Consider the following 72089-nt stretch of genomic DNA (forward strand, 5'->3'; position numbering starts at 1 on the left):
CGTAGCGACGTTGTATTGAGCTTGACAAGATTTTGACGAGTGTCCTAAAATGCTATTGATCCTCTATTTATAATATCGCTAAAAGTAATGATTTGGCATTCCCACGGTGGCTAACGGCTGCTTCGAGTTTGTGGAGTTGAATGACTCAGCTATTTCTATGGTAACTGCTGTTGTAGGTATGATGCAATATAAATTGCTGGTTGTACGTCTGGTCTTCTTTTAAAAGTTAACCCTTTGAGTTTTTGTTTAATGGAATTTCGGCGCAGTAGTGCAGATGGAGGTGTGTTTTGTGGATGGTTGACTGCAATTCTCTGGAATATTTTGCATCGACATCTACAGCAAATGTAAATCAAAGCTAAAATGAAAGTTAGTAATAAAGACAATACGATGTACAAATTCAACTGTTTGTCAATCAATGGTTGGTTCATAATTTGGTCGAGTTCTTCTGAATATTGGCCCAGCTTGTGTTGTGCGATGTTTAAATCGTCTGCTGTGATTTTATTGAGTTTAATGGTTTTAGTTTTAGTATGCGGTTTTTTCCTTCGAAATTACACACATGGTCACAGCATTTGTATGGGACATTAACTGGATGACTTCTGTAGATGATGTTTGAGTATTTATCTGTTTGGTCTCTGGCATGGACTCTACTACTTCCAATAAATGCTGTACAATCGGGTAATATTCTTAAAATTGAGTTTAATTTAATGATCTGAGTATTGACGTCTTTTCTTCCACACTTAATAGTAATTGGTAATGGATTGGAAACTGTTATTAACCATAAATTTCGATTAATTTCTTGGACATTGTAACCTTGTCTAAGATTCCAATGTGTCTAAAAAGAAAAGTATTTAATCAGTGTATTTTGCCAGTGACGACCTACGGCGCAGAACCCTAACACTTACAAGAACAACAGTGAGTAAACTACAAGTTGCGGAAAGGGCAATGGAGAGAATAATGTTAGAGATTTCTCTACTTGATAGAATACCAACTTAGAAAGGATAACAACACTAAAGTGGAACTGGGCAGGTCATGTAGCAAGACCAGTTGATGACCGGTGGACAAAAGGAATTTTGGAATGGAGACCCCGAATACAAGCTAACAGAAATAGAGGTCGACCCCCAACGAGATGAACAGATGACATAGAAAGAGTGACTATAAATTGGATTCAGATGATGCAAAATCGAACTAAGTGGAAAAGCATGCGAGAGGCCTATGTTCAGCAGTGGACGTTAGAGGCTAGTAGTTAATAATGGATTTACTTACTAATAGTTCTATTTTATTTTTATTAATTTCCTCTTTTAATATGGGTAACCAGATCCAACTGCATTCTGCCGAGAAATTTTCGACGCGATTAATTTCATTTAATATAATTAAAACCGCTTCATTGATTTTTCGTTTTTTACCATCTGTTTCTCTTAAATCTATACTTGAATATTTCCATTGAATTCTAGGTTCATTTTCCCATGCATGTTTACAGATTTGAGATCTATCAAATTCTCTATTTTTAATATAAGATTGATGTTCACTTACTCTAATGGTTTGTTATTTTTTCTTGTTTATTGTTAGGTTTAGTTTTAGATAGAATAGATCTTAATGTGTTTGTTGTTTTAAATGTTGTTGAAACATTGTATTTATTTTCTACAGTTTTAAGTTTTTCCGATAATCCTCTTGTGTGGTATTGTTATTATTCTCATATTATTTGCTGTGAATATTAAAGGATTCCGTTCTAAGTCGTCTGTTCCATTTTTTCTATTCTTGAAAATTAGTTTTTTTTATATATATAACAAAGGTTACTTATTTTTTAATAAAATAGATGTTAACAAATGTTTTTCCTCAAATTTTTTGACTGATTCTTGACAGATATGTGAAAATTAAGTTATAGTCTAAAAGTAAATTATAAAAATAATCATTTATTTGGTGTATTTTTTTAGTATTTTCTTATATGGTGTAAGTGTTATAAAAATAATTTTTATTAAGTTGTTATATCCGGCAGATTTGTCTGCTTAAATGTCAAAAGTATAATCAAAAACAATATTTCGCTTAAACAACTCCAATGAATGTAAATATCTATGAATAGAAACCTTCTACGAAAAGTAGCTCTGAATTCTAAGAAATATTCTTAACAACTATTTCAAAACTGCTTAAAAGCTCACGGTAAATCCAGCATGTACGTTTAAGACAAACATTTTCCATTTGATAAAATTCCCATTTCCATCCAGCCCGAGGTACATACCAAGACGAGACAAGGAACGATAATAATGGAAAATAATAGTTCGCTCTAGTTTATCTTCATTTTAGAAAAGTAAAAAGCATTGCCAGTTATAACTTTACTTTGATGTAGAATGTCTCTTTTACTGATTATTAATGACTTCTGAAAATGAGGGTTGCCATATTCTGTACAAAACGGGACGAATCCGAGAAAGACATAAAGACGTCGGTTTTTAATCAGGATGCTTTTCTTGGAAAATTACACTTACTATAAGTTGACATGATTATTTATGACAATCTCTTAAACCTATCTTTAGAACATTAGTATCAGATTATTGTACAGTGGCGTATACATAGAGTAAAAATAACTATTTTTTAAATGCTGTTATACTTATTTTCAATTACTTTTATTCAAAACAGCTAACAATATTACAATAAGTGATGGATTCGACTTATAAATGATAAAAGTTCATTTTATTTAACAATACAACACTAAAAACTTTTGTTTTTACAAAAGCAACCGTATATCTAAAAAGCATTTTATGAAATGCATTAAATTTTTAAAATTTTAAATATTTTATTTTACTCGTATAATATAACGCAATATAATCAGTATGTAAGTATATAGGTTTATGTATGTATTCATATTAAAGCACCCAAGGCGAGCATCAATATATCTCCGATACGAAATATAGCAAATCCTCTAGACGCAAATCCTTTATTTCTCGTTTTACAGCTAGGATCAATAAGCAAACAAGCCAAATTGAATTTACATTACCTTACAAACCGATTTATAAAAGATATTCAATGCCATCTCGTTAAAATGGCAAATACTTTTTACGAGTCACATTCGGGTAACAAGATAGAGGTTGAGATGGTTGACTGTATCAAATATAGTTTTAAACATGCATAATGCATAATAATGCTTTATATTCATAAATAAGAAAATATAGATAATATTATTTATTATCTTATTATTATTATTATGTAGGAACAGAAAAGTAAAAGTAGAAGAAGAACTAACCGACCCTATTAAAGCTGGCAATGGTATAAGACAGGGAGATTCCCTGAGTTCTCTACTGTTCAACCTGATTATGGATGAAATAATAAAAAAAGCAAGAACTCAAAAAGGATACCAAATGGGAGAAAAACAACTTAAAATAATCTGCTATGCAGACGACGCAATACTACTCTCTCAAAGTGAAGATGATTTACAACGTATGCTGCACCAATTTAATATAACCGCCAGAAAATTTAACATGTTAATTTCCCCAACAAAGACAAAATCCATGGTTATAACAGCAAATTTACTAAGATGTAAATTGGAGCTGGAAGGTCAGATCTTAGAACAAGTGATGGAGTTTAAATATCTAGGCATCACATTATCTAGCTACGGAAAGCTCGAAACCGAAGTGGAAGATCAAGTGAATAGAGCAAACAGAGCCACAGACTGCCTAAACGAAACAATATGGAGAAATAAAAATATCGGGAAAGAAACGAAAGGCAGAATTTACAAAACAGTCATCAGACCAATAATGACATACGCGGCAGAAACAAGACCTGACACAGAGAGAACAAAAAGGATGTTAGAAACAGCAAAGATGAAAACACTTGGAAAAATTGATGGTAAGACACTATGAGACAGAGCTAGAAGTACAGATATACGACATAGATGCAAGGTGGAGAACATCAAAAACTGGGTAAGAAATAGAATAGTAGAATGGAACGATCATATAAGCCGAATGACAACAAATAGAGTAGTAAAGACGGCAAGAGACGGTTCCCCAATAGGAAGACGATCAGTAGGAAGACCACGCAAACGATGGAATGACAACTTACTGGAGGCACATTGAAAAACAGACAGAGTCATATCTATATAAAAAAAAGAAGAAGATGTAGGAACAGAACAAAATACCAATTTTCTTCTCAAGCTCCTATGTTATTTCAATTTTCTTCTTTAGTCCAGGATATGAGAGTAAAAATAAAAGAAAACCTTTAAATTTTTTTATATGCATCGATTTCCTTGCAATTTTGACAGTTGAAAAAAAAAATAACTCAAAAATCAAAATGTATTCTATGGCAATATGTGCTTCTCCTCTGTGGGTGGTTACCATCCCAATTCTGGGGTAAAAACTGTTTATCAAAAAAAAAACTATAACGGTTTATAGTTTACAGTTAAAAACTATAGAAGGTAGTCGCTAGAATAGTAAATTCTGAGACATGAATGTTATTTAGAGTTTTTTCGAAAAGTCAATGTTTTTGGAGATATTCGTGACTAAAATTTCACAAATTACACGTCAAAAAAGCACGTTTTTAACCCTAACCGGTCAGGTGCAATTTGATTTACATTGAGCGTGATGTGGAGTCTCACGGACTTCTTTTTAAAAAATAAAAAAAAGGTTTAGGTATTTGAAAAATTTCACTGAAATAAGTTACAAGCTTTTTTTTTCATCTTTATAGAGGGGAGTCTGGAATCTTCACAAGACATATCAGTCCAGGATGCCGCCTGACTAACTTTAGTGCAGAATTCATTCTTCGTACTCCCGGCGATAGTTCCCGAGGTACTTTAAAATGCCCTCTCGTCACCGAGTCTACGCCGAACACCTACCTGCTAAACCAGACCCTTTTCTGTCATCCAGCGATACGGAAGCGGAATGGCCACTGTAAGACCGGCATCACTGCCGAAGTACTATCTTTATTCATTCATTCTTCATTTATACACATCCATACTCTATTCATCAGCAAGGAGGCTCCCTGTCTCGTTCCAGGTAGCGCGTAGAAGACACTCATCGTTCCTAGTTCGGCATCATTTCCAGATGGACATTTCCTTCTTCCCCACAGTCTGACTCACGCATTCTAACTAATACAGTGTGACCCACTTTTCTAGCTTCACCTTTCAGCATCATTCACTCTTACCTTTAGCGTTGGTCTAGCTGTCTTTCTTCCTCTTCCTTTTTCTTGATCACTGCACGGATATAGCTGTGTATGATAGTCCCACCTAATTTATTATCAATCGTTCTCTCAATCATTTCTCTCACTGTAACAAAATTCACACCTGTCTCTCTTTCCATTCTGTTCCTTTCCACTATCCATCTGCTGCAATCTAACATCGTATGTGTCGCAGTGTCCGAGTATCCACAGTATAGGCATTCATCTGTATCAGCCTTTCTGATCCTATAGAGGTAGGCCCTAAAACACCCGTGTCCTGTGAGCACCTGCGTCAGGCAATAATCCAGTCACCTGTGGCCACAGTCCACCCAATCTCTTATGTTCGGGATCAGCATTTTCGTCCACTGTGCCACATCTTCCGTGTTGTTCCATTCTTCTTGCCATCTTTGTACTGACCTTTCCCTTTCCTGTCTTCTCTCGGCCACAGTAAGATTTGGGCCTCTTCTCTCATAAAGCTCTTTTCTTTCCACCGCCAAAACATGCAACGGAACACATCCAGTGATGGTTCATAAGGCTGCCGCAGACAGCTCACTCGTGTCGTAAGACTCCTATAGGCCGTTATCGCTACCGCCTCGCTCTAGACTGATGCCGCGTAGAAGACGATCGACTGTACAACACTGTGTAAGACCCTCCTCCTTTCGGATTTGAGTCCTCCAATGTTCGGCATCAACCTCCCCAACGCAGCCGCACTATTAGCAGCCTTCCGGACCACCTCCCGCACGTGTTCCCTTCATTTTCCTTTCTGGTGCAATGTCACTCCTAGATACTTTGCTTGTTTCTTATGTGTTAGACATGCTCCTGCACATTTTAATTCAATATTTTGCCTGTTCCTTGTCCCCTTTAGAATAATGGCTTCGGTTTTCTCTGTCGTAAGTTTTAGTCCGTGCTGCGTCATCCATTTCTTTACGACGTCGCCTGCGTTTCGAACCCGGTATTTGAGATCTGGCTCATCCCGGGCCACTACCAGTACAGCGAGGTCATCCGCGAATGCGAAGGGGGTTGTACCCTCTCCGTATTCACAGTGCATAACCCCGTCATATGCCAGATTCCAGAGCGTCGGGCCCAAGACAGATCCCTGGGGTACGTCGGCCGTCACGTCCACGATCGTGCCCTTTTCCACCATAATCCTTCTCTCGGACAGGTACTCCACCACCACATGTATCAGGTAACCAGGACATTCTCTCTCCTCCATTGCCTTCATTACCTCGTTCCACTGCAACGTATTGAATGCATTCTTAACATACAACAACAGCAGGGCCGACCAGCGATGTTCATCCCCTCTGTTGCTCAATGCTTCGGGTACACTCATGATTACATCAATCGTGCTTTTTCCTTTGCAAAAACCAAATTGCAAAAATAAGTTACAGCTAGATGAAACTTATTTGATCATAGGTATATTAATTATTATATAAAAAAAATTCTTAAAATACCTTTATTTTACAATAGTACTGAAATTTATCCTTATTATAACAAGTACGTTTATTGACTTTTAATTTCCACTTCGAAAATCGTTCTCTAAATACAAACATTAGCAAATTAAACAAATTTTGTTTTTTTGTTACTTGGTAAAAAATTCTTCTAATAATTTAATTTTATCCTACTCATTTTTATTGACAATTCAGACATATATTATACATTTTAAAGTAGATGACTTGAAAATGATATTGCCAATATTTTTGAGTTGCGTTCCTAGGACGACTTTACTTGTAAGATAGTTCATTCGATTACATGAAATCAACTTTAACTTGAGAATATCCGACAGAAAAAATCATAGCCTGTAATTCGTCTTTAAAAAGACAAACACATGCCATGATGACAGTAAAAACCTCCTGTTAGTGATTCCATAGTAAATTATGAGGGAAAGACCAGGAAAAAAACCTCATAATACTATCCCGACATGGTAAGTATTTGGTCGTGCATTTAGTTTACTTTCAATAAACACCAAATTATGATTTTATATGTTTGTTATTTAAAAAACATACATAATGTTACTCTACATGTTACCGACTTACTAATACTGATATTTTCCTTTTAATAACTTCCTCTTTTAATGTGGATAACCGGATCCTAATACATGAGAGGAGAAATTATCCACTGATAACACTACCAATGCTAACACTAACAAATTAAATTAATGTAGGATTATAATTTGAAACTAAAATTGAAATGAAAACTAAAATTAAAATTAAAATTAGTGAATAAAGTGTGTTGGTCACTGTCTCTTCAATCTTCGTCTGACTTCTGGTTGGAGATGTAGTTGTCTTGGTTCTGTCAGCGAAATGAGTTTCCGATATGAGTAAAACATCAATTTTGTTAGGTTCAAGAAAGTTAGAAACTTCTGTGTTATGGTTGTTTAGGCCATTGGCATTCCATTCTGCAATTCGTAGTGACTCAAGTTCCATTACTGGTTTTATTTATTACTGTGGAAAGCATGTTTAAGATCACGCTATTTTGATTTATTAGTTGTGAAAACATAGCTTTGAATTCATTAAGGAAACTCTTCATCATCTCTCCAATGTCACTGTTTGTATTACTTACAGGTATTCCACTTGTTATTTGATTATTTGAGCGTAAGTTGCACGATTTTGGTTGTATAAATTTGTATTATTATGTTCCTAATAATATTTACATTTGTTCCTCATGTCGCTTGTGTGTAAGTCGCGTAATTTTGATTGCTTAAGTTTGGATTATTCTGTACTGTATTTCAACGGTTGAGCGAGGGAGGGCAGTGAATAATGTAGAATCCCTATATATATATATATATATATATATATATATATATATATATATATATATATATATATATATATATATATATATATATATATATATGTATATATAGGGATTCTACATTATTATACATATACATTACTATACATATATATATATATATATATATATATATATATATATATATATATATATATATATATATATATATATATATATATGTACTATGCATCCTTTGTAATTCTCGGTGTGTGTTCCATTACAGAGAGCGCATATGGCAGGTGTATCCCTAGGTTTTTTACAATCGGCTGACACATTCTTGCCTCCACATTTGACACAGTGATAAGGTCTATTACAGTATGTCTTAGAGTATCCATACAATTAGCATCTGGTACACTGGACAATATTATTCTTGTTACAAGGTGACACAATAACTATTTTCGCGTTGTTTATAAATTGAATTTCATATATTTACTCTGTGTTTTATATTTACAATATTGCGCACTAAAGGCCCATGTTTTTCTATTTCACTTTTTATTATTAATAAGTACTGTATGATGTAGATTACGAATTATAACTCTGTATGCTCTATCCTCTTTCATTTGGTACGTATGATGCACAATTTTTTTGCTGTTTGAATGTCTTACCAGTATTCGGTATGTTTCAGAGTTACGGGAATTTATTTTTATTGTGTTGTTTTGTAATTCTGTACAATAGTATGTCTCTGTTTTTGTTACTTCCGATAGGTTATTAACCATTTTATTGTATTCAGTATCACCATATATAAAAATTGGTGGGGGTTTAGAGGTTGCTGGAGTTTCTTTGATATTTTCTGTACTGTTATTATTGTCATTTTCGTTTTCATTTTGTAGAATCTGAAATTTTTTGCTGATTACTACCGTGTCTTCGTTTTCTGTCGGTGTCGAAGAATTAATTTTACGTTTTTTGTTACTATGTTATATAGTTTGCCATACGTGGATATCCGATGACTCAATGTTGCTGATTTTTCCTGAAGATACTTCACTTTGTAATGTTTGTGTCATCTCAATAGTATCAGAAGCTTCATTTTTAGGTGTAGATAATGTGGGATGTATTTTAGGATTGTATTGACAGTTTGAGGAAGATTGTGATAGTACTTGGTTAGGAACATAATATATTGTTGTTGGTGTGTTGTTTAAAATTTGTGCTGAATTTGGTTGTAAATTTTGTGGAAAAAGGACATTTGGGCATTCTGGTTAAATTTGTTTTTGCTGATATTGAGTATTTATAGGTTGACCATTAACAGTAGCAGTATAAAAAGGAACGCTCACCGATAAATCTGGTGGAGCACTCATTTTAATTGTTAAAACTATAGTAACTTTTAGACAAAAAGGTGTTAATTAAGATTTTCAAATTCTAAAGATTTTGAAAATCAAAAGAAGGGTCAGATTCAGTGTTAATTTACCTTAAAATCACCAATTGTGATTAGTTTTTAACTAGTAAATAATAATGTAGTTAGTGCTAGTCCCAAGTTCGAGGTCTTCAGTAATTTATTCGGTACATTTTGAGCCATATGTTTTTTTTTATTTTTTAATTTTTTGGTTTTATTATTTATCTGTTCTTCTTTAATTTTTACTTTGCTTGGTGTCTTGTAACTTATTTGCTCTCTATGTCGTCAGTATTATGCCGATATTTGTTATCTCCATTTCATATTTTATTATTCCCAAAATGATTTATAATTAAGAAAAAATAAATTTAAATCAAGAATTAGCAACTAAAGAAATTTACAGTCTAACCTGAACATAAATTTTTGCATCATTAGACAATAACGACCCGAGAATGCCATTAGTTAAAAATTGCAATAACTTTTTTTATCAACTTTTTTTATAAAAATCCAAGCACACAAGTCTCCAAATATCGATGAAAACAAGCCGACTAATAATTTATATCCGTTTCAAGACCTTCGACAAGATTAATTCTTCTCTGATTACAATTTTCTAGAAACAAATATCACTGTAAGCGCGACAAATATTTTGGTATAAATCACTTTCATTTCCACCGAGTCGTTGAACTTTTTTATATAAAATTACTAAATTACTTGACCGAGACCGAGAACAGTGACAGTAAAAATTTAAATAAGAAAGATATTTTAGTTGACCAATTAAAATGAGTTTTAGACAAGAAAGTTTAGTCTTTAATATTTATTTATTTTTATTTATGTATGAAACTATTTTTTGGTTAATTAGAACATATTTTGAACCACATCTGAGTAATGATTTGAATTAAACTTTAGAAAAGTTTTCTATTCTTATTTAACTTTTTCTGCTGTCGATTAAACTTTCTAACGCCTATTTTTTAATTAATCAGTTAATTTGTCTTATTTTAACTAAATTGCACTTAGTACTATGAGAATAAGTGACACATATTCATGTAAATTTATTTTTTTATTATCGATTAACTATTTTTATTGTAGTATTTAAATGGCTAGTTTGTCTGATACTAAATATTGTTTAACCTTAGAGACAGAGTTTCAAATCAAATATTTAGAAAAAAAAACTGGTATTACGGACATAATTACAAGAATTACAACGCTGAAATGGAACTGAGCAGGACATATTGCCAGAGTCAGAGATAAAATATGGATCAAGAAAATTTCAGAATGAAGATCTAGACACGATGCTTATCGTTATCTTAAGATCGAATGGAATGGAATTATTTACAAGAGGTCTATATTCAATGTTTCCCAATTCAATATATAGTTCAGCTCAATAGGCCTCAAAGGCCTAAGGCTTCAACGGTTTTCTTCCATTTCTTTCTATCTTGTGCTAAGTTTTTCCAATCTTGTACCCGCAGCGACTTCAGATCTTCTTTTGCCGACTCCAGCCATTTTCTTCGGGGGCGGCCTCTTTTTCTTTTTGTACAAGCCTCCGTGTTTATTAATTCATTGGGAACTCTTCCTTCGTTCATTCTTGCCATATGTCCGAGCCATCTTAATCTTTGAATTTTAGCGAGTCTTGTTATTTTTGGTTGCTCATATATTTGCTTTCATGAACTTGTAACTCAAGAAGTTTTACATTTACCAGGTACCAAATGTTGTTTTTTGACATACAGGGCCTAATATAATTGAGTTATAAGTCAATTTTTACATGAACTTTATATTACAATAGTTTTATTTCATTCATTGAATAACATTCTCACATAATAAATATATTAATTCCTATACTTTTCAAGAACCAAACTTTCCACCTGTGTCTAGTTTCCATTTTCCAGGTTCCAAATGTTATTGAAACATAAAGGGCCTTATATTAGAGCCCCATATTAGAATCTTTTTCATCACACCACTTGACACTGTATAGTTGGTTGCCTAACTATAATCACATAATTTTCTCATCACAATTTCATCTCACATACATAATTTAAAACAACAACATTGATGGTTGATACTGTTATAATTTTTTAATTTTATTTCAACTTTCACAATTTTAAATATATTACTTCATATATTAACGGTGGCTTCTGTCTTAAATAGACACATACAGTTACACTGACTGCTCTGTCACGACTTCCGTCATAACCTGTTAAGATTGTCATTTCAATCAGTTGCTTTAATAAAGTCCTCGTAGACATACCGTCTCAGGACTTGCAACTTAATGTAGAGTCATATGTCGCCATGTTACCAATCCAACGGTAACTTTACCATCCTATTTGTAAACATGACATAATGTAAACTAAACTTCATATATTAATTTTTAAAGGGTTTTTACCCTCATATTTAGTGGCTACATTCATGTAATATATTGTAAGTATTAACCACATTTCACATTAACCTTAGTCAAAATTTAAATCATTTCATGTTCTTTTTAATTAAGTGGTTAAATATTTTAGGACACTGATGATGGAATACTTATTCCGAAATTGTTTTGTCTTTTTAACATAGCCCGACTGGGTTTTTTATATACCTTTTTATAAAGGATTTTATTGGAAATTTTTTAATTATATGGTATACAGCCAACTACAGGAACTTAGTTTCCTTGTGGATATATTTGCATTATTTCTTCATTCATTCTTCTTCGCCAGATGTTCCCATCTTTTACACCTCCGTATATCCTTCTAAGAATTTTTCGTTCCCATCTATCTAATTTTACTTCCATATCTTTATTTAGTGTCCAAGTCTCGCTAGCATAGAGTACTGTAGGTCGGATAACTGTTGTATATATTCGTTTTTTTGCTGTTCTAGATATTATCTTCGACCTCAGTATCTTAGTCAGGCTCCCAGAACTCTTACTACCTCTGGCCATTCTTTTTATGATTTCTTGGTTCTCTTCGTTCCTATTTGTTAGTGTCACTCCCAAGTAATCGAATTGGCTAACAACTTCAAAGTTATATTCTTTACTTAGGCTTTGTATCTTAAAGGACTGTTCTAGATGATTTTCGTTTCCCCTCATCACCATATATTTTGTTTTTTCTTCGTTTATTTCTAAACCATATTCCCTGGCTATTCTCTCTATTCTGGTAAAGATTTCTCTTAATTCTGTAGGTCTCCTTGTTATTAAGGTAACATCATCTGCATATGCTACGCATTGATGCCTGTGATGATATATTGTGCCTCTAGTGGAGATGTTACATTCTCGTAAAATCTTCTCTAAGATCAAATTGAAAAAATCTGTTGATAACGGGTCACCTTGTCGCAGACCTCTATTGGTGATAAAGCTATCCGAAACCCGTCCTTCTAACATGACTTTACTTTTAGTATCATTGAGTATGCATTTAGTCAGTCTTACTATTTTTGGTGGAAATTTAAAATATTCTAGTGCTTCATATACTTTATTTCTTTTTATAGTATCATATGCCTGTCGAAAATCAATAAACAGCATGTGTAATGTTAGGTTGAAGTCGTATGAGCTAGCTAAAATTTGTTTCATTGTAAAAATTTGGTCTCTTACCGATCTGTTTGCTCTGAAACCTCCTTGATATTTACCTAGACAATTTTCAACTTTTGTTTTAATTTTATTTCTAATTGATATGGCCAGAATCTTATACACTGTATCTTGTAGAGCTATTCCCCTGTAATTTTTACATTCTGTAACGTCTCCTTTTTTATGCACTGGACATAAGATTGCTTCTTTCCACTGATTGGGTATTTTTTCTTTGATCCACACTTCGCGTATTAACTCAGCGATTTCTTCTTGCACCATTTCGCCACCTTCTTTTAGAAACTCAGCAATGATACCATTTTCACCAGGTGCTTTGTTGTTTTTTAAGTTTTTTATGATCTCTAGAATTTCTTCCTTGGTAGGTACTTCTTCATTTACATCTGGGTCCCTTACTTCTTCATGTTGTAGTTGCGTTTGTTCTCTTTCATCTTGGTCGTCCGTACATAATATGTTCTCGAAATAATTGGCCCACCTTCTTAATTTTTCATATTTTCCACCTAACAGATTACCCTCTTCATCTTTATAATATCTTGATATGGTTTTGTACTGGGTTCGGTCTCGTTTTATTTTTTGGTAGAAATTCCAGACTTGTTTATGTAAAAAATCTTCTTCAATACGAACTAGTTTCTGCTCTAAACTTGACCGCTTCTTTCTTCTACAGATCTTCTTTGCTTCCAGTCTTTTTGCGGCATAAGCTTTTTTACTCTCTTCATTATTTCTTATTATGCTATTTATTCTAGCTTTATTTCGGTCACTAATGGCTTTCTTACAATCCTCATCATACCAATCCGTTTGTTTACATTTTCTGTTTCCTGATAATACTGAGTCGGCTGCTTCTTGAATTGTTTCTTAACTTCTCCCTCCTGAAGTAGTGCACCGTTATATCTTTTTATTTTTTTACAACTAGTGTTATTAATTGTGGGTATTATTTGCTCCATTTTAACTTTGACCAAAAAGTGGTCCGAATTGGCATCAGCACCTCTGTAACTTCGGCTATCTTTTATGGCTCTCATATGTTTGGCTTCTATTAGTAAATGATCTATTTGGTTTACTGTTTGTCCATCTGGTGATACCCAGGTACCTTTATGAATTTCTTTGTGATCAAAATAAGTGCTCATAATTCGCATATTATGTTCGAAAGCAAATTCAATTACTCTTTTTTCATTCAGATTACTGTCTCTATGATTACTTTTCCCCCCTGTTATTTGTTTGTATACATCCTCCCTGTCAATCTTGGCATTCAAATCTCCTACAATTATTTTTATGTCATATGATGGTATTTTGTAAAACATATGTTCTAATTGTTTCTAATCCTTAAACAATTAATTAGCAAGGCCTAATTGTTAAAAATGGCGTTAAGTACAGAGGAAAAAGTGTTTCTGGTAGAGCATTATTTTCGCTCACACCGAATCGACTACCGTAGGGGTGCAAGTCTGAGATACGTGTGTCAATTCACACAACGATTTAATAAACGTCCTCCAAGTAATGTTGTATTTTAGAAGGTTATTGAAAAGTTCAAAAATATGGGTAATGGGGTAATGTATTGTGCCAATGAAAAGGAAACTCGGGGTGTCCAGGACAGTTAACAAAAACAATAACTATGAATGTGTTTTTGAGCGTATCTTGGAAAATTCAAAAGCCAGCCAGACAAGGACAGTGTTGCATCTGGGCTTACAAAAAAACTTCCCTGCAAAGAATCCCAAAGGAGCTGGGAGCTTTCGTTTGTAATTTAGGTACATCATCAATTACATTTTCGTGATTATCGTAGTAGAGTGGAATATTGCGCCAGAATTCTTGCGTTACATACAGTATGAAAATCGTGAATTTTTAAAAATTGTATAGTTTTCAGACGAAGCACATTTTTATTTGTAGGTCCATGTAAATCGTAGCACAAATCGATTTCTGGGCTTTGTCAGACCAGATGAAGTTCAAGAAGTTCTTTTACATAGGCAAAAATGAGTATCTGGTGTGCAGTTTCAGGGCACGGAATTATTGGTCCGTACTTTATCGAAGAAAATGGTAGGCAAATTACACTTAATTAACAGATGTACATAAAAATTTTATCACCCTTATCCCTGACATACGTCATTTCTCTCGGGCACGGCATTTCGAGATTCGTCAATTTCTTCAGGGGTTTTTCCAAGCAAATTCATTTCACGATTCACTGACTTCCCTGACCTGAGACAACCCCTACTCCATAACATGGCGATGAGGAGCACATTTATAGAACATGAATTGACTGTGTTTCCCTAATATTTTACTTCAGACATTCTGTACTGTATCTTATTAGGAATAAATTTTACTTCAATATTTCTAGCACATTCTAATACTTTATTAAGGATTCTGTCATATTGTTAAAACTATCTGCAAAATATTAAAAGATCATATAAATAGATGAGACATCCACTAATATCACTAAAGGTAATTCTTTGAAAAAATTCAGGAGCAATATTTAGTCCGAATGGAATTCTATCAAATTTCCAAATTCCAAAAGGACTTCCAAATTCACAAACTCTACTGGACCTCTCATTAAGCTCAACTTAATAGAATTCCTCTTTAAAGTCTAAAACAAAAAAATAACATTTGTTTTTTAACTTACTGCATATCTCTTCAATAGTAGGTATTAAACAATATTCCTTTTTTTAGTGCTTGGTTTAAATCTCTAGAATCCAAACAAATTCCTAATGTTTTATCAGGTTTTTTAACTATAACCAAATTGCTCAACCACTCTGTAAGACCCTTACATTTAGATATAATACCACGTTTTTCTAAATCTAACAGTTGAGTTTTTAATCTCTCTTCATAATGGTTAAAGGGACCCTTCGTGGGGGCTAAACCACAGGAGCAACATTGTCTTTGAGTTTAAGTTTACATTTTTAAGGACATTTACCTGATCCAGTGAATACATATATATATATATATATATATATATATATATATATATATATATATATATATATATATATATATATATATATATATATATATATATATATATATATTTAAAAATTACTGAGTTCTCGGAAAGAACCGCGTTAAGAATTTAAAACTCGACGTTTCGGCACCCATTTTGGAGCCATTATCAAGAGTGATACGGTTCGGTTCGAGTTCGGGGTCTCAATCTGCCTACTCCCCTCACTCGAGACGTACCAGTATCGTGTTCTATATTGCAAGAACTGTCTCTCGGCACTGAGGTCTCAATCTGCCTACTCCTCAGTGTCGAGTGGTCTTACCCTGTGTATCTGCTTTTATACTCGCTGTATGCGCAGGAACGGTATGCGCTGACGTGGTCTGAACTGACGGGGAGCGGTGTGGGCGGGAGGTCGCTGAAGCAGGGGTCGCCATGTTGCCGGCAATCGTTTCGCGTCATCGCGCGTGTTCAAGCTGTTAGGCCGTTTTTCGATTTCGATAGCTTCACGAATGATTCTCGCTTTTAATGAGCGGATGAGAGCGATGGTTTTTGCTTTTTCGAAATCTATTTTGTGGCCTGTCTGAATATGATGTTGGGCTAGGGCTGAAGTGGTATCGGAATGTTTGACTGATAGAGAATGTTCGTAAATACGGTTATGGATTCGTCGGTTTGTCTGTCCTACGTATGTACGTGGGCAACTGGAACAAGGTATCTCGTAGACACCATGGTCTTTATTGGGGATTTGGTCTTTTACGGATCTGACGAGATTGGACAATTTGGAGTGAGTGGTGAAGATGGTTTTGATATTAAGAGGGATAAGAGTTCTACTGATCTTGTCAGTGACACCTTTAATGAAAGGTAGAAAGATTTTGGGTTGATCCGGCGGCAAGGTTTCTTTTTTGGATAGAATGGGGTTTAGAAGTTTTTGAATGCTTCTATTGATTTGGGTTTTGTGGTAGCCATTTTGTAGGAGTGTTTGTCTTATTGAATTGATTTCATATGACCTGTGATTGTTGTCGCTAAGTCTTATGGAACGGGAAATAAGAGTGTTGATGACTGAATTAAGTTGGGCGGGGTGATGATGTGACTGGGCATTGAGATAGCGGTTTGTATGAGTGGGTTTCCGGTACACGGAATAGGAAAAACTGTGAGGTGGATTTTTCTGAATAAGAACATCAAGGAATGGCAAAGACGCTTCAGACTCAACTTCCATCGTGAATTGAATGCTGGGATATATTCCATTCAGGTGGGAGAGGAAGAGATCTAATGTGTCTTTACCATGGGGCCAAATGACAAAGGTGTCATCAACGTACCATAACCAGCAATTGGGTTTGAGATTTGACGAGGACAAGGCTACTGTTTCGAAATGTACCATGTAGGTATCTGCTATTACGGGAGAGAGGGGCGATCCCATTAAGGCACCTTTGATTTGACGATAGAAATGATTTTGGAACGTGAAATATGTATTAGACATGCAGTGTTTTATAAGAGATAATGTGTCTTGGGGAATTTGATGTTTAGAGTCCAAGATGGAAATGGTTTCATCGATGGGAATGTTGGTGAATAAAGAAACAATGTCAAAACTGACTAGTATATCTGAAGGTGAAATAGAAAAGTTTTTCAGAAGATCAATGAAATGAAAAGAGTTTTTGACAAAGGACGAGGCGTTTTCGGCTAATGGTTGTAAGGATGAAGCGAGATGTTTTGCCAATTTCTGAGTGGGATAGTTGTATGCACTGACGATGGGTCTTAGGGGGACATTGGGCTTATGGATTTTTGGAAGGCCGTATATCTTTGGAATTCGGGATAATTTTTCTCTGGGTATAAGAGATTTTTTTTTTCTCTGCCGAGAGACAGTTCTTGCAATATAGAACACGATACTGGTACGTCTCGAGTGAGGGGAGTAGGCAGATTGAGACCCCGAACTCGAACCAAACCGTATCACTCTTGATAATGGCTCCAAAATGGGTGCCGAAACGTCGAGTTTTAAATTCTCAAGGCGGTTCTTTCCGAGAACTCAGTAATTTTCATTTATCTGACTGCGGAAACTTATCCGAACATATATATATATATATATATATATATATATATATATATATTGTTTATTAAAGTCATCTTTTGTTATATTCAAATCTATGTTATATACTCTTTGTATCAAATCTAAATCTAAACATGATTTTAAACCTAAAATTGTAAAATTGGCATGAGATTATCTTTAACTATAACAAATTCTAGTTGAAATATTTTCCCTTTAAATAAATATTTTAGTGTAATAATAACAACATTTTTTATTTTAATACCCTCATAAGCTTCTAACTGCTTCTAACATTTTGCACTGATTTACCTCATGATTTTTATTGATTTTATTAAAAAAATAAATAGATATACCTAATGTTTACCTGTGAACCTGTATCTATTTTAAAATCTTTTCCAAATTACTAACCTTTCAGACCATTCCTTATTTCCTTTTATTTCATTTACCTCAATTGATGTTACCATAAATTATTCCTGTTTACTGTCCATATCTACTTCTTGAATCTCCTGAGCTTCTTTTACGATCCTGTTTTTACAGATTTTCTCAAAATGGTTGTAATACAAACAGTTATTGCACATTTTACCAAATGTTGGACAACTTCGGAACTCATGAGCAGGACCACATTTTCTGCAGGACCACTTTTACTTTAGTTTTCCTCCTGTTCCCATTTTTTGCTTCTTCCAGTATTAAAGTTGTTATGTAAAGCTTTTCCCCTTGCTGTTTAATTACCAACCCCCTATTATAGAATGAATATTAAGTGTTTGACCTGACTAAACTTCTTTAAACTGTATTTTTAAAATTTCTTATGGTTTACACATGTCTATTGTCTTTTGTAAGGTTAACTAATGATTCTGCAACATTTTTTCTTGTAGATCTTTATTGATTGTTCATAAAACTAGTATATATCTGATCATTGAGTCTACAACATCTCCAAATTCACAACTTTTTATCAATTTACGCAAGTCAGTTAGTTAAGTATCAAATAGCTCTTCTTCCTCTTGTTTTTTATTGTAGAAGAAAAGTCTCATACGATTTTCTCTGTTCATTCCTTAACTTTAAGGTCTAAATTTCGCCTGATACTTCGTTTTGTATAAAGACTTTTAAAAAATGTACATTTTTACATTTTAAATGAGCTAATAGATAAGTAATAGAAAATATTTTTTGTACAAAGTAAACAACAAATGCGAAAACCAAACTTAAATATATAAGCTTAATAGAGATTTTAGTTTATAAAAATTTTAAATGATATTTAAAACAAATAATAAATTATTTTTGTTATTTAAAATTCCCCATATTATATAATGACTTAAATGCATTTTAATCATCATAAAATTATTTTCCAGCCACTGGTAGCATACCGGACCTAGATTTACATAAATTGCAAATATATATAAATTTCAATATTTATATTAGATTAGTAGAATATATATTTTCTACAAATATGTCGAATGACATAACTTAATATTATTGTGTAGAATCGTATTATGTCTAAAAACTAGTTTATTTTTAATATGTATTACGATCGAAACAGGTGGACGATTCTAGAAGTGATCAGATCCTATATCTTCGAGACCCGACATTGACCCTGGTGTCATCCAACGACATTTACGTTTAGACATTAATTCAAATAGCTTGGTTAAACGAAATAAAATACCAAATAGGATGACCAATTCAACATTAGTACGTTAATTTATTTGACATTTTGCAAAATTTTATTTTTATCTAAAAATATAAATGTATTAATTTATTAAGAGTTGTATCGTAAGACTATGATCTTTTTAAATACCGTAAATATGTTTTCTTTAAAGAGTTTCATTTCCGCTATAATTATATGGGCCGTAAGCCATGGATATCTGATAATACGTGGACTGTGATTCAACGCACAAAACAACATAAAACTAGATAGGGAACAAACAATAAATACAGAGCGTTATCGAAAGAAATCAGAAAACAGTGCCGCAAAGACAAAGCTGATTACATCCCTCAAATATGCAGCGTGATAGAGGAACATGGCTGTCGAAATGAACCGAGGGATTTATTTCAGAAAATCAAACTCCTTACCAGAGAATCTAATTGTCTCTAATATGTAAGGAAGGTAATCTAAAGACCGATACTAACAAAATATTGGAAACATGGCGAAAATACTGTGGCGAGCTGTATAAACATAACAAGGTACCAGCAAAAAATCAATGGCCCTCTGTCTACTCTAGAGAACCGACTGGCTGAAGTCAAAGATGCAATTAAATCGCTAAAGAGAAATAAATCCCCAGACATTGATTTAATACCAGGTGAAATACTACAGTTACTAGGTAACAAAGAATTACATATCATCCATTTTATCTGTGTCGATGTTTGAAATTCAGTAACACATGCTAGTAAAATCTTAATTAGTTTGATAAGCCATGTACTTAAAGTACTCCTTATTATCATTCACTCGCGCATATACACCAAATTAGAAGAACACCTGAGTGAAGTTCAATTTGGATTCAAAGCAGGACTCGGAACGAGGGAAGCACTTTTTAGTTTGCAGGTTCTAATACAGAAAGCCACGGATGTCAACTGCAATGTGTATGCATGTTTCATTGATTTCGAGAAGGCTTTTGATAAAGTCCCACATGGGAAACTAATCGATATCCTAAAAACATCAGGACTCGATAGTTAAAAGGGAAATCCAGCGAGAAGATCAAAGAGCTATATTTGATATTTATAGTTCTTGATAAGGCGTACAATACAGTTACTAAACAAGAGCTATTGATATGTATGAGAGAGAAATGGGTTTCTGAGAAGTATGTAACGCTCGTGAAGAATATGAATGGGGAAGCATACACCAAAGCAAGGACTGCTGTCGGATTAACCGAAAGTTTGCAATGACGGTTGGTTTTCATTAAGGCTCTTCACTGAGTCCTTCATCATCATAAGTGGCTCGACTATCCGTTGTGGATCTTGGCCTGCTCACAAAAAAGTCGCCACTACTGTTGATTCCTGGCAACTTCCCTCCATCTTCTAACCCCTAGAATCTGTAGGTCTTCTTCCACATCATCAATCCATCTCATTCGTGGTCGTCCTCTGCTTCTTGTGCCCTCTGGTTTTGAAAATGTTAATCTCTTCGTGTATTCGTGATCTGACATCCTAGCAATGTGTCCAGCCCATCTAAGTCTCTGCACTTTAACGAATTTCACAATATCTGGATCGGTGTATAACTGATAAAGTTCAAAGTTGTATCTTCGACGCCATAGCCCATTTTCATTTACGGCCCCAAAAATCTTTCTAAGAATTTTTCTCTCAAAAATACCAAGAAGTCTTTTATCATTTTGAGATAAGATCCACGTTTCAGCCCCTCACTGAGTCCTTACGTGTTTAATTTTGTTATGGATGTACTGACAAAGAATGTAAGGGAGGGGACTTCTTGATTAATGCTCTTTTCTGATTATATCGTGATAATAGAGGAGAAAAAAGAAATGTGGGAGGAGAAGTTGGAGTGTTAAAGAAGGGCTATTGAAGAGGGGAGACTTAAATTCTCCGACGAGACGGAGAATTTAAATACGTTGGCTCTTATGTAACGGAAAATAGGACACTAGACCTAGAAAAATTTCCCGCAGGATACAGGCTGGTTGGTTTAACTGGAAGCGATTAAGCGAGTAACTTTGTAATAGAAAAATCGCGAAAGGGCTAACAGGAAAGATATACAAGAGTGTGGTGAGACCTGCATTGTAAGACTAGAAGGGACCTGTCTAGAAAAACAAGCACAAGAGAACACACAGGAACAAGAATCCATAATACAGCAATTAGACTTATAATGACATACAAGGCCGAGACAATATCCAACACATGCAAAACGAATAGACTTCTATAATACTCTCCTAGTAGCAACGAAAGAACAAGATATGCTTTAACACTAGAAAGTCGGGCTTAGCATACCTACCTAGAAAGCCCGAAGGGATCATTTTGGCCCCAAGTTCCTAAATCAATAAAAACCAAGTTTAGAATTAACTATTTATTTGGGAATAAACAAAAAATAAAAATAAACAGTTTTAAGAAATTATATAAACTCTTGACGATAGAATTTGATTTAATTTTTTAGTTTCATTTTAAACATTGGAACACCATACAGTTTGCAGTTTTTGGCATTTGCCACACATTGCCTTGTTACAGCCGTGGCACTCATTGGAAGTATGATTTCCTTTACAAAACATTTTTAACTGACATTATTTTCTTTTTTGGCGAGTAAAAGTGCTGGTGGTTGGTAAATCCGGTGGTGCTGGGTATAGTACCAGATTCCGGGAAGCAAGGTATGGAGCCCGTAATTCTTCACACAGCTGAAGAATAAACATACGACGACTGATTTTACTTCCAGTAACTTCTTTATAAATAATCCATGCATTTATTGCTCCTAAGTCAAGAATGTTATAAAACACGTGCATTGGCCATCGTCTTGAAGCAACTTTTGTAGTATAAAGACGCGCCATTTGGTCCACTACATCAACCCCGTATTTTGTTTTATTATAAAAACTTACTGTTTGAGGAAGTTTTTTTTCATTGACAGCAACATCCACTGATTGATGTAATGAGCTCAACAAAAGCACATTTTTGTGACTCTTTCCTTGGTATGCAGTAAGTGTTATCTTTTCGTCGCTCTGGAATATATGAGTAACATATAATTCTCCATTTTTACTCTTTACGCTTAGAGAAACTTCCTTTCTGTTGCGATTCAAAGTTTCCACAAGACTTGTTGATTTTTTTTGCAATGCCTTGGCCAATCCTAACGATGTAAAGTAGTTATCTGTCGTAACATTTTGGCCTTTTCCCAGTTGATTTTCCATTAACCGCAAAACAACATGTTCACCAACACTTGTATCTTTCTTGCGTAGATGATCAGTGCCAGTATAAGGGTAACCATTTACAATATATTTTGATTCCACGCATGTCAAAAGCCAAAATTTTATGCTAAACTTATCCGGCTTATTTGATGTGTACTGTGTGAACGGGCACCTGGCTTTAGAAGGCAGTAGTTGTTCGTCCACAGTAAGGTTTATTCTCGGATTGTAACATGCACCACTATTTTCTATAAATCGTTCAGATCTCATTTGCTTTATGTCAAATCTGAGATATTTTATAATATCCTTGAATCTGTGTCGTGGCATAGTTTGCCTAAAAAACTGAGGACCCCATACTGTTGACCACAAGCTGTTGGTTGGGAAATTTTTGGCGCCGTAGACTCCTCTTGCGTACATAATAGCAAGGGCAGCCTCCAGTTCTTCCAAAGGTATAGTCCATGTGTCATTTTTCAAACATCGATGTGCTTCTGCAATAGTGCATTTTTTTATATGACGTAACATGCTGTCGTTGATTATTAGATGCCAAGCACTTACCACACAATTGTTCCTCACGTTCATTTTTGCATACGACGTAGGACCTGATTCCTCTCGATAAATGTTGTGCTGAGCGCGGCGTCCTGTAATGAGCAAACATTCAATGAATATGAAGATACTAAAAATCATAATCTTACCAGGTACTGATCCAGAATCAATAACTTTCCACGTTGTTCCGTCTTTCGATTGTTCGGTGTCTCCAATTGAAATAGTTTTTCCTTGTTGACTTCTTTTTCTCTTGTGACTTGGCTTAGATGCACTTGGATTCACGATAAAATTAGCTGACTCGTGCTGTTGAGTTGTAGAAGCAGTGTTTACATAAATTGGTGAGTCTTGTACAATAAAACTTTCTAACTGCTCTGAAGCATCAGAGTCACTTGAATCATTATTTTGTGGTGGTACGTATTGTTCATCGTCTGACTCATTATTTTCTGCAAATTCAGATTCACCTCCCGAAACATCTTCTTGTATTTTTCGTATTTCTTCAAGAAGTTTAAGCTCTGACAGTCCACGACAAGACATCTTTACAGTCGTCTTGAATTTTCACAATTAAACGAATGTTTCAATATTCTAGAAACGAGAGTCTGCAGAACCTAATAAACCGCTCAATAAACAAAATACTTTCAAGGAACAAACAATATGTAACAAAATACCTTCTAGGAATAAACGTACATAAACATAATTTTATCTATCCGACAGAAAGTTAAAAGAAATCGTCAAATTTCCGAGAAAACGATAATAATTAATACAGGGCCAGTTTGGCCCCTTCAGACTTCTATGGTAGGTTTTTTAGAAAATCCATTTAATAAATTTAGGAAACAATATTTTTTTGCGTTAAATAAGACTTTGTATCAAAATATTATAAGTCATAAAATATGAAATTATTATTGTGTCAAATAAAACAACTACAATAACTTCAAATCGCAACAGGGGCCAAATTGGCCCCTCCGACTTTCTAGTGTTAAAGAATATAGGAGAAAAGCCTACTGGATAGAGAGAAAAGCGAGAATATAAGAAAGGTATGTAATGAAAAAAAAATATATATGCGTAACAAACAGGAATGAAATAACCACATTAGCAGAATGGCAGAAGATAAGATGACATAGTAAGAGGCAAATTAACAGATAGTTGAAGAAGTATAAGAAACGCATGAAAGAGATAATGTGATAATTGTAACAATTCAGGCTGCTACTATCTAAGAAGAAACAAGTCTTAGGAGCCTATTGGGTCCTGCAATAAACTGGATATAAACTGTACAAGGAAGAGAAAAAACAAGGAGGGAGAAAGAGGAGAGACAGAGAATAGAGAGAGAGAGAGAGAATAGTTAAAGAGATATTTAAGTATGTAAGAGATTCTTGGGTCAGCATTGAACAAGTTTAAAAGCTAAATAATTAAAATATAATGATGATGATGATGTATATGAATAGTACTTTTCAGTATATTTTAAAGAACTGTTATATGAAATGTACAAACACAGATGATTCTTAACAGGGCTTTCTTTTGTTTTCTTTTCGTTTCAAATTTTAAGACAGAGTTTTATGTCACCATATTCAACGTTTACTAAATCCTTTATCAGTATTCTTTGAGAACTAAAAGGCCAAAATTTTAATTTTTAACAACAAAATGATCTCCCACATATAAATTTAAATGTCCCAAAATTATACAATTTATTTTTAAATATAATGGGATTTACTGGTATATAATGCATTTTATTACCATTAATAATAATCCCACTGAGTTGCAGACAACAAAAAAATATTTTAGGTATGCAAATTTGCATAAATTAGTGAATTAAAATTATTTTTATGGATACAATATCATCGTTAACAAATTTTTTGTCGCCAAAGAACTCATTTCCTGATTATTTCATTCAAAATTTAAAATATATTAGTAATATTTTTGAAACCAGTGTATATATTTACCATATATATGATTAAATTTTAGTAAAATAGTTAAAGCAAATAATTCTAAAAAGTATGGAATTAAATATCAGGCCTAGAATTAATAAACTTAAGAACAAACAATTAAGGTATATTATTTTTTATATATAAAGTGTAAATATTTTCTTATATTCGTATAAATCGTTGCGTTGCCAAAATGAACATATGCATTAAATATGACAAGTATCCTGGAAGAAAAACTGCAAAATAACGAATTACCAATTACCAATAACGAAAAAAAAATAGTATTAAAATAGCTATGAATAGCAATATTACAAAGAGTAAAAGGAAAAAGAAGAAAGAATGGTTGGACACAGAATGTGAAAAACAAATTAAGTTAAAGCATATAGCCAAATGCATATAGACAAAAGATGTTGCAAACAAAAAATAATAATGATGAAGAAAGATATAATGAGCAAAGTAAAGAAAATTTGCCGAAGGAAGAAAAGAGAGCTTTTAGAGAGTCAACTTTAAAATATAAAAGAAAAATACCAAAGGAAGGACATAAATTATGCTTAAAAGATGTTAAAAAAATAAGCAGAGGTTACAATTCACAAACGACATCCAATAAAGACAAAGAAGGTAATCTGATAGGAAATGAACAACAACAATTGGAGAGATGGAAAGAATATTTCGAAGAACACCTGAACAGTGAAATAGAGGAGAAAAACGACAATGAACTAGAATCAATACCAATGGATGAAATAGATATTGCACGACCAACTAAGGATGAGGTTGAGGAAGTTTTAACCGCGATGTAAAACAATAAAAGCGCTGGAGAAAACGGGATAACAGCAGAAAAATTAAAATATACAGGAGACTACCCCAGAGAAAAAATCTACAAACTAATATGTCATATCTGGGAAGAGGAAATAATACCTAAAGAGTGGTGTAAGTCTATAATATACCCAATACATAATAAGCAAGACCTGTCAACTTGTGATAAATATAGAGGAATAGCACTGCTTGACGTCACATACAAAGTACAGGCAACCATACTAAAAAGAAAAATATAAATGTACACAGAAAATATATTGCGCGACTATCAAGCTGGTTTTAGAAAAAATCTATCAACTAGTGGCCACGTATTTATGCTGAAACAAGTTCTCTCTCGTGCATATGAATACGACATACCGACCCACGTTCTCTTTGTGGATTTTAAGGGTGCTTATGACAATGTAGGAAGATCAAAACTGATGAAGGCACTACAGGAGTTCAAAATCCTATCTAAGATAATCAGACTAGTACATATGACGCTTCAGAACACACAAGCGCAGTTAATATTAATGAAAAGAAGAGACAATAATATGAATACAGCGGAAACAATATTTAATAAGAGTCACCAGTGTCTAGCATATGCTGATAATGTTGTACTTTTGGCTATGAGTAGAACAGAATTAGAAAAAATAGCTAAGAATTTTCTAGAGGTCGCAGGAAATGAGGGATTACAGATAAATTTAAATAAAACAAAATACATGGAGCTAAAAAATAGGCAAAAGAAAAGCAGAAAACTAAATGTGGAAATTCTATTAGGGAGAGAAATTCTGTAAATTGAAGGGGTGAAGGAATTCATGTATCTGGTTCTGGTTACAAATAAATGTGAAAAAGAAAAGGAAAATGATCTACGAATAGCAAAAGGAAACATGCATGCAGGCAGTGCAAAGAATAATAAAATCGAAAGAGGTATCGAGAAATACAAAAATACAGCTGTATAAAACTATTCTGCGACCTACTCTAACGTATGGGTGCGAGATATTGGTGTTAACAAAGAAACTACCAGAAAAAATTAAAATATGGAAAAAAATATTTTTAGAATATAGAGGAAAGTTGAGAGAAATAGGATGGGAGCGAAGAACAAATGCTGAGATTTATAAAATGTTCGGCGAAGGGAGAATAAGTGATTTTGTCAAGGCTAGAAGATTGCAGTGTGGAGAGAAATGGAGGATAGTTAAGAGATAAAGAAGATAGCATGGAGAATACCAGAAGATAAGAGAAAAAGAGGCAGACCGAGGAGAAGATGGAAAACATTTGCGTAAGAAACTACAAGAAAATAAGATAGAAAATTTAAGAAAAGAAGCTAGAAACAGAAGGAGATGAAAGAGAATTACTAAACTATGGGCCTGAAATGGCCTGCTACAAGCTTTTATACCACTGCTACCAGCTTTTATGCTACTACTCATAATAGGCAAAAGCAAAAATCCTCGATGTTTTAAGGGGGAATACATCGATAACTTGCCTCTTAAATGGGTGTCCAACAAAAAGGCGTGGATTACAGCCGACATTATGACAAGATGACTTCATAAATTTGACACGAAGATAAAAAATCAGAAACTTCTTCTTCAGCATTCATTCATCCATTGTTGGACATAGGCCTCCTCCAATTGTTTCCACGCTTCCCTATCTTTTGCAATTCTCATCCATTGCTTTCCAGCTACAGCTATTATATCGTCTATCCATATCTTTTTGGGTCTTCCCACGCTTCTTTTTGTTTCTTGAGGTCTCCAAAATGTCACTTTATGAGACTATCTGTTGGTGTCTTGTCTTGCTACATGTGCTACCCATTGCCATCTCAATGTCGCTATTTTTTCCATGATGTCGGTTACTTTAGTTCTTCGACGTATTTCGGTGTTAGGAATTTTGTCTCTGAGGCTTATATTTAACATGGCCCTCTCCATGGCCCGTTGAGTTACTCTTAATTGTTCTGCCATTTTTCTTGTTATTGCCATAGTTTCCAATCCATAAGTTGCAACTGGTAGTATACAAGTGTCATAGGTTTTTCGTTTTAAGTGTATTGGGATTTTTCTGTCTTTTAAAATGAAGCTCAACTTCCCAAAAGCAGCCCATGATAATTGTGTCCTTCTTTTAATTTCTAGGGTTTGATTTTCCTTTTCGTTTTTAATTGCATGTCCTAGATATATATATTGTTCTACCTTTTCTACATTGATGTTATCTATCGTGATGTTTTCTAGGCTGTTGCTTAATATCTTTGTTTTGTCGAGATTCATTTTTAATCCTATTTGATTCGATTTGTGATTTAAGTCTTGTAGCATTGATTTTAGTTCATGGATATCTGTGCTGATTAGTACTATGTCGTCTGCGAAACGCAAATGGTTAAGATATACTCCATCTATTTTTAATCCCTTTTCGACCCAATTTAGTTTTTTGAAGACATTTTCTAATGCCAAAGTAAATAACTTGGGTGAGATGGTGTCACCCTGTCTCACGCCTTTGCCAAGGTCTATTTTCATAGTTTTCAGATCATCATCTATTTTTACGTGAAAAGTAGCATCATCGTATATATTCTTAAGGAGGGCAGCATATCTTGAATCTACTCTGGCGTCGTCCAATGCTGTTAAGAAAGCCCATTTCTCGATACTGTCGAATGCTTTGTGATAATCGACAAATGCCAGATGTAGTGGTATGTTGTACTCTATTGTTTTTTCAATAACTGTCCGGATTGTTTGCAAGTGATCGATAGTGCTAAAACCCTTACGAAAGCCTGCTTGCTCCACCGGTTGGTATGCATCTAGCTTAGCTGTCAATCTATTTGTTATTATTCGGGTTAGTAGTTTGTAAAGGTGTGACAACAAGCTTATTGGTCGGTAGTTTTCTATATTTGCGGCGTCTCCTTTTTTATGGAGTAGAATGACTTTCGCATTTTTCCATGCTTTTGGTATTTGTCCTTCCAATAGGCATTTATTCAGTAATGCTCTCATTGCCTCTTCTTATGCAGTGCCTCCCATTTTTAGCATCTCTGAAGTAATTTTATCTTCTCCTGGTGTTTTCCCATTTTTCATTTGTTTTAGGGCGGCTCTAATTTCTGATGTTATTATTTCAGGGAGATCCTCTGAGCCCACATTTAAGATATGTTTTGTTGGTATACCGGGGTTCGGAATAGTAGAAGTATACAGCTTCTCGTAAAATTTTTGGATTTCTCTAACGATCTCTTCCTTATGCGAGCACAATGTTCCACGGTCGTCTTTTATCTTTATGATTTTATTCTTGCCAGCGGATTTACATGTTTTTAGTACTTTCATGTTCTTATTGTTCTCTATGGTTTCAAGAATCTGGTTTGTTCTATAAGCTCTGAGGTCTTTTCAAATATTTTTCTTAACGCTTCTGTTGAGCGCTTTATAGTCCGGGATATCTCTGTTCGTTCTTCTTCTTTTCTCTATCTGTTCTAGAGTCTCGGGTTTTAGTTTAGCTTCTTTTTGTTTTCTTATTCTGCAACAAAGTTTCTTAGTGACTGTTTGTATGTGTTTAGTTATTTTCTCAGCTAGTTCATCTATATTCTTGTGCTCCAAGGTATTTGCTACTAGTTTCCGTGCTAATTCCTCTTGATATTTCTCTTTATTACTGGCTAGGATGTCTGCCGTCGGTAAAGGGTTTGTTGTTAATAGTTTTCGTCTTTCTCTCTTTACGTTAATATGTATATCGGCACGAACTAGTCTATGGTCACTGCCAGTATTAAATTTGTTCAGCACCTCGATGTTTTTACATATTGATCTATCACTGGAAAGGATAAAATCTATTTCATTCTTAACCTGGCCGTTCGGGCTACGCCATGTCCACTTTCTTTGTATTTGTTTTTTATAGAACGTGTTCAGGCAAAACATTTTTCGGTTCTTATGAAATTTGCTAATGTCTCTCCTCTGGTGTTTCTGTTGCCTAGACCGAAGTTTCCTATGTAGTCTGAGTCGCTTGGTATTCGCCGCCCTATTTTTGCATTAAAATCTCCGGTGATGATAACATAATGTGTTTTTTCTAGGTCTTTAGCTCGCGTTATATCTTCGTAGAGTTGTTCTATTGACTCGTCATCCGCAGCGGAAGTGGGAGCATAGCAGTGTATTATTTGTAAGCTATATCGTTTATTCAGTTCTAATACAAGATATATCACTCTTTCCTACACTGCTGAGTATTTTACAATCTGGTGTTCTATTCTTCGGTTAACCATGAAAGCCACTCCTCCTTGACCGTTGTTCTATTCTGAATTATATTGGTATAAAGTGTGCCCAGATTTTAGGGTGGTCTTTTTCTCTCCTTGAAGTCTCGTTTCACATAAGCTTACAATATCCCATTTAATAGCCCCTAGTTCCTGCTCTAATTCCTCTAGATGGTCGTTCGTTCTTATGGTTCTAATGTTGTATGTAGCAAATTTAAATTTTTGAGAATTAGTTTGTTTATTATTGTCATGTATTTTCGATCTTCTGCCTCCCCCAGAATCCGTGAGGCAGTCCATATTGGAGTGGGATTCTGAGTTATAAACTCTACCCACCTGGGGTACTTTATTTTTGAATCTCGATGTATACATGGATATATTGAAGGGAAAATGGCAATTAAAACACCACGCTTGCCGAGCGGGTTGGCGAGTTGACAAGGATGTAGGTGAGGATGAATTGGGAAAGATAGGAAAGGGTATAAGGACTCGACTCCCTCGAATGAGATGGAGGGATGTCAGGGGCTAGCATGGGGCAGGGTCACCAAGCCCTGTAGTAGCCTATCCTCTACCGGGATCGTAAAGGAGTGCCACCCGCTACCCTCAGAATAGAAAAGTAATATTGTTTCTGATTAACGCTATATCTCACTCCAATATTATCCTGGTAATGTTAAACTTATTTTTCTTTCATCCAATACTACCTCACATTGCCAACCCTTGGACCAAGGCATTATTCAGAATTTCAAAATGATTTATAGAAGCTTAATTTATTTTATTTAGAGTTCTAACTTGTGGAAGACAACCACTAACCACTAACATGGTCAGTGGTTGTCCTCTTTAAGAAATAAAGAAAAACATTACCATAACCAATGTCTTAATATGGTTTACAGTGGCTTGGTGTACGTTGTCGCCGATAAAAATAAAAAAAGGCTTTTCTAAAGCCGGATTTACGTGTAATATAGATGTGAATTATTTTTAAGCAAACGATATAGGCGAGCGGTTTACCCCTCAAAAGACGCTTAGAAACAGAATATACCGACTAAAATTCTTTTTGCATTTCTAATGCACCAAACCTTTTTTTATTCGATTCTATATATTTTTCCAAGATGAAATGTATTTTTTTTAATTTTTACATGTGGGCCGGCAATTGTTATTAACAAATAACTTATACAAAAAAGCAATTTCACCGAACTGCTTCGGAGTCAATTTTTTTAGGTGTATCTCATCTAAATAAACACTTTTTTTCTCTTGATAAGTTTTTCTAAAAATGCTTCCTTTTCGAGTTATTTGCATTTTTTTGTTGAAAAAATGCCTTAATGCTTAAAGCTTTATAATCTTTAAACCGTCTAGTACAAGTTAGAATATTTTGACAAGGATAATTTTTTTTTATCTTGCTAAAAACGTGGACCCAAATATTTCGAATATGCCTTTCGAGCAGTCTACCGCTAAGTGTGTACAGCGGTTGCGGCGATACAGGCGTGCGGCGCGTAGAAATATTTGTTTAAATTTAAAAAATTAATTCAATACAAATATTACGTACAATTTATTAAAAAAAACAATATTTCTAATTATTTTTATATAGACATACATATTATAATTAAAACAATTAAAATTAATTTTTTACAATGCTATAATAATGTAATTTTTCTTTTAATATACGTGGTGACTATATTATTGAATGTTTTATTACAGTAAAATACATTAAGCAATATATAATTAATTTTCATTGAAAAATATAATAAAATTAAAATATAATATTAATTATACATCGTTTTCATTGTCAATAATTTGAAAATTTTCGTCAACAGTAACAGGATTTCCATCTAATAAGCTGATTTCATTGTCTTCAATAGAGTCGTCTTTAACATTTTTACAATTCTCTGGTGTACATTTTCCGGTACATGAGCAGAAATACTTTTGTAACATATCTAAACTAGTTTCGCCTTCAAAATAATTAAAATCGAAACAATTATTTTCCATTGTCCAACGATGGGTTAATGGATCAAGAGATGAAATAATATTGTTTTTTGCTTGAATCCATTCATTTATTTGCCACTTTGCTCTTAAGTAATGTTATAATAATGGTGGTTTCGAAGGTGGTAATTTTTCGTTAGATGCATTTTTTTTAATGCAATATTATATCTTAATTCATTTATGGATTCATGATATCTTTTTTTGAGGGTCATACAGTTTAGATAAAGATTCGAACGCCTACAGCACCTCAACCGCTGTACACGCTTAGCGGGATACTCTCGAAAGGCATAAAGAAATATTTGGGTCCACGTTTTTAGCAAAATAGAAACCATTTATCCTTGTCAAAATATTGTAACTTGTACTCGACGGTTTAAAGATTATAAAGCTATTTGTAAAATTACAATTCATTTAGTAGTTTTTTAGAAAAAAAATCCCAAAAATCACTAATTAAGGCATTTTTTCAACAAAAAAATGCAAATAACTCGAAAAGGAAGCATTTTTCGAAAAATTATCAAGAGAGAAAAAGTGTTTATTTTGATGAGATACATCTAAAAAAATTGATTCCAAAACAATTCGGTAAAATTGCTTTTTTGTATAAGTTATTTGTTAATAAAAATTGTCGGACCACTTGTAACAATTAAAAAAAAAATACATTTCATTTTGGAAAAATATATAGAATCGAATAAAAAAGGTTTGGTGCATTAGAAATGCAAAAAGAATTTGAGTCGGTTGATGCTCTGCTTATAGGGGTAAACCGCTCGCCTAATAATATTCCACTTGCACAACTATTTCCCACCATCAAAGACACATTAGTGGATTTAGAACAATTGGCCTTGATTGATAGTGATGTGCCAACAGAGAGTGGAGAATTGACCAGCAACAACTGTATTGAAGAATTAGCAGAAATAAATGAAACTAGTCGTAACTCTGAACATGAGGAGGAAGAACCTGAAGTTTTTCCAGTGTCAAATATATTTAGTCTATCTAAAGCCTGTGAAACTCTCAGAAATTAAGAAAACTTTTGTATTCATGAGAACAATTATGACACGTACACAAATATTTCTAAACTTTTAATAAAATGTTCGGAACAACTGTTCCATCATCAGGTTAAAATACAGGTTACCATGCCTGAGCCACCAAAATATTTGGGTAAAAACCCTTTAAAATGTAATGTGTTACCAAAGATTGTACATGATGTTGATAATATTATATGATATTTAATATTTTAATTAAATTTTACTTCAGGTAACATACACCCATGCTTAAGTGAGTTCCAGTGTCCGGAGAGTAAACCTCTTCAAACGGACTTTAGCTGGTAACTGTTATTTTTTTTTTTTTAATAAAAGTTTAACCATACAGTGGGTGAAAAAAATATGCAATCTATTCTTAAATCGATGCCATTATGTTCATTTACGTTTCTGATCAATTTAAATTACTAAATTGAAATTGAAATTGTAAAATAAAAATCAGTTGCTTTAATTTTCCTGTGTTCTCTATTAAACGACCACTCCTCTTTACTGACCAGCTTTTGATTCCTCAAGGGTGGTCCCTATTGGAAGTTTTTACTGTATTACTACCCTGTATTTTTTCTTTTTTTTTTCGTTCTGTCGTAAATATTTTAAAAACTCTAGTTTTTGCGCTTGTTTGAATTTTTTTGGCTCGATAAAACAAATTTAAATTTAACAGAAAAAAAATGAAAAAATCTAGGGACGAAAAATGTTTTTGTACTTTCACAGACTTAACAAAATATCGACACACTTCAGATGGTACCACACCTTCGGCAAATCATACAATGTTAGTAGAATACGAACTCTTCCATCTAATCTGCTGTTTTGCTTACAAATATACATAATCGATATAATCTTTTCTTGATCCGGTATCGTACTAGAAATAAATTAAATCAAGCCAATTAATTACGCATGCTGGAATACTAATCTAATAGCAGGTCCATATTAATTTTGGAACAGGTTCAAATATTTTTTATACAATAATATTTTTCTATAACTAAAAATGATATAAAAAGCATGATTTTGAAGATTTTAGTATCATTCAGATCAGATTCTCTTCAACTAGATCAACATGAAGACCTTCTTGGTAAGTGTAAAATTAACAACTATATTACCAATTTATTTCAAAAATTAATACTTTATTATTTTTGCGAAGTTTTTAATTTTATCCAACTAGCATTTTATTTGAAACGCAGAAAGTATTATTCGATATTGCTTTTATTTGTCCTAATATACAGTGCTTTTCAGATATAACTATCTACCTTAAGTAACTTTTGATCTTCCAATTTTTAGGAAAAGCGCAACAGCCTTCAATTGATATTTAAAGGGGGAGACACTATTTCGTTTTTAAACTTGCTGGATAATTCACCCTCTAAGCCCACTTATCGTCCCTTTTTTTTTTAATTCCTTCCATATTTTTTTATTTGATATTTTGATTCTCCTCTTTGTATTGACAAAAATTTAGAATGAATATTTCACTACCAAAAATTTCTAAAATAATTGTTCAAAATTACTGCCATTCACTTCCATACTATAGCACAATCTATTTTAAATTTTTTCTCTGACATTGCTTAGCACATCTGCATTTAATTTTTACATTCATCCTCTATTTCTTGTCGTAATTTATCCAGAGATTCTGGTTGAGTAACATACATTTCTGTCTTCAAATATCTTAATAAGAAAGGAGTCTATTAGTATTTAATTCGGTGACCTAGGTGGCCAATTCATCATCTGTCCTCTTTAACCTATAAAAGGAGTTGGAAAAGTTTCGTTTACAAATTGTTACACAGGTAGAGCAAAGTCTGGAAGACCTCCATCATGTTGAAATACAACCAAATCTTCGAAAAGGTTACCATAATTTTCTACTATTGTTCTAATACTAATTGTACTAATAACCACTTGCGTAAATAATTCAAAATGCGATACACCATTTATAAGGAAGGGTCCGATAATTTTATCACCTAGCATACCACACCATAGGTTTAACCTTTGAGGATGCTGTGTGTGAAGATTGTTTGAGATACATTGTGTCATTAATTCGCCAAATTCGAGATGACGATCAATATTTGGTTTATTTAACTCTTGTACCAATTTAATTTTGTATGGATGAAACTTAAATTTATGGACGATTCGGAAGACCGTAGAAGGTAAAACACGGATTGCCCTACTTATTGTTGACAGTGACTGATTGCTCAGTCTGTAAGTTAACTTGTCCTAAAACGACTACTTGGCTAGCTTCGTTATTTACGAGTCCCTGTCGGATATGTTTTTTATTGCAAACTGACCCTGTTGCTCTAAATTTCTGCATCAGTTTAATCACATACTTGTCTTTTGCATCTCTTTTTTGAGAGTTGCATGTCTTTTATGGTGTGTTTCATTAAAAATTCTAGGAGCAGCTCTTGAACGATTATTATTTTTCTAGTATAAACCTAATCCGGTTCTTTCTTGCAACGTGTAAACCATTTCAGAGATCAAGTTGCACACGTATCAACATACTCTGTTACAAGTTATGACAAATAATCATTTTCTATTAACCGATTAAAATGAATGTCCAAATATTGAAAACCTTTGATAAAACTTTAATAAAAAATGAAGTTTTTTGTTTCTTGGTTTTTGAAGGTACTACAAACAGTCCGGTTAATTATTTAAAAGTTTTAATTCGGTATGCTACAACCTATTTTGTTACAGTCAATTAAGGTGAGGAAGATACTATATTGTTAAAAGAAAAGTTGTCTATCTCATAAACCAATTACTTCAAGCCAACACATTTTTGAAATTACCACAAAAAGAAGAATCCAAATACAAAATAAAAATGGGAAGTTATTAAAAAAAAAATAAAGAGATAATACGAGGTGTGAGAGGATGCCTGGACCAGCAAGCTTTAATATGATATACTGTCTCCCCTTTTAAATATTAATCTTTAAATCTTATTTTTTTTAAATAGCAACATTCTTGGATAATATTTTGGTTATTTACAAAATAATATAATCTGTTATTTTTCGCGTTTTTTGATGGTGGGTTCAGAGAAATCAAACTTTCTGTTCTACTAAAATATTTCAAAATACAATATGTTTGTAAATCTTTACTTTCTTGCTACACTGGATCTTAGAGTCTAGCATATAATAAAAGTACTTTGATCAGATAAAAGGCATATATCGAGCACAGTTTAATTAAATCTTGCCCAAGTACTTTCGATCCCTAGATCATCTTCAGGGGCATTTCGTCAATTGTGGCCTATCCGGCAAGAACAAGATGTCATAAACATATAATTGTACATTACACTACACTACAAATAGACAAACAAACACTTTAAAATAATCTAAGGAAGGCTACATTGCTTGAAGAAGTCGGAGACAGAATGGCCATTCTGTCTCCGACTTCTTCAAGCAATGTAGCCTTCCTTAGATTATTTTAAAGTGTTTGTTTGTCTATTTGTAGTGTAGTGTAATGTACAATTATATGTTTATGACATCTTGTTCTTGCCGGATAGGCCACAATTGACGAAATGCCCCTGAAGATGATCTAGGGATCGAAAGTACTTGGGCAAGATTTAATTAAACTGTGCTCGATATATGCCTTTTATCTGATCAAAGTTCATTTATTCGAGCATTCAACCTTATATTTATATAATAAAAGTGTCATATCAAATAGTTAACTTTCGAAGTACAATTTTCCAAATAATCATCGATTTTTTTAAGATTAATCTTTTTTTTCCAATATCCTCTTAGTAATGTTTTTAATCTGTTTTATTTAACTATATAATGGTGGTGCTCTACCGAAGGTGGGCGATCCTCATATAGTATGTTTCTCTGTTTTGTGCTATATGTATTCTGTTTGCAGCTTCTGGTATGTAGAAGCATTCTATTTTTCTCAGCCAGAGTTATTCTTTATGCTCAACCCTTTTCTACTTTCAACCATGCCTTCTACTATAAGCTGTAGCAGACAGCACTTATTATTACAAAACCCATGACCCAGATATGACGTTTTCCTCCTTTTAACAGGATTTTTTTTTATTATAAATAATAAATTAACAATCAGAATGAAACAATGTATTCTATAAGTTAATGTTATGAGTTTAGGTCCTGTCCCTTGGTTCTGGCGTGATGTAGTCAACTCCAGTGAGAGAATCACGGGTCCATGTTACTGATCTGTTGGCCAACGTCGCTTTAGTCTTCTGATAACTCGATGTTGAGGTATTGCAAAAATTAATGGATTGGGGTGTGTGTTCACTTTTCGAATGTATTGTAATTTCTTTTGCTGGTATACTTTTTTCACTGTTGAGATATTGAGATCTTCATAGATTCTTTGGTTGGTTACTTTTAACAGGATGAAAGCGAGGAAAGCTCTAATTTTGTTTGTATTTTGTAATGGATAATACGCAAAAATAGTTAAATGGTGTGACTCACTAAACTCATAAATCGATATTTACTACACGTTTTAGAATTTTTACAGATTCATCTCAGAGATTTCTTGGGAAATGTCACAAACGTAGACTTTAGCAGTGTAATGAAATCTGACCGGTGTCGCATATGTTACAACATTGCGTTCAGGTTGTTTTGGTTGAAAGTTGTCAAAAATTTAACCGGCATTTCATCGCATTCCATTACTTTTCCATATTTCGTTTGATCTATAGCTCTTACCGCCTCAGTTTTAAATATGATTGGTCTATTCCATGTCTGTAAGTGTTAGTTGGTTTCTTTTTGCTGACAGTTTTAGTTAATTATTTATATTATTCGGGTTTATTCTCATTCTGATCGAAATATGTGTAATTTAGTCTATGTTTCACTGCATATAGAGTCCCTTAAGTCAATCCAGTCTCGTTCAATATTATTGTTAGTAGCTGTTATGGTAATTTTATTTTTAATGATATTTGTAAGCTCGACTTTTATCTCGGGATTTCTGAGTTGATCCAAAATTATTCAGTTCCCACAAATCGTTTCATATTTTATTTTTGTTAACTCTAATTTAATTTGATTTCCAGAATTAGTAGGTAAGTTATCCTTAATAGTTAAGAGACAATTCTTCCTCTTTGACTTTTTTCCATTATAAGTTCGCCGTGTTCGTCCTCCATAGCACTCTATTTGCCCAGTCACATTCCTGAGGTCTCTATCATACCATCATGTATCTTTTCCATCTCCAGCAGATCTTCATTTCCGTCTTCTTCCCAGCGGGTCTCAGTCCAATTTTCTTTTTGTCCACCTGTGCTCTACATTCTTTGTACATGCCTGTACCACTGCAAGGCTATGTTTTTTACCTTTTTTGTAATCAAGATATGAAAATGTTATTTTAACTATACGCCTAATGGAAATTCTATTTCCATTTTGTTCCATATTTACTTTGGTCTTATTCTATCTGCTCTGGTAATTTGTAGACCTCTTTCCAAGTAAAGTTCAACTGTCCTTATTTTATTTCGTATTAATGTCATTGGCCATACTTCTGCTCCCTATTGGGTAATATTCATCACTATGCTCTGAAAGACCTTTTTTTTTGTTTACTTTGGTTAGCATAATATTCATAATTTTTTTAAGGTTATTCGTTTTTTTAAATTAAATTTCGACTCCATAAAGTAAAACAGGGCAAATGTAACATTTTACAAGTTTTAATCTGTGCATTTATGTCAATAGCATCTTGTAAAACGGTTCTAGATGGATTTGTTAATAAATAATTTCAAATAATAAATATAATCATCATAAAATTTGAAATAAATATATTCCTATTGGTCCTCAGGTAGCTATTATTTATCTCTAATGATAAATCAATACTTTATTAGGCTTTGAGACTATTACATTTGCATAATGGATACTAGCATGTTTAACTTTTTTAAAGGAAGTATTTTATGCTTATTTTTAAATGTTTTAAAACACCTACATATATGTTAAAATGGCGAATTTGTGTAAAACTATGAATTTATTTTTAAGTTTGTATCTGAATATCAGATTAACCTTACTTTCACTTTTAGAATATTATTCCAAAAATTTATAATAATAAATTATATATATATATATATATATATATATATATATATATATATATATATATATATATATATACATCAAAAAGGATCACTACAGGAGCAATGCGACCAATTTGTGGCATCAGAGTTAGAAGACCCTAATGGTTTTCAGGGCAACAAAAAACAAAAACTACAGAGGAAGCTACAGCTACCTGCATATATATATATACATCAAAAAGGATCACTACAGGAGCAATGCGACCAATTTGTGGCATCAGAGTTAGAAGACCCTAATGGTTTTCAGGGCAACAAAAAACAAAAACTACAGAGGAAGCTACAGCTACCTGCATATATATATATATACATCAAAAAGGATCACTACAGGAGCAATGCGACCAATTTGTGGCATCAGAGTTAGAAGACCCTAATGGTTTTCAGGGCAACAAAAAACAAAAACTACAGAGGAAGCTACAGCTACCTGGCGAAAGGAATGCCAAAGGTTGAAACGTTTAAAATAAATGGAAAATGACTTCTAACTCTGATGCCACAAATTGGACGCATTGCTCCTGTAGTGATCCTTTCCCAAGTTAATATGCTCCTTTTCTAACTTGGCTGCACCGTACTGAAGACGACCAATAGTCAGAAATACGTATATACTGTTGCCTTCCATCGATATATCTTTTTTGGTTTTTTGTTTTGAGAGACATGCCATTACATTTTACTTTTATTATTCACTCGCATTATCCTTTTCCATATATATATATATATATATATATATATATATATATATATATATATATATATATATATATATATATATATATATATTATATATATATATTATATATATACAAGTTTTAAATCTTATCCTACGATTAGGTAATAAAAAGCAAGTAATTCAGAAGAGTTTAAAAATAACTTCATAATTTATTATTTGTTTTACTAGTTATTTCGTTATTATAAGCAAATCAAATTGATACACTAAATATTGCTATGTTTTAATTTCAGATTTTATCTTGCGTTGCATTGGCTGTTATTGCCGCACCCGGAGCTAAGGATGCCAAACCCTCCGAAAAGACTAAACGTCATCTAGGAGAGAACTTGTACTACTTTGATTCCTTGCCACAAACATACAGTGCCCCACTTGTAGACAACTCCGTTCTTTTGTCCAACTCAGCTCAATTCTACAGTGCTCCTGTTGTGAGACAAGAAGTTGCTCATCACACTGTCCACAACGTAATCAATAAAGTACCAGTTGCCATCGAACAACCCATTGCTGTACCTATCACCAAAACTGTTAAAGTAGTCCAACCCTACCCAGTTGCCGTTGAGAAACCTCTTCCAGTACAAGTTAGAGTAAACGTACCATACGCAGTTGAAAAACCTTACGCCGTCCAAGTGCCATACCAAGTTCCATACCAAGTTAGAGTAAAGGTACCATACACAGTAGAAAAACCTTATCCAGTTACAATCACCAAAACTGTACCTGTAGCTGTTGAGAAACCCGTATACGTCAAAGTACCAGAGGTAGTCAAAGTACCAGTTGCTCAACCCTACCCAGTTGCTGTCCAACGTAAAGTAGCTGTAACTGTACCTGAACCACTTGTTGTTAAAGTACCTGAACTCATCAACGTACACCACAACATCTACAAACAGCCCGTTGTCCGCCAGCAAGTAGTTGAACAAGTCAGCTTGCCAGTATACAGCCAACAAGTGTACGGACAAGAATACGGTCTTTCATCTGGTCTCCAATCCTCTCAAATCATCTCAGGTGAATTTCTAACAAGTGAACAAGCTCCCCCATGCCCCTTGAGCCACGGTCACAACAAGGACAGCTTCGGATCATACGGTAAACACATCATCTTTGCCCGTAACGCAGACAAAGATGCCCAGAAACACTAAGATTGCTGACGTTGATGACATATGTATATACTGTTGATATTCGACAAAATTTGTACGTAAACATTTAGTATTTTTAAATAAATTCTAATAAAATTAACCTTTGGTATTTAATTTTTAAAATAATCACTTTCACAATACCCTTACTGACTGACGTGTATTTAATACTTTCTCCTTATAACCATACACCACTCCATTAACTTACTATCTCTTCTTTAACCGCACTTTACCTGATTCCATCAAGATAATGGTTTAAAATAAGTTTTCGTTACCATTTCTAAACATAGCAATAGGTTTGGGATCATTAATAATGTAAAGATAAATGAACTTTTAAAGAAAACTTTATTTTTGCTACTGAAATTTATTTCATTTATAGAAAATTCAATATTTTGTTTGTAAATTTTATATACTGTTACACTTTTTTCAAAATAACTTTATTTTAACACCAACTTGTTTACAATGCTTTAACAGAATGAGAACTATAAACTTTAAAACAGAAAATACCAGTATTATTACTTTTACAAACTGTCAACAATATTTTTTTATATATTATTTTCTGACGTTTCAGAATTTACTAGACATTTCAGGAATTTTCGTTATTATTTCTAGTTATCTTAAATTCTTTAATACTTCTTCTTTTTTATCAATAAACTTTTTCTATGTGGAATGAACCCCATGGAACTGCTGTAACATTGCTTCCTCCTTTATAGTTAATCACCTTGAATAACAACTTGTCTATCTCGAACCAATTGAAGCCAACAGGGTGGATCAGTTCCATAGCATTGAGCTAGTCTCTCGGTATGAACTACCTTGGGTTTATTTTTAGTTGAAAACTAAATGAGGTAGATTAGATCGTTTATTTTCTGCAGGATAGTGTACGAGCCTTTCCAGTTTCGTTGAAGTTTCGGACAGTCTTTTTTACGTGTGGATTGTATAATCATACTACATAATATATATATAACATATCCAACACCTCACTGCATAACATTTATTGTACGATTGGCTTTGCTGGACCCCCACTTTCAAATTTGTTTCTGCGCGGTGACTTTTTAATTTCACGAGATACCTGTTTAACTGTACGTCAGGGATGAACATCCTTCTTGGCAGGGAGACAACTTCTATGGGCTAACAGAAAATGAGAATTTAAAGTATCCCAATCTTTTTAATTATCAGCAAGAAACATTGAAAGGTATTGACAAACAGGTCTATTATGTGTGTCGACCATCTCCATTCAAAATTTCGCCCTTCATCAGAATGTAACTCTAAAGGAACTCTATGTCAATACGACTTTTGTTATGAATACTTCTGCTACTGTATTTGCTACTTAATTAGAAAGAGGTACAATTTCAAGCTTTTTTGAAAAATAATTCATTGCGCAGAATCAATCATGGCAGAAGATATAGAAGATTTACAAATTCTTATAGAAATCATTAACAGAGAAAGCAAAAAGATGGGACTAACAATAAATATAGATAAAACCAAATATATGGTGATCTCAAAAAGCCCTGTTGGCAACATGACATATCTGCCATTGGAGAGTAAACTATCAAAGGTAGTCGACAAGTATAAATACCAAAGAGCAATTTTAAACTCACAGTTAGATCTAAATAAGGAGATAAAGGTCACAATTGAAATAGCTCAAAAAGGATTTATAAAGTACAAGTCACTGTTTACAAATAAGAAATTAAGTATGGTTTTCAGATCGAGGTTCGTCGATTTTTATGTATGGTCACAATTGCTATTTGGGGTAGAAGCTTGGACTCTGAAAGCCCAATACGTAAAAAAATAGAGGCATTCGAAATGTGACTATATACGCGTATTCTAAAAATTTCTTGGACTGCAAAAGTCTCAAACGAAGAAGTGTTAGGAGGAGTTGGACATGGCAGAAAACTTATTAACACAATTAAAATAAGAAAAACATCGTATCTGAGCCACATACTTTAAAACGATAAATACTCTCTTCTGCACGTCATCATGCAAGTAAGAGTAAAGGGAAGAAAAGGCGTTAGACAAAAGAAGGCTGAGCAATATCAGAGATTGGACTAACATCAGTGTTTAACAGATATTCCACGTTGCAAAAGGGAGGGAAGCGTTTAAAGAAGTGACCGCCAACCTTCGTTAGAAGACGGCACAATAAGAAGAAGAATCCTCTTCCTGTTATCGAAAGTGGACCTTGAATATTTAGTGCAAGTCGTTTAAAAGGCTCTTCTGAAAGACATTGTGCCATTTAACCACGAATTCTTGTTGCAAGGCCTTTTCTACCATTACATAAATCGCATTTCTTACACCAATCTTCTACATCTCAGCGACAATTGATCCAGTAAAATCTGTCTCGAACTTTGGCCAGTGTTCTTTTAACTTCAAAATGTCCTTCAGAAAGGCTGTTTTCAAGTTCTTGCAACATTTTTTAATGTACGATTCTGGTAGTACCACTTGTTTAACTGTACGTACTCCATCGGGACTTTCGATATAATAGACTATTGGAAAGATTCACAGATTCCAGTTGAGCCCAGACGCCTTTATAGTTTTACTGTATTTGGTAATTTTTTGCGAAATAAGTTCTATTGAATGTAGTATGATTTTTAACTCAGTATTTCCTGTTGACTCTTTTTAAGGTTTTCCAGAAAATTCTAATTATTATCTTCTTCCTGTATAACTGTCGTTTTCCGGAAACTTACTTCTTTGGTTACATTCTGTTTTTATTCAAGATGAAATTGACTTTGAACCTATTTTTTAACTTTTCTATTTCATTTTTACTAATCGCAAGTTGCTCCCTCAAATATGAACTTCAGATTCCAGAATATCTCTTTTACTTCTGTTGTCACTTGTAGGAAATCGATTTCTTGGAGACATAATATCTACTACTATCTATCTAATCTCTAGGACTATATGAGAAACTTCTAAATGTCCATCTGGGCGACCTTCTGACCTCATTCTCTGTCCTTCTCTGGGATTGGCTTCTGCAATTATTTTGCAAATGACTTATTCTTTCGCAATTCAAACATCTTATGTTTTGATTTTACGATTTTATCTCAGAATCTGGGATACAATAGATTGTTGGTTATCTACAGTTGTGACTTCTTCATTTTCTCGAAATCATATTTTTTTAAGTTTGGGATAGGTCTGAAAATGGTTTTCGCTACTTTATATACCTGGGCTAAGATTAGTGCTTCATCTAGTGTTTTGTGGTATTATAATCAGTCAGCTTGTTGCATTTTAATATCCTCTACTAGTCCATCTATGAATGCCTGTATATCAATTTGTTCCAGAAACTCCTTTGAGTGCCTAATATTAATCAAATCTAAATAATATAATCTTTTAATATCCATACACTGCAAGCTTTCGTTATTGTTTTGGTATCGAAATTTTAGCTGATTTTGGAAAACCTGCTTCAGATGATGCTGGCCATATCTTGTCTCTAAAGCTTGAACGAGAGAGGTGCTGGATGCATCCTGGAGCAGAAATTGCAAGATGCTTGCTGACAGTAAACTAAGATCAGTTTTCATAATGCTACGTAACATAAATCAACTTCGACTGTGCAACGATCACCAAAGAAAAATACAAAGGAAAAAATTTATCCTACCTATACCGATGATTTTAACGACTGTACCATTTGATGTTAAGTGTTTACAGTTTCTTATGGTTTTGACTTTTGCAATGACCATAAACAAATTGCAAAGCTAACCGTTCAAAGTTTGCTGAATTAACTTTTCTATGGAAATAAGTTTCCATATTTCACGCATGGGTAATTATTTGGGTGACGGAAAACCGTTATCATTTTATATTAATTTATGCAACGCAAAAAAAATAACTTTTTTTTGTCAGAAAGCATTAAATTGATTTAACTTCTTTCAAGCATAATATGTTTGAGTGTTTTTCTTTTGTTTTAGTTGCACCGTGAACCATGTAAACATAGCATCATGTTAAGTGGTGTTATAATTGCTTTTTTCAAAAAACAAACATGGGTTTAAAGAATGAATAACAACAACATTATTACAGGACCCTTTAAAAAACTTTATAAATCAACTCACTGAAAATTTGGACACATTAAAAACAGCGATTATACAACAAATTACTAAATACAAGTAGGGTATCGATCTCGCAAGAAAATTTACTTATACAGAAGTAATAAACTTCAAAATTTGTATATTGGTATAAAAACATTTAATTTAAAACTTGTTAAAAGTGTTGTTCAAAATTTATAGATACATAACATTTTCGGGAGCAAGTCTGAATCTGAACATACAGAAAACCAAAATACTCGTACTAAGTAAACAACAGCATATAAAACCGTCTATATATGTAAATAATACCAAACTTAAGCAAGTTGATAAAATCGTTTACCTTGGACAGTAATTAAATTGTAATGCAGAAAGTCACGGCGAAATTAGATCTAGGATAGAGCAGTCTAGAGCGGCTTTTAGAAGGATGTCCAAGGTGTTATGTAACAGAGATCTAAAACTGGAATTGAGGATCCGCCTACTTCGCTGCTACGTGTTGTTGGTCTTACTTTATGGTGTCGAGTCCTGGACTGTGGATAAAATCGATCTAAATCGCCTTGAGGCTTTCGAAATGTGGTGCTACAGAAGAATTTTAAAAGTTTCCTGGGTGGAGAAGATTCGAAACTCCACAATACTAGAACGTCTCAGCAAGACTACTGAGATCATAAAAAGGATCAAGCAGAGAAAATTGGAGTATTTCAAACATGTACTGAGAGATCTCAAATATAGGTTGCTACAAAATATCATGCAAGGAAAAATAGCAGACAAACGCAGTCTAGGACGAAAAAGAACCTCATGGTTGAAAAACTTGCGAGATTGGTATGGTGTTGATACAAGCATGCTATTAAGGGTGGCATTACCACCTATGATGGTAACCAACGTTCTGAAAGGTCATGGTACATGAAGAAGAAAAACGTTTTCGATCTAGCTCAGATCATCCTCATTGCCTTCTTTTTGTACTTGACGCTAACACTAAAATTGTAGCGGAGACATCAATATATGGTTTTACATATTTAAATTTAAATTAAATGCGTCCCTAGGTTGATGACAATGGTTGACGATTTTAATACTTAAAGAGCAACATGTTTCTTTGCTCGACTTGAACACGTGCTTCTTGTTAGGTTTTTTCTGACATTATGTAAGTCAGTTAAATAGTGTGGAATCTGTCGACCACCATTACTGTTGTCTTAGCTTTATTGATTTTTAGACCAACTTTATGGCTTTCGTACTCACCTCTTCGCAGGTGATTAAATATTTTTTACTCATTTGCTGCTATAAGTGTAGTGTCATCAACAAATCTTAAATTGGAGATGTTCCTGACAGCCACTGTTACTCCACCGGCCCATCCATCTAAAGCCATCCTCATGACATGTTCACCATAAATGTTAAATAAGTCAGATGACAACACTCATCCTTGTCTAACACCTCTTCCGGTCTTGAATTGGTTTAAAAACTTCTGATCTAGTCGTACTGTTGCTACATTGGACTGGTACAGATTTTTAATGAGTGTCAACAGGTGAATTGGTGTGCCCATTTCTATAAAAATGGACATCAGATTTATCCAGCTTACACAATCAAATGCCTTTTGTATCTTTTACATGTTTTTTTAATGTTTAGTATTTTTTTAAATGTTTAGGATCTTTTTAAAATTAAAACCCAAAAGAATAAATGTTTGAGGCTGTGTCTTGGTTACCTAAAATTTACTCCTATTACTATGATTAAAATGTTAGCTAAAGAGCTATATTACACTACGCAGACAGTTTCTAGAGCTATCTCAAAAAAGTTATTTAAAAAATATTCCTAACTTAAATATATTGGATTTAAGCCACAAATATTGGTGTAACAAAAATACTCCCATATATGTATGTTAAAAGTTACAGGAAATTGACAAGGTATAAAGACCAATTCTACACAAATAAAATATCACAAATTTACACTCAACTTCCTAAGACTCTCTTTTCCAAGGTGACAAAAACATATTACACCGATTCAATTCTTCCAGGAAGTATTTTCAACAAAAAGATTAGTGGCCTATAGTTCATATATATTTTTACTGACGGCTTCAAAATTCAAAATAAAACGAGTTGTGCAACATATCATTGGAATTCTGATTACATAACATCTTTTTGATTGCCCAATAAAGCTTTAATCTATACTGCCAAACTATCAGCTTTAATACTTGCGTTAAAATATATAGCCTCTATTGGTATGGACAATTATATCATTTTCACCGACTTTAGAAGCATTGTGAACACACTCTTCTTCTTCTTATGGTGCCTATCCGTTACGGATGTTGGACACTAACATGGCTATTCTGACTTTGTTGACTGCTGCCCTGAAAAGTCCGGTAGTGGTCAAGTTAAACCATTTTCGCAGGTTATGCAGCCAGGATATTCTTTTTCGTCCTGGACCTCTTTTCCCATGCACTTTACCTTGAAGTATGGTCGGAAGTAGGTTGTATCGTTGTTCATTGCGCATTATATGGCCCAGGTATTCTAGTTTGCGACGTTTTATGGACACACTCACTTCTATCCAAACCACAAAAAACCTAAACCAGATTGAGATAGAAATTAAGAGTTGAAGAGAATTATTTGTTGGGTAAGAAGACACTTTGATATATTAAAAAATTAGGAAGTCGAGAAATTTGCTAAATCTGCAGCTTTAAACATAATATAAACAACTTACTTCTACCAGTAACAGACGTAGATACTGTCAGTAAAAACAATTGCAAACAAAGTTGGCAACATTTATACAACCAAAGTACAACCGACATAAATTTTGGAAATTGCCAACCATTAATTTCCAATGGTTTAAATATGGGTCAAATAGGTTATTTATAAAAACAATAAACAGAATAAGATCAAATCACTCACTTCTGCATACAAACACAGGATAGACATCACTGATAACCTATATTAATCCTGTGGTAGAATGGAAGATCTACAGCACCTTATATTGGAGTGTACACAGTAAAGACAAAGTATCAAAATAATGTATAAAAAGCTAATTGAACTAAATTGTCCTTTACCTTTCAATTTGAATACAATTATTTTTGCAAAATAATAACCAGATATTTAAATGTATATTAATATACAGGGTGTCCAGAAACTCTCCCGACAAACGAATATCGGAGATTCCTCAGATAATTTTTAGACAATATAACTCAATTCATCTAGTTCGAAAATGCTTCTTAAGGGAGCTAGAGCTCTTTGAAGATGGCGTCTGGTAATTAGATTTTTTTAAATACCTTCAGAACGCTTGTATTTAGAAAAACGCAAACTTGCACAATTATTTATCCTACAGAGCTGAATCGATTTCAAAATTTGCTAATTTCTAGTACCAATCACAGGCGTCAGTTTTGAGAAGGGGTTATTTTAAGGCATAACTTTTTTGTCTTTACATTTTCAGCATTCTTGATACTAGATTATTACATTTTCAGGTATTCTAGTACTAAAAAGCACTTTCACTAGTTGATGGGATACACAGTTATCCAGAAAAATCGATTTGAAAATTTTTCGTTTTTTAGTAATGAAAGGTAAATTAATATTTTTTGCACTAGTTGGCTTTGACCTGTCAACAAAAATATAACCTACATTTTTCATTGTTAAAATTGTGGTCGGTAATAGACGACGGCATGATTATGTAACAGTAGCACATAAAGATGTTGTGTTAATAGAAGTTGAGGAAAATCCAGAAATTACCGTTCATATACTATCTCTCTAATTGGAATCACTACAAGAAAAGGGAGACAGTTTTGGACTACATAAAAAGATCAAAAAAATTTCGAGTATAAACAAGAAACACCATGAGACTCGTCTGAGGAATGATCAAGGAAACTACGTTCATACCCAGAAAGAACTAGCTAAAATCTGGGCAAACTATACTTCGTCTCTCTTTGCGAATAATAGACCGTAGTAGGCTACAAAAGTAGCAAAACTAGGCAAGACCCCTGGACCGGATAGAATTACTACCTACGGAAGCCATAAAACTGTTGGAAGATGAAAACATCGACATGCTGGTAACAATTTTTAATGCCATATATAACACTGGCCACCTTCCAACGGATTGGCTTTATTCAACCTTTATAATGATCCCTAAATCACAAAGAGCGACAAAATGCAAAGACCACAGACTGATAAGTTTAATGAGCCATTTGCTTAAGGTGTTTCTTCGCATCCTTCACACAAGAATGTTTAGAAAGCTGGAAGATCTAAGCGGTGAGACACAATTTGGTTCCAAGAGCAGACTGGGTACACGTGAAGCAGCTTTCTGCTTGAATACGGTTGTACAAAACTGCATGGATCAACGAAATGATATAGTCATAACATTCCTCGATTCTTCGAAAAAGCGTTTGACACCATAAAACATGACGCAATGATAAAAATCCTACACAATTCTAACATTGACGAGAAAGATATAAGAGTTATCTAGAATCTCTGTTGGAATCAAAAAGCACGAGTAAGACTGAACAAACCAACCAACACAGGAGTATTTGAAGTTTTAAGAGGGGTGCGACAGGGGTGTATTTTGTCTTTTATGTTCGTCAATGCCTATGTGGAGAACATTTTTGCAGAGGCACTGGAAGGCTCTAAGTGTGGAATAAAGGTAGACGGGTAAACATTCCGACGACACCGCGATAATAACAGACAACGAACATGATATGCAGTTTATGTTAAATAAAATAAACACCGGAGGAAAAATATATGGCTTGAAGATAAATGCTGGAAAAACTAAATGCGTACCAATAAGGAAAAACGCACTTTTAAGAATACAACTGCAAGTATATAATGCTCCAATCGATCACGTGAAAACATTTAAATACTTGGGAATGATGATGAATGACCAATGAGATTCTCAACAAGAAACAAAATGCCGTACCGAACAAGCAAGACAACCTTTTATCAAATTTAAACCACTACTATGTTAGCGCAATATTTTCTTTAATCTCCGCTATAGGATGGTTAAATGCTATGTATGGTCCCTATTGTTATACGGCATGAAAACATGGACGTTAAGAGTTATCATCATCAGTGGTGCTACAGCTCTAGTTGAGCCTTGACCTTCCCCAGTCTATTTCGCCAGTCGTTTCTGTTCATCGCCAACCGTTGCCAATTTGCCGCGCCGATTTTCCTTGCGTCCTCGTCCACACCGTCCCTCCATCTCAGTCGTTAAGAGTTGTTTCCATTAATAAGTTGGAGGCCTTCGAAATGCGTTGCAAAGAATGTTCCGCATACCATGGACAGATAAGGTGAGAAGTGAAGAAGTCTTAAGAAAGGCAAATACTGAGAGAGAACTACTCAATTTGATCAAGGTACGAAAAACTGGATACCTCGGCCATATTCTGAGAGGAAAAAAATACGCAATCCCTCAACTAATCATCCAGGGAAAGATTGAAGGCAAGAGAGAAGTAGGTCGCAAACAAATGTCGTAGCTATGAAACATAAAGAACTGGACAGGCATAAATAACACTGACGATCTTTTGCTTGCCGTAAAAGACAGACGTCTGGCCTTAAGATAATTTGCCAACGCACTCTCGGTGCACGGCACTATAAGAAGAAGAAGACTATCTGCCACGTATCTAATAATTTTAAAATCGTTGGTAGAACATATCTTACACTACAAAATTTATATCGTTTTTATTTTACAAAGGCACAAGTACTGCTACAAGGATATGTTGCTGCTTGTAAAGAATTTGTTAGATGGTTACAAAATCAGAAAATCAAAATGATAAATTTTTTCAGGTACATTTTGTTTTCGACCAAGCTTTATTCACAAAAAATTAAAGTTTTAATGTGCATAATACACAATATATTTCGTATGTTGGTGACAATCCCCACGTTGTTCGAGAATTTAAGCATCAGCATAGGTTTAGCATAAACTTCTGGATGTGAGTAGTTAACGATTATCTACTTGTGCCTGTGGGCCTGATTGCTTACATTTCCTGCAAAACGTTTTACCTTATTCATTAGATAGTATGCCTTTAAATATTTAGCAAAACTTATGGTTTCTACATGACAGCTGTCCGGTCCACTTTAGCAGGAATATAAGAGACTTTCTTGATAATAACCAGGGTTGGAAGTTTACTGGATTGGAAGAGGCGGTCCAGTTGCTTGGCCAGCAAAGTCGCCTGATTCTAATCCTTGCGAATATTGTATTTAATTATACATAAAATCGTTTTGTTTATTCCGTTCCGATACAAAATCGTGCAAAACTCTGGCTAAGTAAGAATACAAGATGCTCGCAACGAATTTAGAAATAACTTGGAATTTGTGTAAGAATTCGGCATTCTCTAAGCTAAAAAGCAAATTTATGCATAGAGAATAATGATCATCACATCGAGCATATTTTGTAACCATCTACTGTTGATACTTGTTCTTTTGTGTTAGTTTTGTTTCATAGTAATAAATACTTTGTTTTTAAAACCCTTTAAATAAAATTTTGTTTCAATTTGATGTTTTGCTTCCGTTTTCAAACTTTTTTTTACGAATTGTTCGCTGCATTTATTGAAATAAAAGATAATTTATAACATTAATTAAGGTAAATATGAATTTAACTTTCATGACGAAAAAACTAAAAATTTTGAAATCGATTTTTCTAGAAAATGGTGTATCTTACTGACTTAAAGTAAGAGTCCCTTATAGTAATAAAAACCTCAAAATGTAATAATCTAGTATAAAGTATGCTTAAAATTTAAAGACAAAAATTATGCATTAAAATAACCTTTGACCTACCCAAAACGGACGCCTATGACCGGTACTAGAAATTTGAAATTAATAGAATCTATTTAATTTTGGATGGTAAATACTTGCACCAGTTTTCGTTTTTGTAACTAGAAGCGTTCTGGAGATATTAAAAAAAAACTAATTACAAGGCGCCATTTTCAAAGAGCTCTAGCTCCCTTAGAAAGCGTTTTCGAACTAGGTGAATTGAGTTAAATTGTCTTAAAATTATCTGAGCAATCTCCAGCCTTCGTTTGCCAGGAGAATTTCTGGATATCCTATATTACGTCCTGTAAATTTAAATAAGTAGGCTTAGGTAATAAAATTAAAAAATATAAATGTGTACCTCGGAGGTAAAGGACACTATGTCCATTTTTATCGAAATTTAGATTATTGCAGTTTTGAATATAACTTTTCTGGCTCTACACATAGGTAAACCATACTATGTCCAGAGACAATTTTACGGCAAGTTACCGACTTTTTAATAAACACTTCCAGTCAGAGGTAAACAACACCATGTGGACTTGGTGTTGTTTACCTCTACTATATGTGTGCATCGTCATTTACCAGCCGGACATAGTGTTATGTACCCTTCTACACTTCCCGTCATATATAAATGGTACACTTTTTTGCCCAATGTAAACCAGTGTTCAGACCAGAGATATATAAGAGAGCCTCTCTTACATATCTCTGGTTCAGACTGGAGACAATGGTTCGTGAAACAATGCATTGTTGCCATCACAGATAACAGAATTGCACTAAATCTAAATAAAAAAATAACGTTCAAAAATGTGTTTAGATGAATATTATTTTTATTATTAACAACAGAAAACAGTATCTAATAAATTTAATAACCAGAGAGACGGTTGAGTTAATGTCCAAAATGTTTGAAGAATTTTTTAATAATGGAGATATGACAAAATACAATTATTTCAGCAGTTTCGAATTATAATACATAATATTTAAATTCCAGACTTGTTCACTGTAAAAGTTATTCATTTTGTACTAATTTCAAATTTAATTTTTAATTTTTCCAGTGTGTTTTATTTATTCTAGTATGCCATAACTCAATACAGTTTTGTGCTACACTTTACGAGAAACGAATGGCAGCTCTTGATTTGAAATTAAACATAATAATTTAAAGTCATGTCTAAATTTTTCATTTTTTAACATTATTTTTGAATTAAAATATTTTCATAAATTATAATAAAACACGATTCAAGTCCTTCTTTTAGCTGATTTGTTAGCTGGATATTGATAAAATCTATGATCCTCTAAGTGATGAAAGCTCAGAATCGGTCGACAATGATATGAGACGTATAAGTAAACCAGCGAAAACAAAGGTAAAAGAGAAAGCTATTATTACTCCTACGATTAGCGATTAGTGGGACAATAAAAAAATCTTCTTTAGGACGATTTATCCCTAAGCAGTGATGTAGGCAATTTCAATGAACATAATGAAGTTATATTAGAAGAAGAGAAAAGTGTTAAAAGAAATGTACAAAATATAACTAAGTGCAAACAAAAAGGTAAAAAACGTATAGTAAGTGATCAAAATTGGGCCTGTAATGTTCGCAAATGAAAAATAGCTGGTGGTAAAGAGTATCTCAGTAAATGAGGCAAAGACATGCCTGCAAAAATGTTAAAGCCTCCTTGCATGTGTCGCATGAAATGCTCTGAAAGATAGCCAGAATACGAAAGACAAAAAATTTATTTTCAACTCATACTGGACTGAGACAAACGTTTCAGATTTTAAAAAGCAATGTATCTTCTCATGTATCGACATCCAACCTACTCTTCGATCAAGAAAAAAAGATCTAAATTGTACCAAATCTAAAAATAATACACTACACTACCATTTTACAGTGAACAATCAGCTATTGAAGGTGTGCAAGGTTATGTTTGTAAACGCACTTTGTATATCTAATTTAGTAGTAGTAAATATGTTGAAAAAAATTGAGCCAGGAGGTTTAATAAAAGCTGATCAAAGAGGTAGACACACGCCAACCAATAAAACTCCTACCGAAACCATAAATAGTATACATCAACATATTAAATCATTCCCAAAATATGAGAGTCATTATTCCAGAGAAAGGAGTAAGAGAGATTATCTGGGCACAGAACTTACAATAGAAAAGATGTATCAACTGTACATTGATAAATGCAATGAAAGACATGTAGATCCAAAGCTCAGTGCAAAAAAGTGGTTGTACGCAGATATTTTTAATAAAGACTTCAAGTTGTCGTTTAAACCGCCCGAAAGAGACATTTGCGATACATGCAGTACATTCACCGCTGAATTAAAAAATAATCTTACTGCAGATGAACTAACCAGTGTACAGGCTGATCATGATGCTCACCTAATTGAATCTAAAACTCGGTATAACTTAAAACAATTGGACTTTATAATAGCTAAAGAGTCACCAAAATACAAAGTACTATCTGGTGATTTGCAAAAATGTTTGCCTTCACCACTAAAAAACAATTGTATTAGTTTCTACAAAAGGAAGCTTTGGATATTAAATTTTACATTACATGATGCCAGTGATTCTTCTGTACAATGTATAATAATAAAGGGGCCTGAGGTGCAAATGAAATCGCCTCGTCAATTTTGAAATGGGCTGACAAGTCAAGTAGAGAACATTACTCTTTGGACCAATAACTGCTATGGACAAAATAAAAATATAAGTATTATAACTTGCTATTTTTGGATACTGCAAATAAAGACGATCCTTGGCCATTTTAACACCATGGGACTGGCAACAACTACACTTGAGTGCAAAAAAATCGACTCAAAATTATTTTGCGAAAGTTCGTCTACTGTTTCAATCAAAAAAAGTGTAAATTTAAAAATATTTAGTGTACTATTATTAACCTCATTATTGAGTTTGAAAAAAGTTTTGATTTTTGGTAAATCGGGTGACGTATTACAAATAAATAATGCAATACGTAGAGAGGGGGTCATAATTTGACCCATTGAAATCGACACGCACCGACTTAACGCATTTGGTTAACATCGTAAGCATCAATTTCCATAGCAACCCACTAATACATCAGTCAATTAAGTTCTCAACTTCATAACAAATGGATACCACATCCGTCAAAGCAGCTCAAGCAGTAGCATTATTGAGAGAAGAAATGAGCCAGAGAGCCGTGACAAATCGACTAAATTTAAGCCAATCTGCTGTGTCCCGAGTGTATCCTCGGTACCAAGATACTGGTGATTATGTCCGCTGACAAGGAGGAGGTCGTGAACGAATAACAACAGAGAGAGATGATCGATTTCTTGTATCTAAATCTCTGAGAAATCGACATTTGACTGGTGCTGATCTCAAAGAAGAGCTTAGAGAGGTTCAAGGTGTGGTTATCAGCATTTAGATAGTCAGAAGGAGACTGAAAGCAGCCAACCTGACACCAAAAGGGCAGCTACGGGTCCCAAGCTAACTGCAGCCCAGAAGCAAAGGCGACTAGAATTTGCTCGAGCACATCTGGATTGGGACGACTATCAATGGAGTCAGTTATTATTCTCCGACGAAAGTAGGATCTGCTTACATGGTAACGACAAGAGGCTTCAAGTCTATAGAAGGCCAGGGGAACAATTTGATCAATGTTGTATACGAGAAATTGTGTCATATGGAGGCGGTTCTTATATGTTTTGGGCAGGCATTTCTATGGATAGGAAAACCGAGTTGGTTTTCGTGCCTGGTGGAGGACGTGGAGGAGGTTTAACGGCGGATCGTTACATCAGAGATATTTTGGAGGAACATGTGGTTCCATACGCGGGATTTATTGGTAATGCCTTTATTTTATTGCATGATAATGCACGATGTCATACCGCACGAGTCACCACCACCTATCTGACTAAGATCGGTATACCTACAATAAATTGGCCTGCGTTGAGCCCGGAGATAAATCCAATAGAGCATGTTTGGGATGAGCTTAAACGAAGGGTCCGGAATAGAAATCATGCACCAAGGAGCATAATGGAATTGAGAGCTGCGCTTAATGATGAATGGGAAGCAATGCCTTAAGAATTTATTAGAAAAGTCATTCGATCCATGCGAAATCGATTGGAAAGTGTAATTAGGAATAAAGGTGGTAATATCAGATACTGAAAAACAACAAAATTCATTTTGTATTTGATGATTTCTCTGTTCGTTACCTCTTTCTTGGAATAGTTCCAATGCTGAATATTTGAGAAACTATGTTCGTATTGCATATTGTTTTTATAATGCGTCTTCCAAATAATGATATAACGGTTTTTGTAAGTTTAATAATAAATTTGTTGTTTGCACATTACATCTTGTTATTTTCATACTTCTTACATTAAAACAGAAGGTGTAATCTCAAATATCGCTTTTGAGTCGATTGTTTTGCACTCAAGTGTAGTTAGGCAAATATCAGGTAAATACACAGTGCACAATATGGAACTTGCAGATTTCAAAACGCTGTTCGATAAGAAATTGTCATCTTTTGTAAGTAGAAAAAAAAAAGACCTTGTTCTACTGTCAACATGTATTTTACTACAAGTCCAACAAAAACACATTGGAAAGTTCTTTTATAAGACCGATTTCAATAACCAAAATATGTATGAAGTGGACTTCATGAGGTATCGAAGACAGCAAGTAACGTTTCCAGCCCAATTAAATCAAGTCTCAGCAATTCCATTACCAATCACAAAACAAAAGTACAATGACTTAATTGCATTACTGCCTTTTGTTTCGTCAGTTTGTCATGCGTTTTATCAAAATTTAACACATAGCGATGTAGCCACAAACGATTACCCACAAGAAGATAAAGATGATATTATGGAGCATCTTTAAAACTTTTGAAACTTCTCGTCTATAATTTTACTTAATTATTATAACATTATACTATTTACCTCTTATAAAATAATAGTATAGGCTGTTTAATGTGTTTGTATTGTTTATTTCGTAAAGACCTTAACATGCAATGCAACATTATTTAAAAAAGTTGTTAGAGGTAAACAACACTATGTCCAACTACACATTTTTAAAAAATTTTTAAATAATGAACGGTAAACCTCAGGTATATAACACTTCATGGAATGAAAAACGATTATACACACCACAATAATAATATATTAATCTTGATTAAATGTAAGAAACATTGGAGTATTGACTGATTACAAATTTAAAAAATTTTAAAACTGCTCTCCTGAAAAAGTAAGAAAATGGACATAGTGTCCTTTACCTCCGAGGTACGATATATTAGAAAAAACTGAAAAAATGTGTCTATGGCTATAAATAGGCTTAAGTAATAAAATTAAAATTTGTAAATATGTATGTCGTACAAAAAAAGAAAATAATAAAAAAGAATAAAAAAAAAGAGTAAAAAAAGAAAAAACACACGGTAATAAATACTTAAAAAACAAAAAACAATAATTATATAAAAAAAATATATGAAAAGTTGATTATAATCGCATAACAATTAGAAAAAAATTCATTAAAAAAGTTATATTAAAAAATCCCATAAAAATAGAAAAATAAACTAAAAAAAAAATAAACAAAAAAATAATATTTAGATTTAAAAGAAAAAATGTATGTTAACATAATTAATATTTAGAATGTAGTATGTCAGTAAATTTATTAATACAAAAAAGATAAACTAACTTACCATAAAAATAGTCTGGCTAATTGGCTAAGCCAAAGCCATTATACAATAAAAAATTTTGTATTTACTTTACTATAAATATTAGTAAAACATCATTTGAAGTTGAAAATATTAAATGTTATTACATTTATTGATTGCCTAATTAATTATTAAAGATTCTCAATTCTGTTTTATATAAAAAAAAAACATTTATCACAATAAAATATAAAAAAAAACTAAGCACCTCAAATAAGGTGCCGTATGGAATATTTTTTAACATAAATCAAAAACTAGTTTTTTAATCTCTGTTGGAACCATTAAGAAAAAAAAAATACGTAATGAACGCAGAGGAGTCATCTTTCTATCTATCCGGTATAACCAAATTAAATTTATGTGATATACGGTGTAGCATGTGAATCTGAAATCTAGAAACAGGTTCAAAATGGCCTTCGTCACATTAGCTGTTAGAAATAATATCATATAAAAAGGTGAATTTGATGGAATTTAGTATCACTTGTGTTCAAGTGCCTTAAGAGTAACAGGTCGAGGATGAAAGCATTTTTGGTAAGTCACGCCAATTATTTTAACGTTCGTTACAGTTTATTTATTTGTTTTTAAAGTAAACAATTAGCTTCCTATGGGTCCAGTTTCTATCGTCCATATTTAAATATATACCTGTTACGTGTGGGAGGAGAGAGAATATTAAATACATTTTAAGTGCAAGTTTTGCAAGCTTATTAGCTCTTATTTACATATTTTATATGTTTGATATGAATAAATATTTTGTGTTAACTTTTAACTGGATAAACCATGCTATAATCAAACCTAAAGTTGTTATTATCACTTCTCTAAATCTCATTTTTTGATTTTTTGTAGTTATAATACTCAGCTTACATAACGTTTGTTTTGATTTTAAACTTATTAACTCTTTCTAAAACTTCTATATATCAATATATCTACGTCTCTCTAAACGATTCAATTTGCAAAAGTTATAATTTTCACGTACTTTATATAAAATACTTGCTACATTGGCATATTTTCGCTATACAAGTTCTATATTGTCAATGTTATTTACCGTACTCCCTTATATTTAGTATTTGGTTTACTAACTGAATTTTAGGATCTACCAAAATCGTTTGTATTCCTTGTTGGCATTTTTGTAATTATTTACCTTGTTTAATGTTTAGATAAATTCATTTATCCGGATTAAAACTGGTTCCTGAAGTGATTACATTAAAATTAGCATTTTTTATCTACCTTATTTTAACTTGAATTAATGTTCTCTCAAGTCTCATACATACACACACACCTGTGACTTTATTCCTATTATTAAATTTTTACTTTGTTGGACCCTTTAGCATGTCCCTTAAGTATCCAAATAAGCATTTTGTATGTAGTTTCTCTGCCATTTTTGTTGGCAGATGCTCTAGTGTTCGAATTATTTTATTCATCATTTATGTACATAATTTTCTTTTTTTCTTCATCACTTATCATCAACTTGTTTGTTTATAAAATATTATCCACAATCTACACTGTCTATGTCTCTCCCATTTTTGCTAGATAGATTTAGTTAGTTTTTACACGAACCAGAAGAAGAGAACTCATACCAAAACAAAAAGGAAACAAAACAGCACTCTATTTTGACCTGGCTGTCCCTGTTCCTATGTTTATGCAACCTTGCAACTAAAAAATCAACAGAGTTTTTATTACTTAGGAAAAAACAAACACTAAACAAAAAAAACAATATTGATTTCCTTTGAAATTCTTCCATCTTTTGTGTACTTTTAATCGGGCTTTTATATAATGTGATGTTTCTTTTATTGGTCGTAGATAACTATATATAGCACTTATATTCTCAATGTCTGCCCTTTTATTCAAGGTATTCTGTGTGGTTTTCATTTGAGACATTTCTGAAAATAATCATTTGTTGTGATTTCGTTCCCTTGCCAATATTTTTACTTGGTCATAGTTTGGAGTAAGACCCATCGTGACTGGATGTTTACTTAATGCGCAAACTTGTACTTTGTTCAAATTACTGTCACTTTGTGTAATAATAATCTTCCCGACATGTTCCTAGATGTTTCTCCAATATAAAATTTGTTGCAATTATTACAGGTTATACCGTACACAACATTGGAGCTTTCTTTAATGTTTAAGACTGATTTTAGTTAAGTGTGTACTTAGATACCGCTTTTATATTTCTATTTCCTCGAGTTAACATTTTCGGAAACTTTTCGGCCATTTGAATTTTTCAATAATCACTTTAATTATATAACCATTACATAATACAGTTTATATTTACGTCTACACTTTTTGCTAGTTTTCGATGGAATGCAAAAGTGATATTTGACGGTAAAAGCCACATGGCAGGTACTTTAAACTACGACCGGTTCAGGGTCGTATTTAAAATATTTGTGAATGGTGCATTTACGAAAAATAAACTCAGTTTATTAAGTTAGGATATATATTGACGAAATGTTTTATAACGGTCTTATTATTGATAGCTTTTGATCTTTTTTTATGTGAATCATCTCCAATGTATATTTTTTGTTCTTTTTTCAAAATCTATGCATTTTAAAAATTAAAAGAATGGCTATTTTCTGGAGAATGCTTTGCAAAGGCTATACGCCTTCGCTGTAGCATTTAATTTGTTGTTTTGTATTTAATGTTTGTGTGCAACAATCCTTCAATGTAGATATTGGTGTGTTTGCCCAATATAAGTTTTTTTCTCCCTGGCCGTCTGAGAAAAAAGATCTCCGTTTTCACTAAAGCTAAAGCTTATTGTTGTTGTTGACCATTGTTGTTTTCTACAGCCAGTCCAGAATTTTTGTACCCTGCAGAAGTTTGTACAGGTCTTCTGCTCTTGGTGTATCCTAAATATATCAGGTTCTTTTCTTGGTTGCTCATAGAGGTTTTGCCTTTTACGGTCCTTATTACAGAGTTTACAGTTTATATAATATGTTAAATTAAACTCATTCGCTGATATTTTTTGTTGCTTATATCTTTATATCTTCTATGTTCCAGATTTGATATTCTCCCCGTTCTTGTGAGGAATTTCATTTCCAGTATCTTAATTTTTTGCCAAGTTACCAATACTCTGACGTGTATGTTGTAATAGACTCTACCACAGACCTGTTCATTGAAAACTTAATTCTAGTCTAATTTTCTTAGTTTAAATCCTGTGTTACCTATCGCACACGAAATCACTATCATGTGACGGTTAATACAAAGTAACACATTTGTTGCACGTTGGCAGTCAACGTGTTGAAGATGCCTACTTCATTTAATTATGTTTATTACAGTATCTATCTTTGATTTTAACTGACTTTTTGATTTTATATTATTTTGTCCTATCGTTTTTTATTGCAACATTTAATAAATAATTGTTTTTTTTTTTTCACAAAACATATATGAATAAAATATCATCATTTCTTAAAATAATTCATTATGTTATCAAAAAATAAGTAATATAATAATAGATAAAACGATTTTAAATTTTTCAGGTACTTGGATTTGTGGCTTTAGCCGTTGCTATACCACCGCCAGCAGATTCCGTTCACGAGAAGAAGGATAATGCTAAACCTGTTGAAGTTCCAGCAGAAAAATCCAAGCGTCATTTGGGAGATGGATACTTTAACAGTATTCCACAATCTTACTCGTCTTCATGGAGCAGCGGTCCAGTAAACTACGGTTACGGCTACAAATACAACTATAACTCAGGACCAATTGGTCAATATTCTGCATCGTCATATTCCTCACCTTTAAGTTATTCTGCCGGTGGATTATCTGCTGGTGGTTTATCTGAAGGTCACTACTCATCTGGGCTTTCTTCTGCTGGATTGGCCGGAGGTTATTCGTCTGGCCTTGCTTCTGGAAGTCTTGTTTCTGGTGGTCTTTCCTCAGGCGCTCTATCTGAAGGTTTTTCGTCAAGTTACGGCTCTGAAGGTTTATCAGGTTTATCTGCATCTGCTGGTTTAGGTGGAGCTTATGGATCATATGGATCATCCTATGGCCAATCAGGTCTTCTTTCATCAGGTGGTTCCTCTGATGTTTACTCTTCGGGAATTTCTGGTCTTTCTTCTGGAGGTTTGATTTCTTCAGGAGTATCAATTCCTCAGGGATATTCTTCCTACAATTTTGGTGTAAAATCTGGTCTGGAAAAAGTCGTTGCAAGTGAAGAAGTCGCACGTCATACCATTCATAATGTCATCAACAAAGTTCAAGTACCAGTACCAGTACCTCAACCTTACCCAGTAACCAAAACCATTCAAGTACCAAGACCATATCCTGTAAATGTTGAAAAACCAGTACCCGTTCAAGTAAGAGTTAACGTACCAGTACCAGTTGAAAAACCCTACCCAGTTCAAGTTCCACAACCTGTACCTTACCAAGTTAGAGTAAAAGTACCATACACAGTTGAAAAACCATACCCAGTACATATTACCAGGACTGTTACTGTTCCAGTAGAAAAACCAGTTTATGTGAAAGTACCAGAAGTAGTAAGGATCCCAGTTCCACAACCCTACCCTGTACCAGTTCAACGTAAAGTTGCTATTAAAGTTCCACATCCAGTTTTAGTTAAGGTTCCGGAAATTGTTAACGTGCATCATGCAATCCAAACTGTCAACCAACCCATAGAATTTGTTCAAGACAAAGTCTTTCCTCCCATTGTCTCAGAGACACATTTAGGTAACGGACAACAACCTCTTATTACAAATATTGGAGGAGGCTCTACTTCTGAAGTAATCAATCCTGATTACCAAGATTCTGGATCTGGAGGTGGTTTAAAAATTTTCACAGATGGAGATGATGGGTTTTCCCATATTCAACCACAGAGTCCCATCATAAATGGTGGTAGTGAAAGTATCTACCCACCGGGTAACACGCTTACCGAGTCAGAATTAAGTCATGGGTCAAAAACTATTAAAACCGATGGAAGTTCTTCAGGTACGTCTTACGGTATTGCTAATGCGTACCTTCCCCCATGCCCATTGAGCCACGGACACAACATCTCAGCACGTAAAGCAGAAGAAAAGAAGGTTGAAGAAAAACATTAATTTGTTATTGTCTATAAAATAGTATATAAAATGTTGATATTCGACACGATTTGTACATGAAAATTTCTTCCTTCTGTTAATAAATCTTTTAACAAAAGTTATAAACCTATTTATTTTATTACAACTCCTTAATTATTTAAAAAACAGCAGGTATATAACTAAAGTGTTATAGCAATGATGAGTAATAAAATAACAAATATAGACGCGATCGTGATGGTTAATGAAAATCAAAAATGTGCACATATAAGATTATTTGTAAGAATAATTATTAGTTTACAAGAGATAACAAAAACAAAGAAACTTCAAATCCTTTCATAATTAAAAACGACTTAGGGTCAGTCGGGGGAACAGCAGATGATTTTTGCACACTTTACTTTAAAATTATCTAGAAAAAGTATAATGAAAATTTTAGGTTCTCCTGTATAGGCTGTTACTTCTGAGCTTAGTTAGTTGGAATATAAACAAAAAGGCACAAACCTTTTTCTAAAAGTCACACTTGGGATTTTTTTAAAGTGTTTCCATTTACCCCATGAATGTTTTTATTTACCCGTAATATTGGAGTAAACGAAAACAACCTGTTATTTACAACGAATATAAGCTAAACTCACTGAGAGGTACCTGGAAACTTTCTTAATACATTCTTGAGTAATGACACAACAATTTCCAATAAGAACAATTTATTTATGGAAAATACAAAAAATAATAGAAATGAGAATTATTAAAGTTAAGGAATAAAGTGAATAAAACCTAAGTAGCCAACTTTATTACATTTTAGGACTTGTAGTCCTAAAGACATCCTAAAGACGTCCTTGTAGACATCAACATATGAAAATAAGTGCCTAAAGTCCCTTTACCCTATGACGGCCGATATGCAATTAAGATATGATCAGTGGGGCGTTAATATTTAATTCCGATCGCTTGAAAAGTAAAAATATTTAATTTCCTGTATTTTATGTTCAGTAATAGTATTGGATTTTACTGTATCAAAGGCAAATAAAATAAATATAATATGTATATACAGGGTGCGTTAAAAGAAGTGGGACGGAATCTTTCGCATACTCGAAATTATTTATCGACATCAAATGTTCATCAAAGTCTCTATAAGTCTTTATTTTGCGTAGAGTGAAAATTATACTAATGGTTTTGCATGCAGTAAAATTGAAAAATACTTGCCAATTGTGGCAAGTATTTTCCAATTGTTTGGAATTGTTTCCAATTGTTTACCAATTTCCAAAAAGTTGCTGGTATGTCCAAATTTAAATAAAATACATCCAAGACTTTACTTTCTGCAGACACTGTATTAAATATAACCTTGAAACCAATTGGCACTAAATCACTTCCAAGTTTTCAGCAAAATAAAAGATTTAAACCAGCAGCCCAGTAATTAATACCAAAGCTATTGAGAGTATACAGTCCAGTAATTAGACCGATTGTACTTTATCGTTTAACTAAAACACACCACAAAGTTCGAATTAAATTTCCGAAACACTTTTTTGTTACTTCTTTTTAGCAAACGATTTTTCCTATTCACTGTCTGATATTTCACTATCAGAGTCATCACTATCTGAGTTGTCTAGCCGAATAATTAGAGGCCGAACCTCATCTATAACTCGCTCGGTTTGAAAAGACTGAACGATTATGTCTTCTATATGTCTAATAGAATTTTGCCATTTTTCTGCCTTTATTTGTTCTAGCGATTCTTTCCATAAACTAAGAACGCTAGCGTCATCTGTTGTTTTAGATGCATGTTTATCATAAAAATTATTGGCTATACCCCAAACTAACTCAATTGCATTATAGTGGCAATGGTGGGGAGGAAGTCCAAAAACTTCATGGCCATATTTAAGAGCCATTTGGTCAGTAACAAATTTCTTTTGAATTTTGTACTCTCCTCACCTTTGAAATAATCGACTTGTAAAAATATATCACTGATAAATTTTCTTTTCTGTCAACCACAACTTTATTTCTTCTTTTGTCCAGCTGCTTGAAGGCAATCTCTCTTCTACTCTTGAGTAATAGGATGCATTATTCAACACTACTATACATGGCCGCTCCAATTTTTTCAACAAATTTTCTTCAAACCATTCAATAAAAATATTTGAATCCATATTTCCTTGATAATCACCTGTATTTTTTGTGGACGAAAAAATTAAACTAGCGTCAGGAATAAAACCCTCATCATTTCCAGCATGAAGTATAATGTAGAGTTTACCATTACCGGAACGACTAGAAGAATAACATTTCGTAGTGCCATCTTGCCAGGATGATTTTGACATATTTCCTTTAGCGAAAATTCAAGTTTCATGTAAAAATGCAACTTGCCTTGGACTATCAGACATTTTACTGTTCATATATTTTCTTAAAATATGCCACCGTTTTGAAACAACATTAGAGAGTTCACACAATACTTGTCTATGATTTGTCTTTCGAAGTCCTATATGTTTCAGCACTCTCCACAAATTTTGTAAACTAATATCACACAGTTCCTTGTCTTTAATTTTTTGTAACACAGCACTAATTGTTATATGTTCTTTGGCTTTATACATATTATATATAATATTTTTAATTGCAAGCTTGTTTGACTGGTGCAAATCTAAAGTTTTTGGATGTCGACGATTTCTCTTGCTTTATTTATTTCATCCTCACTCATGTTATTAATTCTTTGGAAAGTCCTTTGTAAGATACCTCAAGCATCGCATGTGCGTTTCTGAACTGCCATAACAGATGTCAATGGACCCATATTATTTTTTTCCAAATTGAAATATCTTTCGACTTTCAGAACTAAACACCGTTCTTCTAGAGATAACACTCTACGTTCTGACTGGATTTTATTTTCTTCCAAATTACTTATTTTACTTTAAAGTACCGCTTCACTACACTACTATAAAAAAATAGGAACTTATATACAACTACACCACCCTAAAAAGAACGAGAGTTGTACAACAGACGAAATAATCGAACATAAAATGATTTAAAAGCCAATGCTAAACAAGCATAAACACTGCGTTTATTGTGATTGCAAAAACCGTTCGCGTGTTTTAAAGATTTTTGCTGATTATGTATTTTGCTTATTAAATAACACCAATACAACCCATGACCACCAATTAATTTTTAACGATAAACAGAAGTGTAATATGATGACAAGTTTAAATTTGATCTACTTTCTTGATAACATTGTCGTTAACAGAAAGATATTTTTAAATAGCATGAATCATTTTTCAATGATTGTGTGGATTTAAGAAAAACATTACTAAACAAATTTTTTAAGTGTGTATAAAGAAGATTTTAATTATTATGACACATGGTACTCCTTATTTATGACATGTTAATATCTGTTTCATTCGAGCTCTCAAGGCTTTAGGCTTCGGCATTCGTATTTTCTTATGAAAAATGCAACGTTCTTGAATCCTCATCTGAACTTTGTTAGGTGTCTGAACTGACAAACTTAGAATCGTCGGATTCATCATGAAGAGACATTGTGTCACTGGAATTATCATCGGAAGAAGTTCTAGATTTTTTTCTTTAACTTACTTTTTGCAGTTTTAGTTTTGCCAGTTTTTGATTTCTGAACTGTTTTATGTCGTTTTATTTTCACAGTATCTCTGAACCTAGCAGCCACCTCTTCCCTAGTTACTACCTCTCCTTACCGCAGCTTCTTCAAACGGGGTATCGTTTTTTTTACAACTCGGATTTTACCTGTGAAGGAACTTTTTCACGAATTGCTTCAGCAAAGATTTGATCAAGAGTGCAAGAGTGCAGAGAGTGAACATGAACTAAAAGAATCAATATTAGTAGCTGGTAACTCAGAAGGTCCACCCTTTTTCAATTTTTATGCTGATGAACCTGAAGGTCTAGGTCCTTCCATTTCCGGAAAAAAACCAATTTGAATTTTTAGCTTCTTGCATTTTTGAAGCAGGTTCGATTACAGAGCCGGCATCACTTCTCCGTATTCTTTTCTGATAAGCTAGAAGCGGTATTGGATCAAACAAACTTTCCCAAAAACGCCTTCGATTTACTGGAAAAAATTTTGTGGTGATGAAACCTTATTCAATATTTAGTTTTGTCATAGCTTCTGCCCAATCTAAGCCCAAAGAGTTCAACAAAATCACGCTTTTGTTTTTTTACTGATTCAAATACACATTTGTCAAGGGGTTAAATTTTGTCTGCGAGATGGCTAGAAAAATTTGATAATTTGAATATTAGCCTCCATAGTAAGTTCTATTATACATAGACTCATGTGGCTGCTGTGACCATTTTACAGAAGTAGAGCGGTTGCTTCCGGTAGTCCCAGCTCAGAAAGTTTTTTGCGGACATGGAGTATAAAACAAGTTTGCAGCCAATCAAAGAAGTGTGGTTCTTCCATCCATCCATTTTGCGATATGTTGCGTACACTGTACCAGGGTAAGCAGTGGGTGATGTCCAACGAGCCTGGACCGCAGCTCCTTTGAATATAATCAGGGGTGGAAGTATTGTGCCATCTACTACCACACATGCCAATACTGTGGTATTTTTTTGACCTGAACCTCCGATAACACGACTCAAGATATTTCCTTTGATGCCTATGCCACGGATTTTTGAAGGATCCTAACTAAATCCAGATTCATTAGCATTAAATGTAAATAATGGTAGGATATTGTTAGTTAAAACTACTTCCTCTAGTTTATCAAAGAAATCATAAACTTCCTCTGGGTTTCTTGCTAACATTCTTGACTTTTGGAGATGTACAGCTTTCTTGAAGGTTAGCCTGGCAGTATTGGGTTTATGTCCCAGATGACGGGACATAAACCCAATATCCCAATCGTGTCTAGGTTTTCCATCCTTAAAGCTCGTTTTTATTAGATTTTGTAACACGTAGCTCTGTACTAATTAAAGTAATTCATCTTTTGAACAAGGATAACTTATTTTCAATCGTTCCATGAGAAATTGAGCAATATCTTCTTCCACTTCAGGTGTCAGAATAGGATTTGTTCCACCACCTAGTATTTCTTCGGCAATTTCACGACTTCTTATTCTATTAATGTAAGAAATTGGTATTCCGTAAAAAGCAGAAGCTTGCCAGTATGTTAAATTATTGGTTGAAATGTCAGCTATGCCGTTTGTAAGTCTTCTGCTGAATATGATCGCGCCGGTCTCTTCTTAATATAGGTTCGTGGTATTTGACAGATTTTACATATACAACAAATTGTTTGGGATAAAAGGAAACGTGTTTTCTTTTACTCCAACCATGTGTTTCCATTTACACCGAGCGTATTATTTGGATGTGTTAAATGGAAACACTTCCTAGTTTCCACCTGAACAATATTATTAACCTAACCTTAAAAACTACATGTAAAAAGATCATTTCTTATCTAAGATCGATTTATTAGGTTTTACTCAATATTTGAAAACAATTCAACCACTAAGAAAATCTAATTTGATAATTTGCGCATGAAATGTCAAAAGCCTATTTGAGGGTTGGAAATATTGACAACACAATCTAAGAAAAGAAATTATATCTATTGGAAATCAGCGAATTTGGATGGTCTGAGTCCGGAACTTCTAAAAAATGGTAGTGTATTATATTATTCGGTTAACAGCACAGAAGACGGGCATCATACAAATGGTGTAGCCTATGTAGATTGGTAGCATCAGAACTGAATACATCCAAATAAATACTCCAAATAAAAACCATCAAAAACCAATAAACTGTAAATATATGCCCTGATTCATTATCATCAGTGGCGTTACAGCTCTTTATCTCAATATGCCCTGATTGCAGATAGAAAATATAACGATAAACCCGAAAATCTCTATGATCAAATTCCAGACACATACGAAGCTTAATAAACACGAGGCTGGCCTAGATATTAACCTCGCGAAAACAGAGTACCTATCTACAAGTGAAGAAGACATAGAAGATCTACAGATTGATGACAACGTAACAATCAAAGGAAAGGATAAATTCAAATACCTGAGGTTTATAATCACGAAAAAGGCAACAACAGAGGAAGAAATTACACAAAGATTAGGACAAACAAGAACAGCAAATCCGACAACTTAACTCAGTATGGTGGGATAGACACCTAAATATGAAGACAAAAACGCAGATTTATAAAACATTAGTGCGAAGTATTATGACATATGGGGCTGAAAATTGGATCATAAACAAGAAAACCAGCAGTAAGATAGTAGCAACAGAGATGGAATGCCTGCGAAGATGCTGCAGAGTAACAAGAAGGGATAGGAGAAGTAATGACGAAATAAAGCAAAGAACATCAATAGAAACAGACATACTAACATGTATAGAACAAAAAAGACTAAAGTGGTATGGACATGTAAGAAGAACTATCGACAGCTGATGGATAAAGAGAATAACCGAATGGAGCCCCATAGGAAGGAGGAAAAGAGGACGACCCCGAAAATCCTGGAGGAACGAAGTAGACGACGCCATGAGTAAGAGAGGACTAAACGATGGAGAATGGAACAACAGAGAGAGATGGAAACGGTTGAGCGAGGGAAGGCAGTGAATACTGTAGAATCCCTAAATATATATATAATAAACACGAAATTTTATATATTAGAGTATTATTGGAGAGATTGACCACGTAATTATCGATGCTAGACATGGAAGTAATGTGCTCGATGTAAGAAGCCTCAGAGGAGTAGATGGAGATACAGACCATCACCTAGTAAGAGCAAAAATCAGGTTGAGAATATCTTCAGAGAAACCTAAGGCTAACGAAGCATTGGACAGTGGAACATCAAGAAAATGCAAAATGAGGAAATTACAAACAAGAAATTAAACAGCATCTAAATACAGTAGACCAGAGCAATGATGTCGAAAGGCTGTGGCAACAAATGGAAAAATCAATTGCGAAGTCAGCAGATCTAATAATAGGAAAAAGCAGGAAGATAACAAGGAAATGGTTTGATAGAGATTGTCAAGAAAAACTACACGACAGACAAATAAAGCGAAACATTATGCTTTAACAAGGAACAGCAGAAAGTAAAGAAAACTATGCAACTTCTCGCCGAGAAACAAGAAAATTAATTAGAGAGAAAAAAAAAGTACGAACAAGAGAAATATGAAGAAATGAAAAGAAATAGGCAACAGTCAAATAGTTAAGCTTTTAACAAATCAGTGTCAAACAAAAAGAAAGGCTTCAGACCTAGATGCGTGTCTGTACTCAGAAAAAATTATGAATTAATAATAAATGAAAAAGAACCGCTCCAAAGATGGCAAGAATATTTCAAGACTTTACTAAACAGACATCAAGAGGAAGAACATGAAGAAAATATATATTTTGGGGTGGACCTACCGGTAGAGGACCTACCGGTAGAGGACCGCAAAATAGATGAAACATTGCAAAAAATTAACAGATTGAAGAACGGAAAAGCTCTAGGCTCTGACAATATACTGGCTGAATTCCTTAAGTACGGAGGAGAAACTCTGCATAGACAAATACACAAACTAATAACACTTATATGGAACGAAGAGAAAATACCAACAAAATGGCACGCAAGTGTAATAATCCCCATCCATAAAAAGGGAGACAAAACCATATGATCCAATTATAGAGGCATCTTCCTACTTAATACTGCGTATAAAATCTTATCAAGCATCCTATTAAGTAGGCTGACACCGATTGTAAAAAATTTCATGGGGGAATACCAAGCCGGCTTCAGAAGACATAGATCGGCCATAGATCAGATCTTTACTCTGAGACAGTTGCTTTAAAAAGGATGGAAATTCAATAGAACTATCCAAAATCTCTTCATAGATTTCCGGCAAGCGTACGACAGCATTAAAAGAAATCAGATGTGGAATGCAATGGCAGAACTTTTAGTTCCAAAAAAACTTATTCAGCTTGTTAAGTTATGTGTGAATAGCTGTAGATCCAGAGTACGGATAGGTAACAAACTCTCAGAATCTTGCGAAATAAGCAGTGGCCTGAAGCAAGGAGATGCGCTGTCACCTCTCCTCTTTAATATCATCCTGGAGAAAGTAGTAAGAGCAGCACAACTTAAAACAGAATTACTGACAGTAAATGAACCAAAATTACTACTAGCATGCGCAGATGACATTGACATTGTGGGAAACACAGTCACCAATGTGAAGGAGACTTTTAATAAATTGGAGGTAGAGGCAAAGAAAACTGGTTTAAGGGTAAATGAAGAGAAAATTAAATACATGTGTATTAACAGACAAAAGGGACGAGAGAGAATAGGGCAAAATGTGACAATAGACCCATATAACTTTGAAAGAGTGGAGAGTTTTAAATATCTCGGAGAGCAATAGTCACTGCAGATAACGATATCGCGGAAGAAATTAAAGGAAGAATTCAGGCAGCAACAGATGTATGTACAGCCTCCACAATACTATTAAATCTAAAAGCCTTACACGAACATCAGAGATTAGAATATGTAGGACGGTGATTGGACAGGTGCTCATGTATGGGTGTGAGACGTGGACCCTGACCAAAGAAACTGAAAGAAAACTTAGATGTTTTGAGAGGAAAATCCCCAGAAGAATCTTTGGGCCTTATTACGACATTAATAGCAACCAATACCGAATGAGAACAAATGCTGAGGTCAAGCAGATGTATACAGCGAGCGATATAGTCCAAGAGATTAAATCTCAACGTCTAAGATGGGCTGGCCATGTCCATAGACTTCCTAATAACCGCCTTGCCAAGTTAATATGGGAAGAAGCCCCCACAGGAAGAAGGCCCTTAGGACGCCCACGAATGGGGTGGAGAGACAATATATGGTCAGATCTAAGAACAATGGGACTGCCCACTGACCCAACTATTATGGACGACCGTTCAAGATGGAGGCAAGTTGTGCAGTCAGCCAAAACCCACCCCGGGTTGTAGTGCTACGAGAAGAAGAAGAAGAATTATTGGAGAGGTGAATAATGTCGTCTTGTAATAAAAGTATCTTTATTCTGACATATAAACATGCGCAGTTTTGCGTTCTCTAATAAAATACAGGACGCCTGTATTTAAATTAAATACAGACCAGAGAACTTTTATTTAAAGATACCTTATTTTGACGTAACCTGTCAAATTACGTGTAGAAAAGAACTTTACTTTAGACAGACAAAGTAAATCTTTATGATTATTGTTTTACGTTATACCGATGGTACTCATAAGAAGCTATTTCTTTATCATTTGGCTATGCTATATAGCTATATATAATGGTTCTTCCACATTTTAAGATGAGTATTATGGATTATAGAGTTCTTTAAATAGCAATTTAATTAGATTGAACGTTTTACTTTTTTCAATTATCTTATTTTAATTTTTTATTCAGTATGAGTTAAAAAAAAAATAACAGGAAATGGTCCCCAGGTGGGTAAGAAACTTTCTGAATCCCACACCTCAAAGGTCTGCCTCACGGTATCTGGGGGAGGCAATAATTCGCTTTTGATAGATAAAAACAAAAACCCACTAAGACGAGCACAACATTAATCAAAAAAATCCATCAACCTGTCAATAGGGACATACAATATTAGATCAATGTCTACGGATGAAAAAGTACATGAACTGGAAGAAGAATTAACAAACATTAAATGGGATATCATAGGCCTATCAGAAACTCGACGAAAAGAAGAAAACCGAATACAGCTAAAATCCGGTAATCTACTGTATTATAAAGGAAATGAAAAGAATAGTAAATTTGGAGTAGGGTTTATAATAAATAAAGCTATAAGTAAGCATGTCCAAATTATCAAAGGTATATAAGATCGTGTTGCCTGTGTCATACTTAAAATAAGAAGAATATCAATTATTATTACCCAGGTATATATGCTCTATGATGACGAAGATATCGAACTATTTTATGAAGATATATCAAAGGCTATGGAAGAACATAAAAATCGTCTTACACTAGTA

General features: G+C 33.6%; 3 protein-coding genes across 3 annotated transcripts; all 3 read left to right on the forward strand.

Annotated features, from left to right (window-relative positions):
* Positions 1-26071: 26071 nt before the first annotated feature.
* Positions 26072-26605, forward strand: LOC140433969 (uncharacterized). The gene has a single exon (XM_072521940.1). The coding sequence runs from the start codon at positions 26072-26074 to the stop codon at positions 26603-26605; it is 534 nt and encodes a 177-aa protein (XP_072378041.1).
* A 7326-nt stretch (positions 26606-33931) lies between these two features.
* On the forward strand, positions 33932-40924 carry LOC140435136 (uncharacterized). Its single transcript, XM_072523869.1, has 2 exons — positions 33932-34059; positions 39934-40924. The coding sequence occupies exons 1-2, from the start codon at positions 34045-34047 to the stop codon at positions 40825-40827; spliced, it is 909 nt and encodes a 302-aa protein (XP_072379970.1). The 5' UTR covers positions 33932-34044; the 3' UTR covers positions 40828-40924.
* Positions 40925-57566: 16642 nt separating this feature from the next.
* LOC140435137 (uncharacterized) lies at positions 57567-62319 on the forward strand. The gene is made up of 2 exons (XM_072523870.1): positions 57567-57721; positions 60661-62319. Exons 1-2 carry the CDS (start codon positions 57707-57709, stop codon positions 62212-62214), a joined length of 1569 nt encoding a protein of 522 aa, XP_072379971.1. The 5' UTR covers positions 57567-57706; the 3' UTR covers positions 62215-62319.
* The last annotated feature ends 9770 nt before the right edge of the window (positions 62320-72089 follow it).

This window comes from Diabrotica undecimpunctata, chromosome 2 (genome assembly GCF_040954645.1).
Source record: "Diabrotica undecimpunctata isolate CICGRU chromosome 2, icDiaUnde3, whole genome shotgun sequence".
In the NCBI taxonomy this organism is placed as follows: Eukaryota; Metazoa; Arthropoda; class Insecta; order Coleoptera; family Chrysomelidae; genus Diabrotica; species Diabrotica undecimpunctata.

Excerpts from the sequence above, each read along its gene's own strand:
- LOC140433969 (XM_072521940.1), top strand. The coding sequence starts at position 26,072 with ATGTACACAGAAAATATATTGCGCGACTATCAAGCTGGTTTTAGAAAA.